This window comes from Saccostrea echinata, unplaced genomic scaffold (genome assembly GCF_033153115.1).
Source record: "Saccostrea echinata isolate AGI-Se365-2 ecotype Australia unplaced genomic scaffold, CSIRO_AGI_Sech_v1 ptg000029l, whole genome shotgun sequence".
Lineage (NCBI taxonomy): Eukaryota > Metazoa > Mollusca > Bivalvia > Ostreida > Ostreidae > Saccostrea > Saccostrea echinata.
In genome coordinates this window covers 36,378,929-36,451,017 of record NW_026889778.1, presented here as the reverse complement: position 1 = coordinate 36,451,017, position 72,089 = coordinate 36,378,929, and the positions used below count along the sequence as shown (strand labels likewise).

Sequence of the window (72,089 nt, the reverse complement as noted above, 5' to 3'; positions counted from 1 at the left end):
AACTGAATGAAAAAGACTGGGAGACCATGTAACATTAAAACACAATTCCTGAGAAAAAATATTAAACAATTATGCAATAACAAATTGGCCTCCCAGTATGTGACTATTACATAACATATATAAATTGGCAAAATAGGTGGCCTCCAAAATATGGCCATATACATATGAAATGTCTTAAATTTAACGTAATTCCGATTTTAAAGGGAATATGACCACACAATATATATATATATATATATATATATATATATATATATATATATATATATATATATATATATATATATATATATATATATATATATATATATATATATATATATATATATATACAAAGAAATTAAATTACAATGAAAACATAAAACATTTGAATCTGAGGTGGCCTGATGTACATGTACATTAAAGGTCTGATTGGGGATGGAGGTGGGTAATCCAAAATTAAGACAAAAAAGAATTTTGGAAGTGTAAAATAATAACTGATATACATTTTAAAACTTAAAAATATTATATAAATCACAAGCAGCATTAATGAGAGTCAAGTATATGTGCATACCCCAAAATGTCAGAAGTGCAACATTTGATGTTTTGCTCCCAAGCATGAAAAAACTATTATCATTATATGATTTTCTGATTTTTATTTTGGAAAATAAAGACACAAAGAACATTTTTACCAAATAGATTTATCAATTACAGGATCTGTCTGTGCTTCAGATCCATATTTCTATGGTCAGGAGTGCAACACATTTTTTTAAAGATTCAAGTTGTGTGACGAAAAGACTTCTATTCATGCTTAGAAGTATTCATGATCTTTTTTGTATAATTTAATGCTAAATTATTGACAGTTGTATTATTAAAATCCTTCCTTTTTCAATTTTATCAATTCAGATGTGTTTTTATCTTTTTTGTGACTTTTTTAATGAACGTTAAAAATAAACACACTAAAACATTGTCATGAAATTCGAGTAATTCCTCCTCAACTTCACTGAAACAACAGAACAAGTTCTTATGTAATTTTCACTTCACAATTCTACTTTAAAGACCCCAATGCTTTTGGTCAGGAGTGCAACAAATATGTTAGAATTATAAATCATCCAATAAGAATAAAAATAAAGAAAAATGATGAGTAGAATTTTTCTGGTGGGCTACTGTGTTTGTCTTCTAAAGGAAAATATGCTTTAAAATATATTTTATCTTCTAAATATACATTTAAGCTAGTTTTTTGGCATAAAATAGGGTATAATTCCAGATAAAATGCTAATTTTAAAAATTTTCATGTTTTAATTATGAAGTATTGGACTATAAGTATTGCACAATTTCATTATCACTTGATGTTGCCAACACTTTATGAATTTTTGTGTTCTATGGTTTTAATTTTAAACTTTACTGCAGTCAGGAGTGCAACAAAACTGCTTCATAATTACCGATGCTTTTTAACTATCTTTACTAAAAAATAAATTGAAAAAAATGCTTGATACTATTTGATGTTCAAAACACTATGTCTATCAACAAATTACAGAAATTTTACAGTCAATTCAGGGAATAGTTTTCATCATTTCACATATATTTTAAATACAATTTATATATATTACACTTTGCAAATAATCATGTTTTAAGGTCTTCAAAATATGAAAAACCTGTTGTAAACGATGAAAAATATCAACACGACAAATTGATTTACAAAGTAAGAATGGGTTATTGTGTGTTATAATTTTTAAAACAATGTTAAATAAAATACATATCAGATGTTAGGAGTGCAACACAATAATGTAACATAGGGTTACTTCAAAATCTAGTATTTTTCGTAAGAGAACTCCTATATAACAGTTCTTTTTTTTTGGCTTAGATTTAAAGAATTTACTTGAACGGACAAAAAAGTGAATTTTGGGGAATTTTATTGCTTCATATTTTTTCAAAAAATAATGTAAAATAACAATCAAAAAGCCAATTTTTTGTCACATGTACAAGAGAAGATACTCATTCAAGGTCTAGATTTAATCATTTATGCCCCTTTTACCATTTTGAAGCATAAAAAACTATAATTTCTTGTGATTATGTATTTTAGAAAGTCTTTTAAGGTGTAATGATATTTTCTTTTTACAAAAGAAATTTTACTAATAAAAATTCTGAAACTTTTTAATCCAGTTGTCTATTCTATTGCCACTTCAGGATTTTAAACTAGAATGCATGTGCAATATGATGATATAAGTGAAAAATATGTTATAAGTAGTTGAATTTTGCCAAAAAAAATTCAGTTTGGTGGTCATTTTTTTTTAATTCACCCATAACTGCGTTAGCTATCCTGTCGCTTTAATAAAAATGCACTTTACCTTTCAAAGTACACCAAGTACTTAAAAAATATTTATATTTTTTTTTTTTCATTTTTCAATAATAAATCTGAAGATTAAAAAAATGGTAAGAATAATATTTAATTATTTGATTAATTATTTCTACTACATGTAGGACTGACACAAAATTCGACAGGAATTTCTGCAATGGTTGCACGCAATCGGGGCGTTGGCTGAAAGACTATTACTACATGTATATAATATATCTCATACAGGCTATAGAAAATACCTTTGGTTACATGTTTATGGCTCAAAATGTGTCGTACATTAACTCTTCTTTACAAATAATTCATTTTAAAAAATAAATTTGTTCCATATATCAAAAGAGCCAGTTTGTTTTACACTGAGCTCATGAACGATTTCATTGTGCATGTAAAACGTCAAATGACGTCATAGTGCATTTTGTGTTTTACTCGTAAAAGTTCCAATATTCAACAACAAATATCTCTGTAACGGATGCATGTACCTTATAATATCCGAATTAAAAAATGTAGGGCATATTCCCAGCTTTCAGGTTATGGTATTCATTTTTTTTATTTTATTGTGTTTGTAATTTAGATAACGCCAACAGAAGATAGCACAGAATCAGTCATTTATGCGTAGTTTTATCAACTTCCTGCAATGATATGCAATATTCAATTCAAGTTTATGATAATTTCTCAACATCGCACAGAAAAATTTTGAGTAGAAAAAATGTTAAGTTTCTTTTTTAGTTTCAGAAAATATCAATTGTTTTGTTGTAACCCGAATATTTAGAAAACGCCAACAGTTAAATATCTGTGATGCTGAAAATGCGTCCAAATGCGTCTCTGGGGGTTAAAGGGTTAAAAGGCTATTCTTCATACAGTTTTAGTCTGATTGCAATAAATCTTGCCACAAAAAGAGACTAAACCAAGGATCATTATTCTATTTATTGCTGTTGCAAAGTTTCAAGTCCAAGTGCGACTTTTATCTTCATTTATGAGTACAGCCAGTAGAGCTACAGTCTCGTCAGAGACTTCTCATTTTTCTTCTGTTTTTGATTTTTGTTTTGTTTTGTTATCGGCCTGAAACTATCTAAGCGTATATTTACTCATTTTCCTCTCTGAATCCAGCACAAAAATTAGGCCATCGCTTTAGTGTACATAAATCAATTAACTTTACTTTTGGAGACAGATACGCCTGCTTAAGCCAATAGAACCCATCTCAAGAGATAGAAATCTTTTCTTAGAACTGAGGATACATGTATTCGCTTCATATAAAAAAAAGTCTTTAATTATAAATAAAGTGCACACCGGTATCAAAATACGTTAAGCAATGGGTCACTATCAAATATTTATGAGAAGACTTTTTTATGTCAAAATAATTTAATTTTGTTTGTATTCTAGCCTCTGATGGGTTAATATCCAAAAAGGAACACAAATTATTTCTGTATAACCTGGTTTGGTATTGGACCCCCCCCCCCCCGACAACCAGCTGAATCATCTGTATCCATACAATCCTCTCATTTCCAGTCCTCGGGATTCATGGAAAATTCCAGATTTAATGAATGTACATTTAACTTCAAACTATAATTCGATCTTACACATGTAAACAAACAACAAGGCTGCTAGGCCTATGTATCAATTTTTACCTCCCCTCGCTTCCCATCACTTCCGTTACTACGGTTGTATTATTGAGCGGCAAATTTGAACTTATAAAAAGATTATAAAGTGGATTATAAAGCGTAAACTGACCCAAACCAGGTTATACTCGAATAATTTGGCCAAGAATTAGAGTCATTCCTAAAATATCCTTAATTTCACCTAAATGTTCATGAATAGAACTTTCAATTAATAAAACTGTAATTTCTAAATATGCAGTGATAAAGAAGTTCAACTGCTTGTTGGTATTTGTATATTTTATTAAAAGTATAATTATAGAGGATATTCAATATTTTGTTGCTGGATATGGAATTTATTTCACGAGTGGGACAGGATTTTTTTTTATATATTTTCAAGAGTGCGAAGCACATTTGATAAAACTTATATTTGATACAGACCTAATATACCATTGATTAAAATACATGCATCTACGAAACCGAGCTAAAAAAACAGATCTGGACAAAAAAAAACTAGATAAATAATGTGAACCATGCAGGCTAAGAGGCAAGCTCTTGTTTAAGAGCTAGTCGGTTTTTTTTTACTTAATCAGCATCATTGTTTCACGGATAAGTGTTCTGTTGGATACTACTGGGTACCAGGGCGTATTAAAATAATCATCAGCATTAAGACATGTTTTTCCACAATAATTAAACCACCATCCCCCGCCACAGGCTCCACCTGACCAAAGATCATTATCTCTATCAACTGTCGAGAATTTCATTCCGTTGATGTAATGGTACGAAAACGAGGTTCTCATATTGTCACCTGAATAGTAAGAAAAAGTTTAATATATTAGATGGTTTGCAGGTTTTCATTAATTTAAAATAGATAAATCTTACCGATTCTTTCACTGTACTACAAATGACAAGGTTAGATTATAATAATATATAGTGGTTCTAAACACAAGTCACAACTGAAAAGTCTATATCTTTTTAAGTTTTATTAAGACTTTTTAAAGTTCTGTAATAGTGCATGAATAATGAGTTCTATGAATCATTGGTCACATTAATGTATATTATTTTGCTACGTGATCTATATTTCTTATAGTATCTAATCTTTACGTAAATCTCTTTTAAGTCTCATCTTTATTGGAGAAATCCTTGGATAAATTAGCCAAAGACGGTTAATTTCTTTTATGATAAGGAAGTAAGTGTAAATGTTATAAAAGACAAAGCGTTGATTTTCCTATAAAATATAGTTATATCTAAGAACATGTACAAATGGAAAAAGTTAAATTTAAAAGATTTTATAGAATTTTATATAGATTTTAAATTCCTTGACTAATAATAAGCATGCAAAATATGCTACATGTCAATGAGATAAAAAGCAACCAATTTTCCGCAAAAGTCCACTTCAATTGGTTTGTTCGTCGATAGAATATTTCTTAGCTCGAGCAAATATTAAATGTAAAAGAAATGTGTAATCAATATACATAAGAATATTTTCAAATAATTTACGAGTATTATGACAACATTGAACAGAAATGTGCTTTTTCCTATAGATATTTTGAATACGATATTTTATTACAAATTCCTAATTAAAATACATCAATTGTTTAAATACTTTGATTAATTCATAAATCAGTGACCTTACCTAGACTTCCCGATGCTGTTCCAACCAGTTGGAGTCTGTAGCCATCAGCCTCATCTGTGATGTAGAACTGGTCATACCGTTCGTACAAAGATGTTCCAGAAGTCAACGTTATTGAAATATACAGTGAAGTTGTATTTTGGACAGTTAGATGGTGAATAATATCGTTTCCTAGAATCGAGAAATTTATTTTAATACAAACCGTAGTATTACAACAAAGATTCATTCATTCGATAGGAAAGATATTAAATAAAGTTCAAACAAAAGAAACAGACACAGAACACCCTCCCTCACCATTGAAAAACCAAGATATTGAAATAATAAAGCATGAATAAACATCTACATTTCAAAAGAAATTTTCAAATATTGACAGTAAAACTATTTCTTTAAAATTGTTTTTGAATCGTGGAGTCTTTTACAATAAATTGGAAACCAAGTGCATGGTGATACTAATACTACAGTACTCAGTCTACCAAACCAGTTCTCGGTATGCATTAATCCAAGTCCTTTATTGTACTTATTTCAATTTCTGGTGAATGGAAGATAACTATAGGTTTATATATATAATTTATTACACTGGAATGACTTGTTTGATTGAAAACCAAATGGATAATAATATCCATTAAGCATATTGGATTACCTAGCCAGTACTCTGCATGCACTAATCCAAACCCTTTCTTGTACTCATTCAAAGTTCTGTTGAATTTCTCAGTAGCGTAAAAACGTCGTTGTATAGCCTTTTTAATGAAAGAATATATATATATATATATATATATATATATATATATATATATATATATATATATATATATATATATATATATATATATATATATATATAAACAAATATAAAAAGAAAACACAAGAATCCTCCGTAAAGCTTTAGCGCTTTCATTAAAAATCTTCAGAAGCTTTACATTACAAAAATGTATACAACGGTAACATAGTAACAATGATTATGACATTAAACTAAGCGGAACGTTTAATGTCTATATTGTGACGTCATAGATAAAATACTGCAATGATGATGAAAAAGTTCGGGAAAATCATAGGTAGTTTATAAGAGACTATTAAGTTTTGGCTTTAGAATACAAATAAAATGTTTTTCTTTTTCCCGTCTCTGGATATCACTGGCACATCTGAGTTTATAAAAAGGGAAAATGTTAAATCGTTTTTTTCCACAAGTTTCCAGGTGTGCACTTAACTGGATTTGTCTATATTCAGGTGTACTGATATGTTGCTTATGTACACGTACACGGGCACGGAGACTGTTGCCAGTTTCACCAATATAATATTCTTTGCATCCAGGACATATGATGGCGTATATGACATCTTTCGTATCACATGACATGTTGGCATTAACTTTAAATTCACGCCCGTTAAAATTATAACTCGTCCCTTCTGTAATGTAGTCACATGTGCCGCATCGAGGGTCCGTACACTTTGACACTGTATAATTATGGTCAGCGAATTGGGAGGAACAAAGTATTCTCTTAAGGTTTCTGGGCTGACGTTTACTGCTGATAAAACGACAGTTTTTGTATGTAGTTTTCGTTTGTTCATCCTCTCTAAGTAAGCTATTTAATTCATAAACAATTGAATTGATGTTTTTATTTCTCGGATTGTACGTGTGAACAAAGGGTATAGTTTCTCCGTCCTTCGCACGTCGTGTGTTTGAAAGTAATTGTGTTCTATCACACTCCTTGGCTTTCATAATACTATTATCTACCAGTTGCTCTGGGTATTTTTGGCTCAATAAATACAATTTTAATTCCTCCAAACGGATATCCCTCGTATTAATATTGCTCACAATGGTACAGATCCTTCTTGCGAGATTATATGGTATAGCCGTTTTAGTATGGTGGGGATGGCACGATCCAAAATGCAGATATTGGTGTGTATCCGTCGGCTTATAGTTTATATCCGTATTTAAGCTGGTATTATCTTTTGATATAAGAACATCGAGAAATGGCATTTGCGTATCACCTGTTTCCATCGTGAATTTGATATCCGAGTTCATTTGGTTTAGTAGATCGTAAAACTCCGATAATTTGTCGACATCATCATCCCATAAGATAAAACAGTCGTCTAAAAATCTTTTCCATTTAGACTGTATATTATTTGCAGATTCTATTCCCCACGACGAACATAATTGTTCATGTAACTTATGTTCTAAATAACCTAAGGTTAATGTTGCATAGGTAGGTGCAACTTTCGTCCCCATTGCAGTTCCCTTAGTTTGAAGGTAATGATGGTCAGAAAAAGCAAATGAATTGTTTTCTAGAACTAATTTAAGTGCTTCTAAAATAAAATTCTGTTGGAATCTGTCATTTAGTATATCGGGACAACTTTCCATCCAAAATTTTACAGCTTCCAATCCTAATTCTGTAGGAATATTAGTATATAAACTAACGACATCAAAAGTGACAAGTTTTGTGTTACAGGTGATCTGAGTAGGTAAATGATTTATGAAATCCAGATCGTCTCTTACAAAGCTGGGTAATTTTTGACAATATGGTTTTAAAAGTATATCCAATAAGTGACTCAGTCTTTGTGTTGATGAGTTTGGTCCTCCTACAATGGGTCTGAAGCATAAATCACCTGGATCAAGACACGTAATACATACACTATTTTGATTTACTATGGCGTCCTTAATAATTTTAGACTTGTGAACTTTAGGTAAACCATAGAATTGGCTCTCTCGGAATTCAAAGTTTGTCAGGTAGTCCTGTTCTTTATCTGTTAAACCTTCCGATAGTGGTCCATATACCAGCTTTTTTATTTTAGTAATTGTTTTCTTCTCATGACAATTGTGCAGTCTTTCATAAAAGTTGTTGTCTTGTAACATTTGTAAGATTTTATTTTTGTAAAAATCCTTATTCATTAACACAACTCCACCTCCTTTATCAGCCTCTTTAATAATGATAGTAGGGTCATCGCATAGGCTTTTAAGAGCTTTTTCCTCTTCCTTAGAAAGGTTGGGTTTGATATTTCTGGGTTTGTTTGGAAAATGAATATTTTCTAATGTGTCGCAAACGGCATCCAAAGTTCGATTTCTTCCTCGTTTTGGATTAAACTTAGATTTGTTTCTTACCAGGTCTATTTGTTCTGCTTCTTGAGACTCGGAATCAGATTCATTGGTATCACTTTCATGAAAATATTCATATAGCCTGAGTCGTCGAGTATAGGCTTTAATATCCGTTTTAAGCTCTTGATTATTTACATGAGGTGTAGGGGTGTATTTAAGACCCTTAGACAGTAATTTGATTTCGGAATCCGTCAGATGTCTGTCGGAAAGATTAAATACTTTTGGTTCTATTTTAATTACATTCCTGGGTGCATCCCTGGAATTGTTGTTGTTAACAATTGTGGTACTTGGTTCTTGTATCTTTGGCCTTGGATCATTTTGCCTCCTCCTAAAAAATAATTGCGTACCCCTCTTCCAATATACGTAGTTCTTTCGTTTCTGTAAAAGTTTGGTGGACGCCTACTTCTAACGTATCCTCGGTAATTTTCATTTTGTCTGTTATTGCCCTGATTCCGTCTTTTTATGCCTTTTTGTGATACGAAAGATGTCATATACGCCATCATATGTCCTGGATGCAAAGAATATTATATTGGTGAAACTGGCAACAGTCTCCGTGCCCGTGTACGTGTACATAAGCAACATATCAGTACACCTGAATATAGACAAATCCAGTTAAGTGCACACCTGGAAACTTGTGGAAAAAAACGATTTAACATTTTCCCTTTTTATAAACTCAGATGTGCCAGTGATATCCAGAGACGGGAAAAAGAAAAACATTTTATTTGTATTCTAAAGCCAAAACTTAATAGTCTCTTATAAACTACCTATGATTTTCCCGAACTTTTTCATCATCATTGCAGTATTTTATCTATGACGTCACAATATAGACATTAAACGCTCCGCTTAGTTTAATGTCATAATCATTGTTACTATGTTACCGTTGTATACATTTTTGTAATGTAAAGCTTCTGAAGATTTTTAATGAAAGCGCTAAAGCTTTACGGAGGATTCTTGTGTTTTCTTTTTATATTTGTTTAATATTGTAATCCGATTACTGAGACTTTATTTCAATTTTGGATATATATATATATATATATATATATATATATATATATATATATATATATATATATATATATATATATATATATATATATATATATATATATATATATATATATATATTCTCATAAAATATTACATCACCATACTTTAAGAAACATGCAGAATTTGCAAGCGCTTTAAAATGAAAAAAATAGATTTTTAGTTGTGAACAAACCGTCCATCCCCCTCCCTGTGTCTTTATATCACAGTACACGTCTACAGGTCTCTGTCTGTCTCTCCATGGGTAAATTCTGTATTCGCCTGATACAGCTGGGACAAGGGTATGTAACTCCAAACAGGTGGGCACTTTAAAGACACAATGAATTAGGACCAGCTTGATTTGTTAAAACAATTACAAAGGAAATCAAAGTACATGTACAAGGGTTGTTCAGTAAAATCATTGACAAGTGTTCTAGGGTGAAAAAAATCACACTTTGTTCTAAAATTTTCTATACTCTTTGGTACATTTTTGATCAATAAACAATGGATATAAATGCGCAATAAACAAAATGTGAGGTTTATGTGTGGTGTCGCCTTACGGCGTATGGATGATAACTTCGATGTGTCTTAAGCAACGTCAAGTTTCGTCTTTGCTAAATAACTTGGATAATCCCAACTTAAATTCGGGAATGTCACCGATTTTCACACTCAAATTCCACTTCATTTCTCCAAAAGCAGACGAAGGACCAATTTTGCACAATTTTGCACACAAATGGGACCCTTTGAATTTTTTTAATCAGTAAGTTATATGGACGTTATGCTCTTTTTACGGTGTACATTCAACTAAATGGGCAAATCTTTTTTCTACGGTCTGCACTAAAAGCGTTTTTCGCTATTGACAATAGCTGTTTGTTTACTTGTTTTGATCTACCCAGAGGCTTATAAAGGACTCTTCCACGTAATCTAAATATATAGATATATCTTTTTATATGGTAAACTAAAGATTTAGTCAATTTTTTTTATATATGTTTTATCTTCTGTTATCATTTAAGTCTGCATTAAACATTGCCATTTTTCGTGTGTTGTGTTTACCACTTCCCATTTCAGATGCTCTAGAAAATGCCGAAATTAGTTAAATTTCTAAAAAAAAATTCCCAAATGTCGACATGATGGATTAATGACTAAAATACCTCCCTGGTTTAGAGATTTGGAAAAACAATCACAGATCCAAACACTGAAAAAAACTTTTGATTAACTGCGCTGCTTTTTTTATCGCACGATTCGGGTATTATTTGTTGTATTATATACGTTTCCCCGACAAAAGCATCATGGAATCCCTCAACCGTTGAACATGCCGAGAAAATCTAAGTAATTTAAATAAAATCGAGAAAGGGGGGGGGGGCATTTTTAACCATATCGTCTATAAACAAGTATAAGAATATAAAAAGGAAATCAGATTTATATATATATATATATATATATATATATATATATATATATATATATATATATATATATATATATATATATATATATATATATATATATATATATATATATATATATATATATATATATATATATATATATATATATATATATTTATGTGTAACTAAGCAATATGTTGTCAAACTCCTGAAGATTGAAAATGAAACCGGTAGAGTTTATTTCGGTGTTGTGATTTGTTTTTGATATATATATATATATATATATATATATATATATATATATATATATATATATATATATATATATATATATATATATATATATATATATATAACAGGATGTAAATTTTCCAGCTGAATTTTAGAATGACACTAAAATATGGATTTTGGAAAGCAAATTTTTTGAAACTGACAATCTAAGGTCGCATAGAGCTACTCAGACTGTTTGGAAAAAAAAATAAAGTAACAGGATTAGGAGTAAAATATGATTAATGCTTAATTAAAGGATGCCATGCTTTTTCGAGGAAACGCACACCAAACAAGAAATAATACCCGAAGTGTGCGTCAAAAAATGCACCGTAGATCGAGGGTTTTTACAATGATCTTACTTTGATCTGTAGCTCTCTGTTTTATCTGTCCGGTTTTTCTTAACAAAAGAGCTACAGTTCTGCAGCAAAATATACACACATACATAATCTTGTATACTTACCTTGTAGAAAGGTATAATATCTCCAATCCTCGGATTCTTTAGAACCGTTTGCATTAATATATTGTTTTAAAGTTTTGCAAGATTTAGCGTGCGGAGAAAACAATAATGCGACACAAGCCCAATTTATAGCACATTCTGTTGTACACATCACAAGACTAACTTCATTAAATTCAGATATTTGCTCGTAAATAATGTCAGTGATAGAAACAAAGTGCTCAAATTTTGGACTGAATTGCACTCCAAAAATCGAAAGACACACACAAAAAACAATAAGGGCTAATAGCTGTAGAGATGTATATTTGGACATGTTAATAATATTTTTAAATTTCAGAAATTATAGTGGCTGTAAATTGTTAAATAGCCTTGAATCCTGGAACAATATTCCCCAATTTTGGTTTTATAATATATCGTGTTTCTGAACAAAAAAAGTTAACTTCTCTTCCGGTCTTAATTTCTATGCTCGAGTGAATGCAAGAATGTCTCTCTATATAACAATGGCGTATTGGCTTTGCTGACAAAGGTATTAAATGAATCGATATTTTTGGACTTATTTTATGATATTAATATATATGGGATCATTAAAGTCATCAGTTAACGTGCTAGCCTATGATATCTGTTTAAAGAGAATGATAATTATTTCGTGAAATAAAAGTACGCATAGAAAAGAACATCTAAATAATCGCTTTTTATTGCATCAACCATAAAGAACTACAGAAGGAATTGCTATTTTTTGATAAACCCGGTGAATGATTTAAAGTTCATCAATTCTAAAATATATGTGTTATCTATAACACAAGAGCTGGAGGTAGAATATGTCCTTGTAATCCTTCTTTACTTGTATTCTTGATTTTCGATTTTTTATTTTTTCCCTCCTTTTATTGGGGGGGGGGGGGGGCTGCTGGTCCAAACTTGCATATTTGTTAATGATTTTCAAAGATTTTGTTGAAAAAAGTGTTTTCAGGCCCCAAAAAATATTTGAGGTTCAAGTAAAGGGAAAAATTGACGTATTTCAAATTGAGCGCAATTGCCAGGTATGGGATGGTTGATGTAATCATGAATTAGCGCCAGGCAATTGTCCTGCAAAAACAAATTAATTGAAATTGAATAAAGTTTTGAAAAAATAATAGTTAACACAAATATTCTTAGCAATAAGGTATAATTATTACTGTTCGATTATGTTTGTCCACCTTGCATATTTAGCATTAGGGTAGATAAAAATTGATCATCATTTTTACAAACTTTATTCATCATCCACCAAATTTCATTAAATTTAGTTCGCTAAGAAAGTAATTGTTAAACGAGTGGAGTTTAACAATGACCCTATCAGTCGGTGAATTTTACGATGATCCGGCCACATTGTGTATACAAGCAGTAATTAGATATCTGTAGTGAATCCAAATTTCCTACATTTCGCTTTCCGGAGTTTTGCATGCAACACCAAGAACATCCATTTAAATCACTATTAATAATGATATAAAAAGTAAAATTTCGCTTATATAATTTAATAAAAATCGTAGTTAAATCTAAAGAAAATTAAATGTCAAAAAGGTGCAAATGCTAGTAGTGAATGTATGATTACAAGCAGTTTATTAGAAGGATTAATTGCTTTAAAAGGGGTAACTTAGTTGCATGTATACTACATGTAGCACTGTGTACCTATAACGTTATGAAGTAAACGATTTGCGAATGTTCTATATATAGCAAGTGAAATTATAATTAAAGCGCTACATTAAATTGAATCAAAAATGTTACGTATAAAATAGAATCACACGCATATATCATGGTGAAAATTGGTCATGCTTGAATCTACTAGTATCTCGAATTTTAAAAGCCTAAAAGTTGCGGATTTGATAGGTTAACAAAATTTATGAATTGACAAAATCATCTATATTCATTTATTAACGGTAATCATAAAATAGCGAATCAATGTCTACGCCAAATGAAAGCTGCTAATATACATCAGTTTATCAGGTTTGTTTAAGATTATTGTCAGAAATATATAGAGTTGATTAAACTTAGAGGTGCAAAAAATTACTCATTTAGTGCATAATATGTGTGTCAAACTGTGCTGTATGATTGATTGATTGAAAATTGTAGTTTTAAGTCCTTAGCAAGATAATTTCACTCATAAAAGACGTCACCAGATGCTGGTGAAAGACTTCTAATTTTAGTTTATGCAAACTTGGTCATTGCAAGGTCTACATCCAGTTGGAATTTGACCTCTTTAATAGTTTAACTGGCTAATTCATACAGACCGCATACAGCACTCGAATCATGATTACATAGTAAACGTAGGTAGACTTAACAGCAATAGTAAAGTAACTTTCCGTACATCATCCGAAGCAGATATTGAAATTGCATCCCAGTGTGTAACATCTATAACACCTACACAAAATTAGCTAAAGTAGCATCAAGAAAAAATCATGGATTTTAAGTCATAAGTTAATTTCATCTTTCCAAGAAAAATTGATCCGCATTAAGACTGAGATTTATCATGTTTGTTATGAAACAATTAGTCGAAGTGCAGAAAAAAAAAATATGCAAAGATTCTTCTGATTCTACACACAAGTACTCCGATCATGATATTAGAAAAATGTTTGATAGTCTCATTAGCAATATAAAAAAAGATATAGATAATGAACGGTGATCGATATCTCAAAATTTATAAACAATACAATTCTGTAAAGAGGGGCATAAAACACGGACCCTGGAAAGAAATGTGATCAGGTGCCTAGAAGGAGTAAGAATTCCCTGTTGACCGGTCACATCCGCCGTAAGCCATATGTATTGATCGGGTAGACGGAACATTCCATTTTCATAGGTTTCTATAATTTCCTTGGTGTTTTTAAGCATCTAATAAACATAGCTCCTCGTAAATGTAAGTGTACCGTACTCCTGAAGTTACTCCTTCACTCAGGTTTTAAATATTTTTGTGAGGAGTGAGGAAAGGAGATTGGTAGAACATTAACTAAAATCCGCTTGTATCTGTTTGTAAGGATTTTTGCAATTCCAGTAAAGTTATGGTAATATGAACTCAATTTGGTCGTTAAGAATATTAGATATTAAAAAATACTATGTTGTTCACTGTTTGCAATTCGGAACCAATGCATATTGATTTTGTAATCTCTTAATTTTTTTTTTCATTTCTGAACTAGTGAAGACGGATGGATAGATGGTTTTTAATATTGTCCCATAACCGTTTAACACAAGAAATTAGTTGAAATGCCAATATTAATGCAAAATTCGATTCAGTAATGAAATACATAAAGACATAACCATACATAGTAGCATACTAAATAGTTCATTTTCAACGTTTTATTTAATGGCACTTATTAACTTTGAAATTAATATCATTCAAAATGATTAAATATTGATTTGATGAAAAAAATACCTTTCATTTAATATTTTATGTCTACTGGGAGAAACATATCTGTTGTGTGCATACATTATGTATTATCTATTCATAACACAGGCGAGAAACAAATCTGTTGTGTGCATACATTATGTATTATTTATTCATAATACAGGCGCACATTATAAAAGAAGTCCCAAACCATTAAGTAATATCAACAATAAACAACAACTGCTTTCCGAAGATTACAAATTTCACGGACATGTTCAGATTGATGTTTCTACAGTTATTAGTCTTATTCGGTTCGTTAATATCTCTTTCGGTTTTGGGAGTACAGTTCATTCCAAAATTTGAACACTTTGTTTCACTCTTTGACCCTATTTCAGACAAAATATTTGAATTCAATGGAGTAAGTTTCTTGATGTGCACAACGGTATGCGCTACGAGTTGGAATTGTGTTGCATTATTGTTTAGTCCGCGTGAACAATCCTGTACATTATTGCAAAAGTATATCAATAAAACCTTCACGAACAGTTTTGATAAATCTGGAGATTTGAGATATTACACATTACCTTATGGTACGTATAAAAAGAAATATTTAAATAACTTTAATTTTTTTTCAATATTATTATGTCAATCACAATGTATTGTTGTTTTTTTTTCAAAGCATCTACCTGTTTGGAGCTACGTGCCCTTGTCCCAGCTGTATCAGGAGTGTACAGAATCTACCCATGGAGAGACAGACAGAGACCTGTAGATGTGTACTGTGATATGAAGACACAGGGAGGAGGATGGACGGTTTGTTCATGATTTCACGTGTGATTCTATCAACTTACTTAGAGTGTACCTTAGAATCTGCTTGTTTTTTTTTTTGAATTTTGGTTAAGGTAACAATATTTTGATAGGTTCTTGAATGGGATCGATAGGTCTGTAGTTATCAGTTACGTATTTGATTTTTAACATTTGTTTTAAACAATCATTTAAATAATTTCTGGGAATAATTGCCGCTTTCTTGCATTCCATTTCGAGATATCCTTCTGTTTGTTAGATACTGATATGATGCATTAGTAAAAAAAAAAATAAAAAAAAAATTAAATAAAATAAAAATAAAAACCAACCATCACAGCCCCCAACCTCCTTAAAAAACTATCAGTTATGTTTTCTATATATTGCATTCTTTCTCGTACAAAGGCTATACAAAGACGTGTTTACGGTCCTGTGAGATTCAACAGAACGTGGAGTGAGTACAAGAAAGGGTTTGGATCAGCAGAAACGGAGTATTGGCTGGGTTGGTTGTGTGTTATTTATCATTAATATCACTATACCTTTGATTTTTGACTGTTCTAGTCATCAAAGTTTAAGAAATTGTTTATCAACAAGTTTTTATGTAATGATTCTTTCATAGACATTAACTGTCTAATAGTTGCAGAGATGAATTTCGAAAACGAATTTTAAGAACGAATAAATATGTGTTTTTAGAATTTATGGCTTATGCTACTGACTAGACTTGTAGAAAATTATTATTTGAATAATTCATTTCCGAGTAATATGAAAGTCTTGGGGGGTTTTAGTGTACAATCACAACAGTACTAAAAGTGCAGATCAATAAAGCAATTTGCATATTTTAGTTAATCATGAATAATTAACTCGGTGTAAAAGCTAATTGGCACAATTTTGTCAATAATCAATTATTATAACATTTCGTATTTTTTTCCTTCAAATTAGAAAAGAAACCATAAAACTTCTAGAATAAACACTCTTACTACATGACAATTGAGAAGACTTCAGCTTTTTCATCCTCAATTCCCTTTACTTACGTAAAACTATCTGATATTAGGGTGATAAATGAAAGAAACGATTAAAGCGCTTGTTTTTATTTCTTTGTTTACTGCAATTATTTGACCTTTTTGTCAAATATTTTAACTTATTACTAGTACTTAAAAAATGTTATAACAGAATGCATTTATATCAACAAGTTCATATTACTTAAAATTAAAGAATACCGCGCATGATTATACAGCATTATTTAGACTAACCATTACTATACAATTATTGTTTTTTGCTGTCAATACGATTGTTTAGCCACCTGAGGTGTACAAGATTCACCGAACCAGAAGGGCTCGGTGAATATTTTTAAATAACTTTCACAGAATCTTTTCTACTTAGCGCCATTGTTACACCGATTTTACTTTTATCAGACACATATTTCAGGTTTCCAATATCAAAACATGGTCACTGCTATTAAACCCTTATGGGATTGGAAGGGGGTAGGGGCGTATCATTAAGTGTACTCACTGCTCACAGTACCTCTATTTTTGTTTTGTATTAAGGACATACATGTAGGCAATGTAGTTTCAAACTTGATCTTCTAATTCCCTTTATAATTGAAGTGTTACAATACTTGAAGGACCTTTATGCGACTATTATTATGCCTTATGACGCTGTACACCTCTTCTGCAACAAATTTTGAGGAAAGGGGAGCTAAATTTGTAGGCTTGATATTTTAGGTATATTTGTCTTTGAATAGCACAAAGACTTCCTTGATTTGTTTTCGATTTCCAAAGTCCTGGTGGTGTATGTTGATATGTTTTGTCAATAAAGATCATAAGATACAATATGTTATTAATTATGAATATCTTGAAAAATTATAAATGGAAAATGTATGTTGTAAGGTACATTGCGTATGACACTGTGGTTTTAATATTAGAGACATAAAATACCTGTGAAAAGTCCTCATTCTTATTTAAGGGGAAAATTTTATGGTCTATGAATACAACTAACTTAAAAATGATAAGTAAAATTCGAATTTAATGATTGTAGGAAATGACCTCATTCATATGTTGACCGTCAAAAATACAACTTCCTTGTATGTTTCCATAATGTTGACCAATAGAACAACACTATATGAACGATATGACCAGTTCTACATCACAGACGAGGCTGATGACTACAGAATCCAGCTGGCAGGAAACGCTACAGGGAGTCTTGGTAATGTCACTTATTTCTGAATTAAACAATATGTTCAAACCTTTGTTGTATAAGATAGAGATTTTAAGCAATATGTTATATAAACTCATTTTGTTTAATAAACATTGGATCCTCGTAAATCGAATAACGCATGTAATCTGCTCGCTTAAGTTTGCGAATAAAATTTTGGGTAGCATTTCTAATTCCCTTGTATATACATGTATATGCATACATGAATATAGTTATTTGGACATTGATTTCATTTACTTTCAATGTGTATCGGTAATGATCCTTTATTAAAACTTTTGTCCAAATAACTATATTTACATTCCACATATAATTTTTATAAAGTGTGTTCAAAACACCATAACACGCACAAAGGGTCAAAAGCTTAAAATATGCATTTTATTTTGACGTCACAAACGATGTACGCCCTGCATGTGCAACATCATAAGCGAAAATCAAAGTTCACTCTCAAATTAAACAGAAGCTGTTGCAATGGCTCTTCCATTAATTGTTACTAACCCTAAGGCTAATACAGGGATTTTGAAATATAATCACATTTGCAGTCAAGGCAAGGGGTTAAAAAATGCAGATATAAGCATTGAATCATTATTTTTTGAAAGATACAATCTCATAACTGCAACCGTGTTTTCAAATTTTCATAAGGCGCTACCTCGCCTTACTCGATTTGTTTGCACACACCATTGCAGTTATCAGACTATATCTTTCAAAAAATAATGCTGAAGTATCTCACTTCTATTCTCAATGACCGTGAAGTGTAGGGTGGCGCCGCGAGAATTCCATCGGGATCGAAAGCAAGTTTTTGACTTACCTAGACAGCCGAGCGGAGTAGCGTGTTGTTCCTGTACTGCTTGGAGACAGATTCCGTTGTTCGAGAGTTCAACCCAGATTAGGGCGGAAGTGGGTCTCCTTATAAAAGTGAATTTCTTTGTACTTTCTTTATACATGTATATAAGTAATGGATATATGCCGAATACTGTTCTATATGTAAAATTATCAGCCCGTTAGGGCAGAAAACAGTCTGATAATTTTAAATATAGAATTGTATGAGGCATATATCTTACTTAAAACATTGCCATTTAAATGTTCAAAAGTTACCTGGAGGAGTCCGATAATAAAACAATAGGAGTTTAGGCATCAATAGTTTTCTACCTCAAACCATATAATACGCAGATAAAAGAAAAGAGAAATCTTTTTTTTTTTTTTGTTTCTTTGGACAGAATAAACAATGAGTGAACTCTTTTTGTTTCATTCATTCATTCATTCATTCAATGACATCCGTTTAGTGTAGAAGGAACTATCAATAGTTTAGGTGATGAAGGAATTTTTTATGATTCGGAATATTATTAATTTTTTATTAAGTGCATTTGGCATGATTCAGACACAGTGTTGGATGATATCATCACCGAAAAAATATGAGGTTTTATTTAAAATTTTAAGTTGGCTGATATAATGAAAATCTCGGGTTTAAAAGTGCGACCATCGTCCAACAAATCTCGTTAAATGACGATATTCAAAGATTCTTTATCAGAAATGGATTAAAATTCGCTTATTTACAGTACTGTTTACGCTTAGCAACAAACCCAATGGAACGTGTTACTTTTAAGGAGGGTTAAAACTCGATTTTCTTCTTCATGGATTTGCATACCTATTTTGTAGCAACTTAATTTCCTTTCGTTTGCTTTCCCTGAATTTGTTTTTTCCCCAACTTTTTTTCTGGAAATAATAAACCTTGATTTTATTCTACATGTTGTTTTTTAAATACTGTCCGATTTTGTTATCAATGCCGTCCGATAAAATGTCATTGGACTGGTAATTATTACTATTGGACGGCTACAGGTAATTTTTTAGATTGCAAGAACAAAGATATGACATCACATTAATGATATATTATATATATACATACATACATACATATATATATATATATATATATATATATATATATATATATATATATATATATATATATATATATATATATATATATATATATATATATATATATTCTCTGTGATAACTCTTTGAAAGTTAGTTGAGTTGATTTCTTGATCATTCTACCGGCATGTAAATTTCGCCAAGCCAAAGGTCAGGGGCTAAGAAGGCCTAATATGCATGTAATTCTCGTGCGGCTGTCTTTGTGTTTGACGTCAGTGGGCGGGGATTATTGAAATTGACATGTGAGGTCTTGTGTAATTTAAGTCTTTTAGTCTACATTGTTAAAATCTAAATTTACAATTTTATTTCACAATGAAATGGAAATATAAGGAATCACTGTCTAGTTAGTAGAGTATGCCAGGGACATCAACGATAGTTGGAAACGTGGGATAATTTATGCATAACGGGTTTCGCCCGTTATGCAAATTATCCATATATATATATATATATATATATATATATATATATATATATATATATATATATATATATATATATATATATATATATATATATATATATATATATATATATATATATATATATATATATATATATATATATATATATATATATATGGGGGGGGGGGGTTATTGGATATTAAATATGGCAAAGTGGTAAGTGGTTAAACAGTTACTCAGCCGAAAGAATGTTAATCACCTGTAAATTCATTTCTTTAAGATGTAACAAGAAATTTTGGAATGATTCCAGTTTTCGACCCGCATCTTTTTTTTTTAATTTAGAAATAAATAAAGAGGGGGCTGTTGTTCTGTTTGTAAAGAGTTAATTTGCTGCTTAAACACTACACCGTCACCATGCAACCGCCTTCTCTGTATTCCTTTAATGATTCTAATTAAATGGTCGTTGAGTACCTTGATCTCTTTATGATGTGTACCTTACCTCGTCTATCCTTTGAAAATATTTATGAATATAAATTATTAAACAAACATTACTCGTAAAGGGATAGTTCCGACTAAGTTCTGATGCAGAATACACTTGTGTGTCATCAGGTCTAAAAATTGCTTAATGTATCTGACATTGCGATAATTGATTTGTTCAATAATTTAAATCTCATATCACCAAAGTTCATAAGACAGACTGGACGTATTTCTTAATGGTCTGGAATTAATTCTATTCAACTGGTTTTCAACTTTCAATTTAGATATGTAAATTGTAGATATATAGGGTTTATTAGTTTAATTGTAGTGCTACAATGTACTTGTAAATCTTTCAAATATTTCATTCTTGTCCAGACATGGAATTATATGCTTTCTTTCGTGAACAAAATATACCCAAATCAGGTTGCTTATCTCAAAATGATTATGGGAAGTAAGTACTGATAAGAGATTCATAAATTACAGAAATATATAAAGGTTACAAGCAACACAGTGTTGTATGTAAATTAATGGAAAAAATATGCTTGCGCAATTTTACTTCCGTATCAATATGATTGTCTTATCATTTGAAAATTAAGACAGCTAAAAATATTTAGTCGAAATTTCCAGATTTTTACAGATTTATAACTATAGAAAAAGATATTGAGCACCCACAAATGTACATGCATTAAAGAGGCCTGGACACAGTTGCATTGTTTACAGTAATATTTCTATTCAAAAAATAACTGGGAGGTAGAAAAATTAATATGTCGTGTTCAGCTTTAAAACCAAGATTTTTTACTTGTTCAGGGGACAGTATGAGAGACCCGTTGCCTAGCTGGAACATCAATGGAATGAAATTCTCGACGGCTGATAGAGACAATGATTTGTGGCCTGGTGGACCATGTGGTAGCCGATGGGGTGGATGGTGGTTTAATCACTGTGGAAAAACATTTTTAAATTCCGACCACCAGTATCCACCTTGGGACCCAAAGGTGTCCAACAGATCTCATATCCGTGAAACGATGATGATGATTAAATAATTTCTCTATTTCTTAACATTTAAACTCAGACCACAAGTATTCACTATATATACAGACCCTGAAACGTGCTACTACCCTAAACGCGAGCTCCACGAACGGAACACGCTCGCGACACGGTTTGCACGAAACGCTGCACACGTACTTTGTACACAAAACGCTTTGTTTCCAATGTTTCTCACACGCTTTGTACACGATTGTCGTATGCTTTGGTCTCGATTTTGATTTCTATGCGGAATCTCTCGGACATTATTGAAATTATTACATATTATTTATAGATTAATTAGCATCGCAATCTTTCACAAAACGTTAAGTTTAAACTCACTACACCAGTACTACACATTCAATGCTTCAGTTTTAAGGACAGATGATACAAACAAACTTTCATCAAAAATTTTGAAAATAACAACTTTAGTCTGGTTTATATAAGGGTAATGAATGTTTAACAGCATAGTTTTTAATTTTTTATTCAAAGTTTCATAATAATGGGATTTAAAGTGACAAAAAATTGTATAGATTAATAAGTGTGGTTGCAGAAAGGTAGACTTTTGAACGTCACAGAAATTGAAATTTCTTAATATTTTAGAAATTTATTATATGCATCATTTTCAACCAAAATAGGTCCTAAAAATTTATACTATTCCAGGCCTCTAATTTTTTGTTTGTATCATTTGTTCTTAACTAATTTTCAATTGTCAATTCGTATTTAATCTGCTTGTTTAGCGTCTAAATTACCCAATGCATGAAAATATATACAATATATTTGCCATTCATAACCTCTTACAGAATTAGGTGTTTTTACAATTATACTTTTATATATACAGAAGCAAGCCTCGTTATCTTACTAGAATGTAATATACAATTATGGACTCTTTCGGTGGTGAATATGGTTTGTTCTTGATCAGAAAAAACATCAATATTGATATTTTTCTGGTAAAAAAAGAACCATATTCACCACAGAAAGAGTCCATAATTGTTTTACTGTAAACGTATTACATTTGGCTGTGTATTCTTTTGCGCCTTTGGCGGAGAGCAAGGTCCGCTAATTCAAGTACAACGCTAAATGTCTTGCACATAGACACATAAATAAGAACATCAAGAAATGCGCTAAATCAGATCCACGCTAACTAGCTCAATGATCAATTTCCGCCAAATATCGTACACGCTAAATATAATACTTTTACAGTATTATATATAGTCAGGAATTGAATAAATAAGACATTGAAGGCTGCATAACGATTTCTTTTTCATTATCTAACTTCTATCGTTAAAAAATTATTAAAAAAAAAAAAAAAAAAAAAAAAAAAAAGTCCAGATTACAACTTATAAGTTCCTTGTTTTCTTTTTGCTGTGAGTAAAAAATCGAAATGTTTGGGAAATAATCCTGCGATAGACTTGCATAAGATTTATACTGCACGGATACACAGTTGGCTCCAGTCTTTGCATCCATTTGTTTTAACGTTGATTAAGGTATTGGTTGTGATGTCACAATGCCGCTGCACGCGCACTGGCCCTCTGGTAAATACGGCCTCAAACCAAGGGGTTTATCTGCGCACCCTATCAAGAATGGATTTTTGAAGAAAAGAAAATTATGCTATTAATAAGCATTTGTTGACTACAAAAATTGAAAGTTTGTAGTTTCAAATGAACACCACCCGGATGAATCTAAACCCTCCTTCGTCAATGTCTGTGAATTATATAACTATTAATTAACCGATTTTTTTTGTAATAACAGAGCTATAAATGACATTATTTCAAAATTGTTTATTTCGAGCTGGTAATATCAAGAGAAGAGCGGGGACCTGATGGATTTTCGCTTGAAAAAAATAATATTGCTTTCTTTGAAAAAAAAATTAAAAAGATAGGATAGCTTTGATAGTGTATTGAACTCAATGCCCTCAAATTGAAAATTGCTAGGCCTATGCATAATTAAGTTGAATATATTTAAATTTTCTGACCATCTTTATTTTTAAAGGGAAAAATGTATTATACATTACCACGAATTTTGTTTTGTTGTGCCCGTATTTTTTTTTTCTTATTTTCACTCTAAAAATACCATCAGTGTACTTTATCCTGCTTTTAATAAAAAACTTGAAATTGCATTGGTCTAGAAGAATACTGTACTAAAACATATTATGCTGCCTTCCGACATTATACTAGTATTGTTAATATGCCCCCCTCCACGTGACCTACCCACCACATATCAAATCAATATGCCCCCATACACGTGCCATACTGTCCAGATCATATTCAATATGTTGTTGCCCGAGTTTGTTTCTCGTTCGCCGCCCCGCGTCAAACCTAAGATGTAAACATAGGTAGTGACTGTTCCTTCGCCAAGCGCCCGGCACTAGAAAAGAAAGTCACGGGTCTTTCGGATGAGACCTTAAAAACCGAGGTCCTGTGTCACGGTAGGCGTTATCACAATAAAGAATTCTCACTGCTCAATGGCCATGAGTGCCGAGTATAGGTCTAAAATTGAAGCCCTTCACCGGCATATGATGACTTTTCTATATGAGTGAAAAATTTTCGAATGGGACGTCAAACAACATATAATCAATCAATCAATTTGGTTGTTAAGAGTATTAAAAATATTTAAAACTGACACGTGATTTTGAAGAACTTCCTCTTTCGAGAGGGAATCTATGAGTGAAACAAAGAGTTCTACACATATCCAGAAATAAAAAACATTAAATATAATAAAAAAAAAAGTGGGCGACGGCTGTGGACACTATTTTCTTAAGGAAATAACCCTTGAAATGGGTTATTTTGAGGCTTTTTCATTTTAAAGTAGAGAAATGCATCAAATTAATCATGTGAAATAAATGGAGATAACGAACAGTATTCAAGCTCAAAAGTCCATTAAACAATACAAAATAGGAGCAAAGCAAACACGGACCTCCAAAACATCAGAGGTGGGATCAGGTGCCATGGAGGAGTGAGTATCCCCTGCCGACTGGTCACACCCGCCGTGTGCTTCTTGTCACGATCGGGAAATAACGGAAAATTCCGTCGACAATTCAGTGTGTAAATAATGGCCTAACAATTAGTATGAAAAACGTCAGTCAGCATTTGATTCAATGGTAAATTGTATTTGCTGACAAGGTCATTGTATCGACCATAGAACTTACAAAATGATGACTTTAAACGAGACTGCTGATATTCTTGCCTCATCAACTTGTTTGTCAACAACTTACCTCGTTTTAGAAATTGTACTTACGTAGAGCATGCTCTTGCGTATAGAATCAGCTGAGAGATATAAAACCCGTATGCAGATGATGAAGGTATATTGCTGCATAAGTAAGGGAAGTTGACGATTGAAAGGTTAAAGTCATCATGTTTATCATCAAGCTTGGTTGTTAGATTACCATTAACGTTTTTGTCAAGTAAAATATCAAAATATGAAACAGATGTGTCAGACTCTGTGGTATCTTTTATCTCAAGCTCACCAGGATATATCGTATCGACATATGAATGGAAATAGCCATTGTTAATTGACAATACGTCGTCGATATATATAAATTTCGAGCTGAAGGCAACAGCAAGTGTTTTATTCTACTAGACAAATTCTGCTTCATATGAACACAAAAAGGTCTGCTAATAATGGGGCGCAATTGGTACCCATGGGAATTCCAATAGGTTGTTGGAAGACCTGGTCTCCAAAAACAACATAGATATTGTCAATCAGAAACTGAAGCATCTTTTTAATGTCAACTTCAGAGTACTTTTGTGTACAATCAGAATGCTTTTTTAACAAAATAATTTTGCAAATGACCAATGACAAGGTAAGTATTTACGAGTTCCATGTCTGAATTCCAGAATGGTACTTCTTCATGTCATATTCTTTCCTGATTTATCACAGTCATATACTCAACTAATATTTAAGCCAGTTTTAAAACTTTTTGAAAACATTAAATTTTTTGGGCACAATAAAGATACAACCGTGCCTTCTCCTTTCAGATAAAAGGGTATTTAAAAAAGATTGAAATATCTTGTTTTTAGAACTTACAGTTCAAAAATGCGAAAATTGGATCACAAAGCAAGCAGAAATGTCGTATTTTACAGTCAATACACTAAATGAAGTCTTTAGTCAGAAGCTGTATAAATTAGCAAAAAAAAAAAAAAAAAAAAAAAAAGAAAACACACACACACACACACAAACAAACAAAAAAAAACAAAACAAACAAACAAAAACAAACACAAAAAAAAAAAAAAAACACACAAAAAAAAAAAACACACACACAAAAAAAACGGGGAAAATCCTAGACGTTCAAGTTGAGAGTTATTAGATCGTTCCATATTTCAAACTATGACTTAATATTTTGCTTCTTTAAAAAGTAAACAATTTCAGAAGATAGGCAGTCCTCATTGAAAAAAAAAAAGCAAAAAAGAACGTCACGGAGCTGCAGTTTACAGTACAATTTCTTCTTGTACTCTGGAAAACTCCAGAATAAAAGTTCTGTAAATGATTGAGGAAGTAGGAAATATGTCAAAAGCGAGCCATGCTTGTGTGTGAACATAACACAAACGGTATATAAATGATAGAGACTGTGACAAACGTGGACGATCTGTGAGAAAACGGATCATCTGTAAAAATCTGATCAAAAGCTTTAAGAAAATCATAAGGTCATGGTAAGAGTTAGGCTCCTTACAGTAACTGTTGCTGATCTTGTATAAGCACAGTTACGCAGTAAAAAATATAACATTGACAAACAAAATAATACTACTGGAACAAGTGTTAGCAAAATAAATTTCAAGTGATAGAGAAACAATTTTAATAAGTGCATTGGTATTGTGCCATACTTTGTACAATGTATAGGGAGAGTATTTTTGAGAACCTCACAACCCTATGTTTTGACGTTACGATATTGTTTTGTTTGCTCCGTGGTTACAAAGCATGATGATTTTAAAATTAAACAAGCATTCTGAGAGTATTGCATTAGCAATACTAGTCCCCTACCGGCAAGTGTAATCTGGTTCCCGTTAAAAATTGAAAATGCCATAATTCCGTCAAAAATCAATGAAGTGGAACGAAATGCAAACTTAATCTTTAACTAATCAAAGTTAAGTCACATACCAAACATCTGCTCAATATATGCAAGCGTTTAGAAGAAAATTGTGGAAAAATCTTAAAAACTGAAAAGGCCGTAATTCCGTCAAAAATCAATGAAGCGAAACGAAATGCAAACTTGATCTGTAACTCATCAGGATACCCTCACATACCAAAACTCGGCTCAATATCTGCAAGCGCTTAGGAAAAAAGTGTGGAAAACCAAGTGGGACAGACTGACAGACAAACAGAGGGACGGACAGACTCAGAGGAAAGCTATAGTCCTCTCCGGTTTCACCGGTAGGGGACTAATAACATGACTTCTATGAAATCACACGGAATGAAACTTCACACAAAATAAATATTTTTACATATTATACGGTGCTAATTATAAATTTATTAAAGGCAGTATAACGAAAATTGACATCGTCGACTAACTTTCCGAGCAACCCTCGTATATATTAATCTTGTAATCTTTCTTTTAAAAAAGTCACTTCTGAATTACTGACGACATGAATAGAAAGGAAGAACTTTTAATTGGAATTTCAACGCTTTTCTCGTGTTAAACGGTTGGGGGCAATGTTAAAACCATCTATTCATGGAAGATCTTGTTTCACTCGCTGACCCTAAATCACACGAAATATTTGAATTTTATGGAGTAAGTTTCTGGATGTGCAAAACGGAATGTATAATGAGTTGGGATTGTGTTGCATTTTTGTTTAGTCCGCGTGACCAATCCTGTAAACTATTACGAAAGAACATCAATTAAACGTTCACGAACAATTCTAAAGAATCTGGAGATTTGAGATATTACACATTTCCAAATGGTATGTATAAACAATATTTTTTTGCGTTAACATTGATTTTCTTTTGTATTAACATTATTATTATGTCAATCACAATGCCTTGTTTTTTTGTTTTTTTTTTTTCTCAAAGCGTCCACCTGTTTGGAGCTACGTGCCCTTGTCCCAGCTGTATCAGGCGTGTACAGAATATACCCATGGAGAGACAGCCAGAGACTTGTAGACGTGTACTGTGATATGAAGACACAAGGAGGGGGATGGACGGTTTGTTCATTATTTCACGTTTGATTCTATCACCTTACTTAGAGTGTACCTTAGAATCTGCATGTTTTTGAATTCTGGTTAAGGTAACAGTATAGTATTTTGATAGGTTCCTGAATAGGATCGATAGGTCTGTAGTTATCAGTTACGTACTTGATTTTTAACATTTGTAATAAACAATCATTTAAATAATTTCTGGGAATAATTGCCTCTTTGTTGCATTCCATCTCGAGATATCCTCCTGTTTGTTAGAAACTGATATGATGCATTAGCAAAATATAAATAGATAAAAAAAAAAAAAATAAAAACCAACCATCATAGCCCCCAGCTTGTGTGTTATTTATTATTAACATCACTATACCTTTGATTTTTGACTGTTCTAGTCATCAAACTTTAAGAAATTGGTTATTAACAAGTTTTTATGTAATGATTCTTTCATAGACATAAACTGTCTAATAGTTGCAGAGATGAATTTCGAAAACGAATTTTCAGAACGAATAAAGATGTGTTTTAAGAATTTATGGCTTATGCTACTGACTAGACTTGTAGAAAATTATTATTTGAATAATTCATTTCTGAGTAATATGAAAAGTGTTGGGGTTTTAGTATTCGATCACAACAGCAGTAAAAGTGAAGATCAATAAAGCAATTTGCATATTTTATTTAATCATGAATAATTAACTCGGTGTAAAGCTAATTAGCACAATTTTGTCAATAATTAATTATTTGAACATTTCTTTTTTTCAAATTAGAAATGAAACCATAAAAGTTTTAGAAAAACACTCTTACTACGACTTCAGCTTTTTCATCCTCAATTCCCTTTTCTTATGTTAAAATTATCTGATATAAGGGTGATAAATGAAGAGGAACGATTAAAGCGCTTGTTTTCATTTCATTGTTTACTACAATTAATTGACCAGTTTGTCAAAATATTTTAACTTATTACTTAAAGAATGTTATAACAAAATGTAATTATATCAACAACTTCATATTACTTAAAATTAAAGAATATTGTGCATGTATTACACAACATTATTTAGACTAACCATTACTATACAATTATTGTTTTTTTTTTCGGTCAATACGATTGTTTAGCCACCTGAGGTGTACAGGATTCACCGAACCAGAAGAATATTTTTAAATAACTTTCACGGAATCTTTTCTACTTACTACCATTGTTACACCTGTTTTACTCTTATCGACACATATTTCAGGTTTCCTATATCAAAACATGGACACTGCCTTTTAACCCTTATGGGAGTGGAAGGGGGTAGGGGGTATCATTTTGTGGGCTCACTGCTCACAGTCCCTCTAGTTTTGTTTCGAATTAAGGACATAGGCAATGTAGTTTCAAACTTGATCTTCTAATTCCCTTTATAATTGAAGTCGCAGCTAGGTTAAGGACTCCCATATATACGTCAGCCTATGCAGAGGTTTGGTAAAGCTATTATGACGTCACGTTAAAACAATACAAATGAATCTCGATGAATAAATACTATATGTTCTTTTTAAAACACATTAAATACTTTCGTTTATCATAAATATTATAAAGATAAATTGATGTGCAACTTATCTTGCCATAATAGCACTTAGCGTATGTAGAATGAAAGCCAGCTTGATCTCGCTGTACTTACTGAGATGACGTCATTTCTTAGTTTGACACGCAGTTTCTCTGTACTTGAGGCGTGGATCAAGCTTTTATCGTAGCTTGTAAAAATAAAAATAAATACGAAACACGCGTAGTCGGACCAAAAGAGAGAAATATTCTGAAATATATTAATCCACATTTTATTGTCAAACTAAATTGATAATGTGTAGACTTTATATTAGGCCGTAGGGAGCACATTTGTACAGTAACATGCTAGAATGACAGGTCCAGCCCCTCGAAAATATTAAAAGTTCAACGATATCCGCTTCACTATAAATTCTGAATTTTTAAACACGTGTAGCTACTATCCCTACTATTCTGAAAAGTGCTGGGAGCTGGTTGTGCATTGTTGATTTATTCCGTAATGTAACATTATTCGAATGCGAATTACATTTTTGACTGGAGTTTTTAGAAAGACGGCTAAAGTTTTAACAATTCCCGAGCATGAGGAAGTTGCTCCCAGCACTTTTCGTGTTAAGGAATTTGTCTCAAAGAAAACAGAATAAATTTTATAGCGTAAAAATGCCCGTATATCGTTGAACTTTTACGATCTTTGTAGTAGTACATATATGTTCTAATTTTAAAACTGTCACGTGACAAACAGCTGATGTAAGCTATGTCGTTTTCGCCGAACTCAGCAGAGACCCGATATATACAAGTGCAAACACCACATATCACATTTATCAAAACTAATGCTGTTAAAAAAAATATTAAAATTGTATTCATTTTCCCTGAATATATTAAGGCGTATATTTCATGGGCGTCCTTAACCTAGCTGCGGTGTTATAATACTTGAAGGACCTTTGTGCGACTATTATTATGCCTTATAACGCTGTACACCTCTTCTGCAACAAATTTTGAGGAAAGGCAAGCTAAAATTGTAGGCTTGATATTTTAGGTATATTTGTCTTTGAATAGCACAAAGACTTCCTTGATTTAATATCGATTTCCAAATTCCTGGTAATGTATGTTGATATTTTTTGTCAATAAAGATCATAAGCTACTATGTTATAAAATATGAATATCGTGAAAAATTATAAACGGAAAATGCATGATGCAAGGTACATTGCGTATGACACGGTGGTTTTAATGTTCGAGACATAAAATAATTGTGACAAGTCCTCATTCTTATATAAGGGGAAAATTTTATGGTCTATGAATACAACTAACTTAAAAATGAAAAGTAAAATTCGAATTTAATGATCGTAGGAAATAACCTCATTCACATGTTGACCGTCGAAAGTACAACTTCTTTGTATGTTTCCATAATATTGACCAATAGAAAACACTATATGATCGATATGACCAGTTCTACATCACAGACGAGGCTGATGACTACAGAATCCAGCTGGCAGGAAACACTACAGGAAGTCTTGGTAATGTCACTAATTTCTGAATTAAACAATATTTCAAACCTTTGTTGTATAAGATATATATTTTAAGCAATATGTTATATAAACTCATTTTGTTTGATAAACATTGAATCCTCGTAAATCGAATAAGGCATGTAATCTGGACGCTTCAGTTCGCGAATAAAATTTTGGGGAGCAATTCACATACCCGTGTATATATATGAATATATAGTTATTTGGACATTAATTTCATTTACTTACAATGTGTATCGGATACGATCCTTTATCAAAACTTATACCCAAATAACTAAATTTACATTCCACATGTAATTCAATAAAATGTAAATGTGTGGAAAGCTTCGGCATTCAGAACACCTTAACAAGGACAAGAAGTCAAAAAGTTAAAATATGCGTTTTATTTTGACGTCACAAACGTTGTACATAGGTCGAGAGTTCATCTACGGGTTGGGCAGAAGTAGGTACATTGTATCCTTATTTAAGTGAATTTCTTTGGGCATTCTATATATATATATATATATATATATATATATATATATATATATATATATATATATATATATATATATATATATATATATATATATATATATATATATATATATATATATAAAGATTTCGTAGAAGATGGCACTTTAATCCATAGCGCTCTTCAGTGGATTTTGAATATTGACAATAACAATAGCAACATGACATAATTACGTCGTTATTATGACGTCATAGTTAAAAGACAACGTCAAAAGTTGGTGCAAAAAATGTCCGAAGAAAGCACCAAAATAAATAGACTTGACACTATAAATGATACATTATTACGTGATAATGATTAATAATTATGAAAAAAAAAATGTGAAAGAAATATTAAAAGTCACAGATGCAGCCAGGATATTTATCTATTTTTTAGGATATTTATCTGATATTTTTTGCGCCTTGTAAATATTTTAAATAATTCATTCTTGTCCAGGCATAGCAGTATATGCTTTCTTTCGTAAAGAAAATATACCCAAATCAGGTTGCTTATCTCGAACTGATTATGGGAAGTAAGTCCTGATAAGAGGTTCATAAATTACAGAAATATATAAAGGTAACAAGCAACACAGTGTTTTGTGGAAATTAATAACAAAAAAAAAAAAAAAAAAAAAATATGCTTGCGCAATTTTACTTCCGTATCAATATGATTTTCTTATCATTTGGAAATTAAGACATATAAAAATATTCAGTCGGTATTTCCAGATTTTTACAGATTGAAAACTATAGAAAAGGAGCACGCACAAATGTACGTGCATTAAAGGGGCCTGGACACAGATGTATTTTTTACAATCATAGATGTCTATTTGTATTCAAAAAATAACTTCAGTTTAATAATTTGAACTTACATGAACATTCTAAGAATGACAATGACATTCTTCCAAACCTCAGGTCAAACACCTTTGTTTGTAAACAAGCACGAGCTCTGTTATTGTAAGTGTTTACATTTTACCGTGTGTGTTCAATTTGTTTACTGAGCACGGAATGATGGACTGACAATATCGGTGGGTTGGTTTTGCTTTCTCGCATTTCTACTCTGAACTTCCTGGATTATAGTTTTTATATTTTTATTAATACACAGTGTAAGCAAAATACATCTTGAATGTAAACACGCAGTACAGCTAAGGTGCCCAATTAAATATAGGCGATTTTTTGTAATAATAATTAAAAAATACATTCTTATTCAGGATGGCGATTCTTTTTAGTACTTTACTAATATCGGACAAATGAAATTATGGTTATTACCAACATTTTGAGGACGATTAGATTTTCTCTTTAGACTTCTCATGTGATGTGGCAGTCACGTAATTTTAGCACATATCCTTAATTAATGAGGTCACTTATAAATTTCAGTACTTCAAGGGTCTAACCAAGTTAAACTGCATAGTGTAGTTTATAAATATTTTCAACACCCATTGTAGTATGTGAAAAGTGCTGCAGTCCTATACAGATTATACTATTTCATTGCTAAAAGTATATTTGTGTGGCTGCATGCTGAATTTTTTTGCTGGTCAACTGCATTGAATATAGGAATAATAAATTCACTTTGACGATTTCACCAGCTAGGATCGCAGCACTTATCTTAGTATCTCTAGAGTTTATGTGTAAAATCCATTGAGTGCATGCCCTTGCACTAGAACGATTTATTAAGACCCTTATATTAACCCCCCCCCCCCCATGCACTTGCTTACAAATGCAGGACAGTATCAGTTAACTAGGAAATGCACAGGAAATATCTTAAGAGGGCTGGGTGGTCGTGGCCATTTTTAGACTATATTGATCTCCTTTAGAAGAAGAGTTCCATATAAAGATATACAAAAATGATCAAATTTTAAAGCTAAAATATATGAATTTTTTCGTTGCCAAATGATAGTTGACAGCTTAAGATATCAATCTAAAAAAAATTAGTTATATCTGATTGTTAATTTGTTGCCCCCCCCCCCCCCCCCAGCCTCCTTAAAAAAATCATAAAAAAAGACATTGTATCCAAGTTATTGGCCTCCTAATATCTGCAAATAATATTTTATTTAACTATAAAATACATCTGTCGTTGTGAAAATATTAAGTGATCCGCCTCTCGCTGCATACAAACTGCGTCAAGTTATACGAAATGACGTCACATCGCGATCAGTGACATCTTTATACCTTGCTATATGGATTTTAACTAGCTAAAAAAAAGGCTTATTATAGTAAGATTTAATGCAGTTTAATTATATTGTTCAGTTAAAAATAGCAAATCTTTCCATTTCGTTGCAGTTTAAAGAATTTTTAGATTTGTGTGATGTCATATTTATAAATATAAATTAGGCCCGTCTCCTTTTTGAAGCCGTAACTGTGCTGTTGTATAGTATTATGAATAAACTTTACTTTGTGAAAGTACAAGAATATGTGTCAATCAAATTACGTCCCGAAAATCGTAGTTTTAATAATTTCTAGATGAAAGTATTTCCTTAACACGCTTTTAATATATTTTGCGTGAAATGCTCAAACAACATATAAGTCATGATATTATTTAGAATATTTTTAAGGTACTATCGGATACCTCCACGTTATAACGTATTTCCGTTTGAAGTATTGTTTTGATTTGCATAAGTGCTTATTATCGGGGCAAAATTTGAAGATACATCGTTTAAAAGAATACTCTGAAGCTATGCAAAGCAATGCAAGTTCTCACAAGTCGGCATTTTAAGTAAAAATAGACAAAAAAATCGCAAGTATATAAATTTACTTATAATTGTACTGCGGACTTTAAAAAAGGAAACTCCTGTAAAAGAAAATTTAAACATATTGCTGCTTTTGAACACTTTTAAGAAAAAGCTGTATTTCAATTGTTTGAGAAACTGTACAGCACCTTGTGTGCGGTGAGACATGGATAAGTGCGATTACTTCACATTGTGCTGAATTATGACCTATCAATTATCATGTTAACCAGAGCCGGTGTAAAGACGAATAATGACCCCCATAGAATAATGACCGGGGGTCATTTTTCGACGTCGAATATTGACCCCCGGTCATTATTCAACGGCGAAAAATGACCCCCGGTCATTATTCGACGTCGAAAAATGACCCTTTTGCCCGTAGAAAAAGTGTCATAACCCTAAAAACCTGCATACCCTACGTGAAGAAAAATGACCCCCGTAGATAATGACCCCTTGTGAATTAGAACGGATTAAAGTTGAAACTTTTAGGGGGCAAAATAAAAATAATAAATCAAGGGCCAAAATGCTCACTTGAGCTTCATTGGGAATAAATCGATGATATATTGATTTCATTACATTATACAATCATTGCTGTTTTTAAGGTCAATTTAATAATTCAGAATCAAGTGGAGTTAAAGATGTATTGAGTACAAAAGGCGAGGAGAGCATTTGTGATGGCACATATTGTCGTTTTGTACATACTGTCGTCGGCGACAATATGTACCTACCCTCACTGCACATATTGTAGTCCATCGGTAAGTATTGTCACCGACTGAAAAGTAACACATGTACATATTGTCGCTGGCGACATTATGTGCCTCACCCTCACTGTACATATTGTCGCCCCACAGATATTGTTGCTTAAAGACTTCTTTTGTTGTTTTTTTGGTAGTTTTGTGAATGTAATTTGGGTGTATATCACACTGACGTGTCTCGTATGATATTTCATGCAGCGTGATTTTGACGGTACATTTTGTCGTCTTGTTCATATTGTCGCCGGCGACAATGTGTACCTACCCTCACTGTGCATATTGTCATCCATCAGAACATGTCGCATGACAATGCACGGCAATGATCCATATAAATATGGCCAGAGAAACTATAAACTTCAAAAATGGCCATATACACTAAATGTTCTCGTCAAAATATGGCTGAAATATTGACAACTCGGTGTTAAACAACAATATACAGTTAAGGTATATCATTGAGGGAGTTAGCAAGATTTCAGTTCCCCAAGGCCAGGACTATTTTATGATTTACTTTTAACTGTTTTATTAACCGATACAAACGTAAAATTTAGAGGATTCAGATAGCGCGATTTCAAAGCAGGGATTAGGTCAATGAACTAACACACGGGGATTAGTCCATTCACATATAATACCAATTTTAATGTAAAACCTAGAGGATTACGGATAACCTGGAATTAGCTTTCGAAGCGGGGATTAGCTCACTTGACTAACATACGGGGATTAGTCCATTCTTTTAAAATGATTTCTAGGGAAATAGTCACATCTAGCGATCTAATGTTAGATAGGGAAAAATTCAGTAGAGGTATAATAATAATAATCAATCAATCAACAATCCATATAAATATGACTAATCATTGCTTTGTTTTGCTCTGTTGCATTGCCTTAACCTCTTTTTGAGAAGATAATTTTTAAAGAATTATATTCCTATGTAAAAAATTGATCGCTTATTGTGGCCCAAACCTAGGCCCGGTTTGATATGAAGATGCTTGAATCTGCGCTACCTGAGGAAACTTCCATATACCTATCACTATTCACGGGCTTACTGCTGTTCTCAGTGGTGGATCCAGACAAAAGAGAGGGTGGTTCAGAATTTTTTTTGACAAGCTAAAATTTTTTTAAAAAGTCATTTGCATGTAAAAGTGTGTTACTGTATATGTTAAGTAAATTATTGAAATATGAAATTTTATCTGTGGACTAAATTGAGAGTATATACAAGTTAAACAAACAGAATTTACCAAAGCAGACAAAAAATTAAACCGGGGGGGGGGGGGTGCGCCGGTCCTATATCTGTCTGGTTTGGGAGATTTTTAAATATTTTCTGTATATATTCCTATGTAAGACTTTAATCACCCATTGTGATCCCAACCTATTCCATGGGGTCATAATTTGAACAAAAATGATTTTTTCTTTGTTTTTAAAATGACCATCTAGAGATTTTTTTTTATTCGTAGACGTCACCACTTGCCGATGGAGGGCTGCAAAGAACTGCAAACTATAGTATTGTTCTCCCTCCTACCTCCAAGTCATTTTTCAAAAGTTAACATATTTGAATGATTTTTCATATCTATATAGATATTCATATGAATTTTCATAAGACATTACTTCTTTGGGAAAACAATGAGAGATAACTCTATAATTTTGGTAAAACTTGTGATTTTTCACTATAGAAAACAACGGAACCCCCCCCCCCCCTTGAAACAAAATTCCTTTTTACAGGTAATATGGACTGTCCTTTCACAAATTCATACCAAAGCTTTTGTTGTTTCACGGGGGGAACATATGTTTACAGACAAAAAACTACCAAAATGGTTATTTTTTTACCAATATCATTTGGGTTTACAACTAAAACATTGTATTTTATTAATAATATATGTTTAATTTTATATGAGTAATACATAAGAAAAGATCTGAGGAAAATTTATTCATATCCAAGAATATTTTAAAACGTGGTGATGCTTTAAAGCCCGATTTCAATGAAAAATATCGTCTACCCCCCTTATTCAAAGAGCTGGAATTAGGGGTAAATAACTATTTAACACTGGAATTAAAATTACTATTGAACTGTTCTTTGCATTCAACAAAGATTTTACGGCCAAATTGTCATTAGTATTGAATTAAATGGGTGTAAAATGTAGGCGGGAATCGAGAGCTAGCGTGTGTAGTTCTTTAGATCTATGCTTGGCACTCATGGCCATTGAGCAGTTAGGGATTTTTTTTTTCGTGCCAGCTACGCAAAATTGATCGTACGCTATAAAACGAAGCTTTCACATAAGTATCATCTCTTCTGACCCAGCACAAAAAATGAAGGATTTTTTTTCTTCTAAATATTCTTTGAAAAAAATTTGATCACCTATTGTAGCCTCGAGGGACATGATCTGAATACATGTAAAACTGAATCTACAAGTCATAATGAAGCTTTCACATAAGTTTCATCATTTCTGACACAGTGGTGTTTAAGATTTTTAAAAGATGTCACTAAATTTTTACTAATCCTTAACTTCTTCCCTTGAAAGAGGGCCAGGCCCTTCATTTGAACAAACTTGAATCCCTTTTATCCACTGATGCTTTGTGGCAAGTTTGGTTGAAATTAACCCAGTAGTTCTTGAGAAGAAGCTGAAATTGTGAAAAGTTTACAGACAGAGGCACGGTCAGACAAAATGCAATCAGAAAAGCTCATTTGAACTCCAGCTCAGGTGATCTAAAAATGTGAACCTCAACACCAATTAATCTACATATGATTGTATATAAGAAAAACGCAAAATTAATTTCCAAAAAAATCATTACTACTGAACAAAAAAACTAATACTTGTATTCAATCTCCCAAGTATATTTTACAAGAAAAAAGAATAGGCTGATTTATCAGATGTCTCAAAGAATTACAGTATTTTGACATACATGTATCATAGTGATGTACATCAATCCTGGACACAATTTTCTGCCCAGAATGTTTTCTCCCTACAGTATTGTTAGAAATGGTGTTTGTCTCCCTCCGTGCGCGCGTGTGTGTGTGTTTGTAAATCTCTCTTTCCTTTCTCAAGTAAATACTAGTATTTGTGAAAACAATATATCGACGACAATATATGCCGACCTTGACTGTACATATTGTCGCCGACGACAATATGTGCTGGTGCTTGACTGTACATTTTGTCGTCCATTATGCAGGAAGAAAATAAGGCTCGTCTCGGTACATATTGTCGCCGGCGACAATATATACCGATGGACGACAATATGTGCAGTGAGGGTAGGTACATATTGTCGCCGACGACAATTTGTACAAAACGACAATATGTACCGTCACAGCATTGTTTTTCGATGGTGGAAAATCACTGATCGTCCTGACAGAAAAATAGCAATAATTGTTTTATTATATGATTCAACGATTAAATTGATACAAACTGATTACGCAGACATGTCAAGTTTCTTTACATTTGCTCAAGTCTAACCAAACACAGTGAAAGAATAGGAGTTAACATAAGCATAACCAGTATTATTTTTGAATTTGAAATGTATTTTTGGTGCAATGTAGAAAAAATAAATGTCGGGCATAGCATCGAAAGGGGAAATGGCGCATTATAAGAGTCAAAAAATACTTTTAGTTAAAAATATCTTTGATGAACCCCTCAAAAAGTTTATTGATGTAAGTGGAATTTTCTTTTACTTTATTGTATCAAAAAGTTGGGGGTAGGACAACCAGACTTGCAATGACCATTTTCAAGCGAAAAAATAAAAAAGAATACCTTCATGGAAATGGAAGGGGGTGGACACCCCATCCCTGATTCTATATGCCTGAATGTAATGTTCATCTTGTTCACCCAAGTAGGAGAGATTTTTTAACTATACTGTATAAGAAAGAGGGGGTGGTTACAAGACTTTCAATGAACATTTTCATATTAGAAATTGCTAAAACAATCCCTCCCTCTTCTCCGATTCTTTGTGCCTAAATATTATGTTCACTTGAGTAGAATTCAGATGCAGGTGAAATAACTTTTCAGAATTGTTTTCAATCTATTTTTAGTTTAATGTAGGAAAAATAAATCCTTATACATGTATTCCCCTTGAAGGTCAATAATATAGTCTTGTCTTTAATTATAAATTGAAAACATTAATCTACTTCAATATATACTGTATTGAAGATGTTTCCATATTGATTTGACAAATGTATCACTGTTTTAAAGTTGATTAAATAATATTCCTCTAACATGTATGTATCATATTCTCAGACGACCATGTTAACAGACTTGATTCTCCTGTATTACTTCTATATACTTGAAAAGAAATTCCCATAGAGTAGACCACTGTTTATAAATAAAATTGAATGCACATTTTAAGATTGTATATATTTCAGACATGCGGAAATTTTATGTCCTTCTTATGATTGCCACGTCTGCTTCATATTTGGACGTTCTACTGACTATAGACCATAAAGACCAACTAACAACTAAATTGTCTGAAAACGGGATGACTTCAGCCTTTTCTATTGTCAATTTTCCTTATTTATGAAGTAATATTCTGCAATCATTTTCATATAATGTTTACGTCTACCAACTTATTCGATACCCAAGAGAACGATTAATTTTTAAATCGAGACAGGCTACTGACAGATACATGTAAATTGATGTTACAGGGGTTTCAACAACCTCGTTTAAAGTCAGCATTTCGTAGATTTAATGGTCGTATCAATGACCCTGTCAACAAATAAAACCTATAATTAGGTCAATTGTTTGGCCCTTGTTTTTATACTAAATTCGACAACGGAATGTCCCTTTACCTGATTTATTCAGAGCTCTCACGGCGGGTGTGACGGGACAACAGGAAATGCTTACTCTTTCTAGGCACCTGATCCCACCTCTGCAATTTTCGGGGGTCCTTTTTTATGCCCTGTTAACAAATTTGTACTCATTGTGGATATTTTAAAATCATCACTGTTCGTTATCTTCACCATTTTTTATTAAGAAATATATATATCCACAGTATGTCGTTCGCACGAGTTATTACGTCATTTTCGATACATTCTACCTCATTATGTCATTCAAAATTTACATATATAATATATTGCATAACTTTCCGTATTTATTTCTGAAAACTTATCTCATTCTTTTTTTCCCTTCATTTTTTAAAAAAAAAAGGTTGATCCTACTCAAAGCATGCTGATTACTTTGGGAGACATGTTTACCAATGAAAAGCCAGAACATCCCGCTTGTCTGTTATTTAGCTATGAATGTCTATAATCAGTCAAATATCCAAATATGAAACAAATGGAAGACAGTCATAAAGGGAAATTACGTTATCAGTTATAACCAATAGTAGCCATTTTGCGATTTTCAATATGTGCTGAGAACACAATAGGCTTAAAAGATAGAATTATGCAGGTAAATGTAATGCGGTTTTATTGCATTTTAATTGCGCGTTCGTCCAGTGTTGGTCAAAAAAGGCATAAAGAAGAATATCAAACATTGAGGTTCAAACCTTGGCATCAGTCACCCGTTATAAATTTCGTACATGCACTCTGTTGGAAAGGGGGTCATTTTTCAACGGGGGTCAATTTTTTATAGGACGCACACATAAAAATTTGACCCCTAGGTCTCTTTTTCTACAAAAAATTATTTTTTTCTATGGGTGGGGGGTCATTTTTTGTCGTTGAAATATGACCCCCCGGTCATTATTCTATGGGGGTCATTATTCGTCTTTACACCGGTCTTTTTTGTTATTTAATTCAAGGAGTAACTGTTTGGTCCCAAATCAGCTAGCTCTTGTATCCAAAACGTTTAGATGAATGCAATTGCGCTGAACAAGACAGCGATTGTCCATCCATTGTTTTCAAAACAGTTCAAAGTTGAAAACTACCACTGCAACAAAGTGTGATTTGTTTTTATGTTTGGGAAAAAATGCTCATCATTTGTGAAATAGCACCCAGGTTTTTTCAACCCTTGAAAAATAAGGAAGGATAACTCTTCTGCTCGGATCTTTTAATGAAAAAAAAAATTTAAATGCATTTTATATTTTCCATTTATATATTTTTTCAATTTGTTTATTTCACTTTGCTAAATTAGATACATTCTAAACTTTCATGAAATATTATCCATCTGTTTTCAAGAAATGAAGTTTTCCCAGTTTTTTACGCTTATTTTTTGTTGAAAATTTAAAAAAAAATACTACGACATATTTTATATCATTTTTGTTTTTATATATACTTTTTTATATATCTTTTATATTGGGCATTTGCGAGAAGCACTGACTTTTACAGTCGATGGCACGGAATTGATAATAGAGAAGAAATAGTGTTTATAGGTATGGTGGTAGGGGCACAAACGTGTTTTAGCGGTATGCAATCAATGCAATAGATGATGAGAGGCAGAATTACATAACTCAAATTACCTTATTCGTGAGGTTAGTACCTCTTTTCAATCTAATTTTTTCTGAAGGAATGAAATAAGGAGGAAAAAATATATCGGAAGAAAAACTAAGCAAGAATTGGTCAATGTGGATTGGAGGGGGTTGAGGGTAGGGTGGATGCCGATTCCTTCCTAGACACCGTAATATTTGCTTTGAAATGGCCCATTATCATAGTATAATTAACTCCTGAGCTTAATGTTTATATCGCAAAAGAGCCTCCGTATAATGCTCTAGTATAAAAGTAAGTCGTCGTTTGTAAAAGTCAGCACTTCTCGCACATCAAGTAAATTAGTAAATTCCTGTCTATAATATTAAGCTTTTGAAAAAAAGAATTATATAAGAAAAAAAAATATTTTTGTATTTATCATTAAAATAATACAAAAAAATAATTAAAATTACAATTAACATACTGAAAGGGGGGGGGGGGTTCAAAATCCTCCTAATTTGGGTAAATAAATATGTAGGAGACGTTTGTTTGGTGTTCCATACCACCTTAAAAATATTAACTTCAAATCTGTGTCCCAGCCCATTTAACGTGTTACAATAAATGATTAGAAACTCGTAGTTAAAAAAAAAAAACTTCAAAAGAGTTAGTAACGTCATGCAATATGATGTGCGCTTCACTGTCGTGGAACTTGTGAAAGCAGAGTTACGCGCTAAAGAATTTGAAAACACTGACAATCTAACTTAAGCTACTCAAATATTTGTTAGCAAACTAGGTGTTAGGTGTTATGGATTCGTTTTTATGAATGGATAAGACACTACAAACCATGTGTGGAATGAAAAAGACAGAGTAATTTTAAGAAACTCTCTCGACGTTGTTTTTGACGTTACAATGTTGTTAAGCGTGGTGACAAAACATGTTGCTTTTAAAATTGAGTAACATGAGTTCCATTTAATCAAATGGTATGAAACTACACACATCGACAAAATAAATGTTTTTGCATATGAAAAAGTGTTGATCTTAAATGTTGTAAATATAGTAACTATGATGATGAGGGACATTAGCTGCGGATTTTTTAATGACCCTCGAATTTAGCTATTTAAAATATTTTAAGACAAGTCTAACGACTCTTGGGCACGAGATCTTTGGCCTCCCCACTCTCTACATTCTCTCCCTTAGACAGTACTCAATTTTACAGTATAACCCTAATTTATTTTGTCACTATACACTTTACAACAGAAAACATGCTAGTTAACAGATATGTCCCACAGAAATATTCTCTGAAGACTGATTTTGTTCTGCTTGTCAGGAACTGAGGGAACACCCTACATAAAGTTTTTTAATAGAAACTGAGCCATAGAAAACCTGTTTAATGTACAGATTTGACATCAAGAATGTTACAACTATACAATTTACAATAGAAAATAAATCTAATTTACATTTGTGCCTTCAAAAGTAACGCCTGATGACCTTTTTTAACCTGTCAACATTTTTTGTAAATTTATGCCCCCCCCAACTGAAACTACTTTTTACAGACATATAAGGACCCCCAAAATATCTCTTCTTACCTGCAGTGATAATGTTATGAGGAAATCTCTGTTTACAAATTACATTCAAAATTCAAAATTATAATCTGTTATATAAGTGTAATACTTAAAATACATTACTACTTAAAGCTGAACATGACTCGTTAAAGGAAAAGAGTTATCTTTGTATATCATGTTTTAAAAACTGTCCATCTCAAATAGCTATTTAAGCCTTAGCTTTGTTCACAAGTTATTTTTTTCTTCACTGACTACACCTGAAAGGATTCTCCTCTATTGTCACTGTGATATACTTAGGAACGATAAAAAATGACATTTATTTGCTTCTAAAAAAAAAAAAAAAAAAAAAAAAAAAAAAAAAAAAAAAAAAAGTAAAAAAAAGAATTACCAAATACATGTACATTATGGATATTCGATATCAATTGCTCAGGTTAATTTTTCGGTCTGAAATAAACACGAATGCACGTTCAATGAAATAAAACATAAACAAAAAGGACAATGACATAAATGTACATGTACAAGGTAAAAACAATCAGGTGTAACGAAAGCGAAGAGTTTATATACGCCATTGCTGATATGGGAGATAGAAAAATTAAATAGAGGATATTCAATGTTTTGCAGAGGAATTTATTTCACGAGTGGGACAGGATTTTTTGATATTTTCACGAGTGCGAAGCACGAGTGAAAATATCAAAAAATCCTGTCTTATGAGTGAAATAAATTCCATATTCATCTACAAAACATTGAATTTTCTGTTTATTACATTTTCTTTGATTTTCCCTTTGCCTCTGTCTTTTCTTAACACAGTGTCATAGGCTTGACGTCATAGTTGAGCGGTTGAGACGTCATAGCTTAGAAGTTGTGTGTCAGATTGAAAACATTACATAGCATGGGTTTTAGCAACATTTTTAGGAAGAAATTTATCAAGACGCTTAGTTTCTATCTCTATCTTATGACAGGCCAGAAATTATTTTTTACTTACTTTGATATCCTTTCACATTGTGAGAGAATATCATTTTTGGTATCCTTTCACACTGTGAGAGAATATCACTTTTATTCAATAAATTAATCACAGTATTTCACTGTTGAAAATGTAATAATATGTCGTATTCATCTTTAAAACCAGGGTTTTCTACTTGTACAGGAGACAGTATAAGAGACTCGTGGCCTAACTGGAACATCAATGGAATGAAATTCTCCACGGCTGATAGAGACAATGATTTGTGGCCAGGCGGCCCATGTGGAAGTCGGTTGGGAGGATGGTGGTTTAATCACTGTGGAAAAACATTTTTAAATTCCGACCACCAGTATCCACCTTGGGACCCAAAGGTGTCCAACAAATCGCATATCCGTGAAACGATGATGATGATTAAATAATTTCTCTATTTCTTAACATTTAAACTCAGACCACAAGTATTCACTATATATATACAGACCCTGAAACGTGCTACTACCCCACACGCTCGCTACACGGTTTGCACGAAACACTACACACGTTCTTTGTACACGAAACGCTTGGTTTCTCACTTATCTCACACGCTTTGTACACGATTTACGCACGCGTTGGCCTCGATTTTGATTTTCTATTCGGAATCTCTCGGACATTATTTAAATTATAACGTATTATTCATAGATTAATCAGAATCGCAATCTTTCACAATACGTTAAGCTTAAACTTGCTACACTAGTACTATATAAACCGATAGAAATATTCAATGGTTCACTTTAAAGGACAGATGATATAAACATTTTTTTATTAAAAATTTTGAAAATAACAACTTAAGTCATGTTTATATGAGGGTAATAATAAGTTTAACCGCAAAGTTTTTAATTTCTTATTCAAAGTTTAATAATAATGAGATTTGAAGTGACAAAAAGTTGTACAGAATAATAAGGATGGTTGCAGAAAGGTAGACTTTTGAACATCACAGAAAGTTTACAATTTCTTAATATTTTAGAAATTTATTATTTGCATCATTTACAACCAAATATACCAATCCAGGCATCCAATTTTTTGTTTGTATCATTTGTCCTTAAGGGGATGAAGGACACATGGTCACATGACTTTGTTAAACTACGTCATAGTCTCCATGTAGATAAGTGCAAAACGTGTAAAGCATCAGTTCTTGTATAAATTTTTGACAATTTTTTCCTTTAATTACCATCTTATATAAAAAAATAAAAAGTTTAACATTCTTGTAAACATTAACAAATTATGAAAACAGATTGATCCACTCCTTCGTTTCTTTAAACTGCGCGTCCAACAAGTCGGTGACGTCATACACGATCTGCTAGTACAGCAAGATCATACTCGGTGAATTCAAATAATAAAAAAAAAACTTTGAAGAACTGAAAAGAAGGGTGCGAAAGACCGGAGCCAAATACGCCGAAGGATCAGAGCTACGCGTGAGGGAGATCAGAAAGTTCTTACAGGCTCGATGCACGATATATATATATATATATATATATATATATATATATATATATATATATATATATATATATATATATATATAATATATATATATAATAAATGAATTATTCCTTGTATCGAACCAAATGGATGCCCAAAGGAAAAAACTCACTGTTTGTCATAAAAAGAAATAGAGGAAAATAATATTTAAAAGTATTTCAAACTTCATAGAATGATGTGTATAAGAACTTCAAGTTTATTGCGTTTTAAAATTGTCTTCGGTTGTAATATTTAAAAAAAAAAGTATTAAAATAGAAAGCGTTTACTCTGGTTTCCATTCTTAATTAACACTGTTTGGGCCACGGGTCGGGATAACACATTTTTTGCTTGAAAATAATATAGTTCTATTGTAATATTTTATTGTCTTTTATGAATTATCCGATTAATATTTTTTCTTTCCAATATAATCTTGAAAAGTTTGACGTGTTTCTTTCCATCTCTTCTATCCAATTTGCTTTGAATTAATATACCCTTTATTTTTATATAGATCTTTATTCCTGCGTGAACAAGGGTTGTTAAATAAATTTAGAAAATAGTTTTTTGTGACTTCTAGGAATGTTGTTTACGTATATTTTTTAAATGACTATGGATTGATGATAAGAACACAAAAATCAGGTACATATACTAAAATAAAAAGAATTGAATTTCAAAAGTTTTGTTTCCAGTTAATTATTGCATTGTATCATAATTTAAAAAGAAAATTAGCGGTAGCCTACTAAATGAAAAAAAATTAAAATGATTTGATTGTTTGCTCAGTACAGTTAAATTAGGTGCTGTGATTTATTTCGGAAAAGGAAAATTTATGCATGTTTATGTAATACATTATCAATGAATACTTTAACATCACTTTTGTGTAAGTCATGCTTTGTTTCTCAGCGTCTCCATACGAGTGAAAATTTCTCGAGCGGGACGTTAAACAACACACGCAAAGAACTACCCTAAAAAGGGGGTTAAACAATCTCATCCTCGACCGTCTAACGATTAATCATTTAATTTTTTATTATTATTTCAATTTTTGAATGTAAACAGACGAAACCAGAAATGTTTTGCCTTGTTCCTTTCTCTTTCGGTTTTTGGAGTGCAGTTCATTCCAGAATTTGAACACTTTGTTTCAATCGTTGACCCCATTTCAGAAGAAACATATGAATTCAACGGAGTTAGTTTCTTGATGTGCACATCGGAGTGTGCTGTGAGTTGGGCTTGTGTTGAATAATTGTTTAGTCCTTGGTCCAATCCTGTAAACTATAATTACAAAAGTATATCAATAAAACCTTCACAAACAGTTCGATTGGAGGTATTACACATTTCCATATGGTAAGTATAAACAATTTTTGCGCTAACTTCGTTTTTCTTTTGTAAATTGATTTGACATAATTATGATGTCGATCAGTATGTATTGTATTTTCAAAGCTTCAACTTAATTGGAGTTGCATATTCTTGTCCAAGCTGTATGAAGAGTGCACATATTTTATTTTAATTTAAGAATGCCCCTTTCGTATATTGTTGGAGTAGACATTTTAAGATCTAGAAGAGGAAAGAGGATTTTTTTAACTTCAAAACCGTAAATGAAATAGTATAAATATGAATAAAGACATAAATTAACCAGTTTCAACACTTTTTTTAACCGGAAAAAGGTATTTATTTTATGCGAATATTTTTTTAAGGTGCGATATTTTTCTGGTGTGTTGAATGTTACTTTTCTTTAAATGAGGATGAATTTAACTTATAAAACGTAAACATATATACAGAAATTAATCGACAGTTTATTCATATACTTTATAATCAATATATAACATTTTTCAATACGAAAAATGTACAGGTATTTGCAATATATTTTCATCAATGAGGTTATACACCTACATGTTTTATAAAAATATACCTTAATATCATCAAATTGAATTTTTAAAAAAATGTTTTGAAATAAAAAAAAATCGGTACGATTAAAAATAATATGCAGCTACATATACATAATTTTAAAAAGTATATTTAAAAGCATCATACGGAAACCGGAATGTGCATGGTAAGAAAAATATTTTATCTGACGGCCGCCATATACCTAGCAGCCGCTAGAAAAATGTATCTGGCAGGTGCCAAATAGTTTACTACACATAGTACATGCTTCCGACACATAAAAAAATAGCGGGGGCCAGAAACTTATCTGGCGGCCGCCATATTATATAATTTTCTGGCGGCTGTCACATAAATAACTAGAGACCGCCAAGTAAGATTCTTGCGGTGTAGACATGTAATCTAATAAAACATAAATTTAAAGGAAAACATAACGTTATAAAAAGAGAATTTTTGTATAAAGTTAGATTATATCTTTGAAAATAGGAATGAAACTCCCGGATTTGACCTTAAACAGAAGTTTTAGACCACTACAGTTTTATCTGGCTGCCGCCAGATTTTTCAATGGCAGGCGTTCGAAATAATGATATGACGTAATATATTATTTTACTTACCACCTAATAGCTTCCGTATATAGCAATGTATTTGATAATATCAATAATATTACTTACAGTCAAAATGTTTCCTTTTCATTATGAAAGTTAGAAGTATTTGCTCAAATAGATCTGCGTTATGTTTTAAGCATAACTAGAGAATCACGGCCAGGACTTATTTCCTCTCGTTTCTCCATAGATACTTAAGTTGCTGTACCAACTCTAGTCAATTCTCATTTAGAAAGTTGTAGAATTCATTACATATGATTGGCTAGACCAGAGCCGCAGTTCGAAATACATGTGTAAACGCCAAAGATATGTGCCTCATTCTTATTCCTGCAGACACATGCTCCCCAACATCCAGACTTAAAACAATCAACGTTCCCTCTATCAACCACACGGAGATATGTGAGCGCTTCTCTAGCATGTTGGAGTGTGTATTTCTATTTACAAGAAAGTCTAAAATAACTGCATGGTAAATAAGTAAACGTTAAGGAGTTGACTTACTCGTAAACTCATTTTTAGTTCAATAAGTTGGAAAATATATGGAAGATCCAGCATCTGATTCATGTCTGGCAGTGTGCAATCCTAGATGCATCATCAGTGCAAGTTTGGTCACGATAGGGCTTTTAGTTACATAAGAATTAAACCCGCTGCAAAATTTTTAACCTGCTCACTCATTAAGGAAATGTAGGTCATATCCAGCATCTGAAGCAAGTCTGGTAGTGTACATCCGAAGATGCATCACGAAGCAAATCTGATTAACATGTTTATATCTGCTCTGCTCCAAAAACTTAAACCTGCTTTAAAAACATTAACCTGGGCATTCTTTGGCTGAAAATGCAGCATCTGAAACCTGGCTGGTGACAAAGAAACAAACTAGATCATGTGACTCTGATAAATTTAGGGCGCCCCTCTATAGAATATATAGATCCCATTCAAGAACAATTTATGATACAGATAATATTACCGGGATATGAAATTCAGCAGATTGTAAGTGAAATGTCCTCGGATTTTTCCGCTTGCCCTGTCATTGCAAGGAGCAAACGGTGGGTGTGACCGGTTGACGGGGGATAGTAACCCCTCCATATGCCATCTGATCCCACCTCTGATGTTTTAGGGGTCCATGTTTGATCTGCGTCAAATTTATATTGTTCCAATGGACTTTTGAGCTTTAATACTATTTGGTATCTTCATATTTCATCGCAACTCTAAAAGCTGATATTCAGTGGTGAATTAACCGTCCATCCCCCTCCATCTGTCTTCATATCACAGTACACGTTTACAGGTCTCTGTCTCTCCATGGGTAAATTCTGCACACTCCTAATACAGCTTGGACAAGGGCATGTAGCTCCAAACAACTGGACACTTTAATTTGAAGGTACATGTATACGATAAAATACAAAATGATTAACATGATAATTTTAAATAAAATTAGGAAGTCATAAAAATTGCATGCCTTCATGTACGTAATGGTTAAAACTTACCATATAAAAATGTGAAATATCTCCAATCATCAGATTCTACATAACTATTTGACAATGCGGAGTTAACATTAATATATTTTTGTAATGTTTTACAGGATTTAGCATGCGAACTATACAGTAATCCCACACAAGCCCAATTGATTGCACACTTTACTGTACACATCACAAGACTTACTTCATGTAATTCAGATATTTCCTATGAAATAGTGCAAATAACAGCAATGAAGTGCCCGAATGTTGGAGTGAATTGCACTGCAAAAACCGAAAGAGGAAAGTTGAAAGAATGGAGGAATGATACATGTAGTATGGACATAATTATAATTTGTTTTTGTGGAAATAAAGTAGTTGAAACTCCCAAACAATAACCATTGTAGTATATGCTATATCATATATCGTGCATGCACAGCGTAAATAATTTTCGATCAGTTGACATTTAAAAACTTTTTATATGAATGTACGATTGATGTATTAATAATTTCCCTTTGAATATAAAAGATGTATGGGCTTTCTGAAAAAAAGATATGAAAGGATAGTTTATACTTATCGTATGAAATTAATTTCACAGATAATTTTAGAGTCATCAAATAAAGTACCCGTTCCAAAGAGCTGTTAAAAGAGAATAAAATTTATTTCATAAACAACAAATGGAAATATTGCTATCAACTGTTACACTGTAAACGTGCGGTAATCACATTATTCTTACTCTTTTCTCGCTGCTTTATGTCCACTTATTCATTTGAAAGACAGTTTGTTTTTTATCATTTAATCATCATCATTGTTTCACGGACGAGTGTTACACTGGACACCACTGGGTCCCAGGGTTTACTCTGAATGTCATCTGAATTAAGAAACGTCAGTCCACATTCGTTAAACCACCAACCTCCCGACTGAAGTGAACGTGGTCCACCTGACCACGCATCGTTATCTTCATCAAATGTGGAGAATTTCATACCATTGATCTTCCAGTAATACCACGAGTGCCTCATACTGTCCCCTGTATAATAAGAATCAAGATATTTAGGCATGACTAAGATTATTATTATTAAAATTCGTGTATTTTGTTTCAAAAATTAGCTTCAATTTACTATGTATAAGATTAAAATCAAATATTACATCTAATCCTTACAACGACTTAAAAAAAATAAATGGGTTTGTTTTATATTCTATTTTTACGTTTAAATATTTAATGGTTTATTCTTCCTTTTTCAAATTTCTGCAATAATTTTGTCAATCATTCTATCATAACTGTACGTTTTTACGCACTTTATCATTCATACAGTTATAAATTTCTTAATCCCGTTTTTAGGAAGTTTCTTGAATGCCGATCCCTAGAATCACGCGACTGCCTCTGAGCAATTATTTCCCTTACATGCAGAATTCATCGGCGATCCTCAACTGACTCCGCTACACTCAATACAAAGCTCGGATATGATTGGTGGAGGAATATGCATCAAATCGAAGCATTTCTCCACCGGAACTGCCTTTTAACCCATTTCATATCTCGCACTGTATCAAGTTCACAAAAAGAGATTCCTATCTTGTCTAATTCTTCCATGTATATTGGTTTGGTTACAGCATTCTATACTCTTTGAAAGCATAAACAGTGTTGGTCGTGCCACAAAGTAACTCAGATTTCAAAGAAATAATATTTTGGAGGAATTTCGGATTTTTTCGCTATTTCCCGATCATGACAAGGAGCACACTGCGGGTGTGATCGGTGGGCAAAGGATGCTCTAATATAATTATCAGTCAATCTCAGCATCGAATGCACATCAACAGTATTTATCAGTATTTATCAGACTCAACAGTAAAGACGACAGTAATTATCAGTATTTATCAGACTCAACAGTGAGAATGACAGTAAATATCAATATTTATCAGCAAGAACAGCACAGTATCAGTAATTATCAAACATTATCAGTAAAATTTGGGATTCTCAGCACTTTTTTCGTCCAGTAGTGTCAAAAAGACTGAATATTAATTTGATGAAAAAATACCCTTCATTTAATATTTTATGTCAACTGGGAGAAACATATCTCTTGTGTGTATACATTATGTATTATTTATCCATAATACAGGCTCACTTTACAAAAGGAGTTCCAAACCATTAAGCAATATCAGCAACAAACAACTGCTTTCTGAAAATCACAAATTTAACGGGCATGTTCAGATTGATGTTTCTACAGTTATTAGTCTTATTCGGTTTGTTAATATCTCTTTCGGTTTTTGGAGTACAATTCATTCCAAAATTTGAACACTTTGTTTCACTCTTTGACCCTATTTCAGACAAAATGTTTGAATTCAATGGAGTAAGTTTCTTGATGTGCACAACGGAATGTGCTATGAGTTGGGATTGTGTTGCACTATTGTTTAGTCCGCGTGAACAATCCTGTAAATTATTGCAAAAGTATATCAATAAAACCTTCACGAACAGTTCTAATAAATCTGGAGATTTGAGATATTACACATTTCCATATGGTACGTATAAAAAATATTTGTTGTGTTAACTTTGATTTTTTTTATCATTATAGTTATGTCAATCACAATGTTTCGTTTTTTTTAAAGCGTCCACTTGTTTGGAGTTACATACTCTTGTCCCAGCTGTATCAGGCGTGTACAGAATTTACCCATGGAGAGACAGACGGAGACCTGTAAACGTGTACTGTGATATGAAGACAGAGGGTGGGGGATGGACGGTTTGTTCATGATTTCACTTTTGATTCTATCACCTTACTTAGAGTGTACCTTAGAATCTGCATATTTCTGAATTCTGGTTAAATTAACAGTAATACGAGTGGTTCTTGAATGGGATTGTTAGGTCTGTAGTTATCAGTTACGTACTTGAATTTTAATATTTGAATAAACAATCATTTAAATTATTTCTGGGAATAATTGCCGCTTTGTTACATTCAATCTTGAGATATCCCTCTGTTAGTTAGATACTGATATGATGCAATTGTTAAAAATAAATAAATAAAAATAAAATAAAAAAGAATAATAAAACAAAAATAATTAATAGATAAAAACCAACCATCACAGCCCCCACCCCCTTAAAAAAATATCTGTTATGTTTTCTATATTTTGCATTCTTTCCCCTACAAAGGCTATACAAAGACGTGTTTACGGTCCTGTGCGATTCAACAGAACATGGAATGAGTACAAGAAAGGATTTGGATCAGCAGAAACGGAGTATTGGCTAGGTTGGTTGTGTGTAATTTATTATTAATATCACTATACCTTTGATTTTCGACTGTTCTAATCATCAAACTTTAAGAAATTGGTTATTAACAAGTTTTTATGTAATGATTCTTTCATAGACATAAACTGTCTAATGGTTGCAGAGATGATTTTCGAAAACGAATTTTAAGAACGAATAAATATATGTGTTTTTAGAATTTATGGCTTATGCTACTGACTAGACTTGTAGAAAATTATTATTTGAATAATTCATTTCCGAGTAATATGAAAGTGTTGGGGTGTTAGAGTACAACCACAACAGTAGTAAAAGTGCAGATCAATAAAGCAATTTGCATATTTAAGTTAATCATCAATAATTAATTCGGTGTAAAACCTATTTGACACAATTTTGTCAATAATTAATAAACAAGACATTTCGTTTTTTTTTTTTTCAAATTAGAAATAAAACCATAAAAGTTTTAGAAAAACACTCTTACTACATGACAATTGGAACGACTTCAGCTTTTTCATCCTAAATTCCCTTTACTTACGTTAAAACTATCTGATATTAGGGTAACAAATGAAGAGAAACGATTAAAGCGGCTGTTTTCATTTCATTGTTTACTACAATTAATTGACCATTTTTTCAAAATATTTTAACTTATTACGTAATAAATGTTATAACAAAATGCATTTATATCAACAACTTCATATTAGTTAAAATTAAAGAATATCGCGCATGTATTATACAGCATTATTTAGACTAACCATTATTGTACAATCATTGTTTTTTGTTTTTTGTTTTTTTTTTTTTTTTTGGGGGGGGGGGGGGGGTCAATACATTTGTTTAGCCACCTGAGGTGTACAAGATTCACCGAACTAGAAGGTGTATACTAACTTTCACATAACTTTCACAGAAGCTTTACTACTTACTGCCATTGTGCAACACCTATTTCTCTTTTATCGGACACATATTTCAGGTTTCCAATAGCAAAACATGGACACTGCCATTAAACCCTTAAGGGAGTGGAAGGGGGTCGGGAGTATCATTTTGTGGGCTCACTGCTCTCAGTGCCTCTAGTTTTGTTTCGTATTATAGATAAAGGCAATGTAGTTTCAAACTTGATCTTCTAATTCCCTTTATAATTGAAGTACTACAATACTTGAAAGACCTTTATGCGACTATTATTATGCCTTATGACGCTCACTGTACACCTATTCTACAACAAATTTTGAGGAAAGGAAAGCTAAAATTGTAGGCTTGATATTTTAGGTATATTTGTCTTTGAATAGCACAAAGACTTCCATGATTTGATATCAATTTCAAAATTCCTGGTAATGTATATTGATATTTTTTGTCAATAAAGATCATAAGCTACTATGTAATAAAATATGAATATCTTGAAAAAAATTATAAACGGAAAAAGCATGTTGTAAGGTACGTTGTGTATGACACTGTGGTTTTAATGTTAGAGAAATAAAAAAAAAAAAACCGGTGACAAGTCCTCATTCTTATATAAGGGGAAAATTTTATGGTCTTTGAATACAACTACCTTAAAAATGAAAAGTAAAATTCAAATTTAATGATTGTAGGAAATGACCTCATTCACAAATTGACCGTCGAAAGTACAACTTCTTTGTATGTTTCCATAATATTGACCAATAGAACAACACTATATGAACGATATGGCCAGTTCTACATTACAGACGAGGCTGATGGCTACAGACTCCATCTGGCAGGACACACAACAGGAAGTCTTGGTAATGTCACTAATTTCTTAATTAAATAATATGTTCAAACTTTTGTTGTATTAGAGATTTTAAGCAATATGTTATATAAACTTATTTTGTTAAATAAGCATTGGATCCTCATTAATCGAGTAACACATGTAATCTGGACGCTTCAGTTCGCGAATAAAATGTTGGGGAGCAATTCATAATTTTGGGGAGCAATTCATATACCCGTGTATGGGTAACGATCCTCTAATAAAACTACTCAGTACATGTTTATATCTCACTTCTAATCTCAATGACCGTGTAGTGTAAGGCAGCGCAGCGAGAATTTCATCGGCATAGAAAGCAAGTTTTTTGACTCACCTAGATAGACGAGAGGTCTAGCGCGATGTTCCTTTACTGCTAGGAGACAGGTTCCGTAGCTCGAAAATTCAATTCCGGGTTGGGGCGGAAGTGGGTCTCCTTATAAAAGTGAATTTCTTTGTGCTTTCTATATTTAGAGAAGTTATGTTAGTTAAAGAGTTAGTACAAATATCATATCTGCTTGAACTTTCAGTAAGGCTCGACAATCTCGGCGATACATAATTAGCGTCTTTCAAATGGTGACCTAGATTCTCATTGGTTAAGAAATTAATAACATTATATAGCAACTTTATATTGTTGTTAACAAACAATGAGATGACATAAGCCACACCTCTTTACTGTAAGAAACGATGTAATATGTTCCTTGCGTCACTCGTATTCCCTGTGTATTTCCCCCGTGAATGAAAAGCTGTGTAAATTTCAGCATTGATGAGCTAATTTGGCAACCAATGAGAATCTAGGTCACTAACTGAGAGACGCTAATTATGTACAGCCGAGAATATCACGCCTTACTGAAAGTTCAAGCAGAAATGATATTTGTACTATTGTAAAATGTGCTTTATGAAATATATTGGATATTAAAGATGGCAAAGTGGAAAGTGGTTAACCGGTTTCTCAGCCGAAAGAATGTTAATCAGCTGTAAATTCATTTCTTTAAAATGTAAAAAGAAATTTTTGAATGATTGCATATTCAATCTGCATCTTTTTTTGTTCAGAAATAAATGAGAGGGGGTTGTTGTTCTGTTTGTGAAGTGTTATTTTGCTGTTTAAATACCACACCGTTACCCTGCAACCGTCTTTTCTGTAATTCTTTAATGATTTTAATTGAATGGTCGTTGAATACCTTGATCTCATTATGATGTGTACCTTACTTCTTTTATCCTTTGAATATACTTATCAATATAAATTATTAAACAAATGTTGCACGTAAAGGGATAGTTCAGACTAAGTTCTGATGCAGTCCTAAAGGTGTCAGCAGGTCTGAAAATTGCTCAATGTATCTGATATTACGATAATTATTTTGTTCAATTATTTAAATCTCACTTCACCAGAGTTCACAAGACAGACTGGACGTATTTCTTAATAGTCTGGAATTAATTCAACTCAACTGGTTTTCAACTTCAATTTAGATATGTAAATTGTAGATATATAGGGTTTAGTAGCTCAATTGTAGTGCTACAAAGTACTTTTAAATCTTTTAGATATTTCATTCTTGTCCAGGCATAGTATATATGCTTTCTTTTGAAAACGAAATGTACTTAAATCGGGTTGCTTATCTCAAAATGATTATGGGAAGTAAGTAATGATAAGAGATTCATAAATGACAGAAAGCATTATATATATAAACAAAGGTAACAAGCAACACAGTGTTGCATGGATATATATGGAAATTAAAAAAAAAAAATGCTTGCGTAGCTTTACTTCCGTGTCAATATGATAGTCTTATCATTTGAAAATTAAGACAGCTAAATTATTTAGCCAGTATTTCCATATTTTTTAAAGATTTATAACTGTTGAAAAGGATATTACGCACGCACAAAAGTACGTGCATTAAAGGGGCCTGGACACAGTTGCATTGTTTACAACTATAGATGTCTATTTTTTTATCAAAAATAACTTCGGCATAATAATTGAACTTACATGAATATTCTAAGAATGACAATGACATTCTTCCAAACTTCACATCAAACACCTTTGTCTGTAAACAATCACGAGCTCTGTTATTGTTAGTGTTCACGTTTTACCGTGTGTGTTCAGTTTTTATATTTTTTTTTAATAAATGCACATCAGAATTTCTTCTTCTTTTTTTTTTTATTAAGCATTGAATAATTATTTTTTGAAAGATATAGTCTCATAAATGCAACGGTGTGTGCAAACAAATTGATTAACGCGCGTTAGCGCGTTATGAAAATTTGTTTCCACACAATGTTACAATTATAAGACTATATCTTTCAAAAAATAATGATTCAATGCTTATATTTACATTTTTGAACTCATTACCTTGGCTGCAAAGGTGATTTGAATTTGAAAATCCCTTTATTGTCCTTCGGATAAGTTACAATTAATGGAAGAGCCGTTGCAATAGCTTCTGTTCAAAGTGAGCGTGAGTTTTTGATTTCGCTTATAACGTTACACTTCCACGGCGTTCAAGGTTTGTGACGTCAAGAAAGACGCAGCACTGTTAAGGCGTACTTCAAAGAAATCAACAGAATATAAACGTGCATAAATACATACCTTTTTAAACTGAATTTATTTTTGTAAAGGTACTATATTATCTTATGACTTTAACATTCTTTGAAATAACATTGTATACCCCGCTCTGTACTGAATTTGGTTTGGTCACGTTATTTGATAGTCACGTGCTAAATGCATGTAATGTGTACTGTATGTAGGTCACAAACAAATTTCAATATCGCAAGGGCATACCCTAGTTAAAATTAAAAATTAAAGTAATAGATTGTTTCTACATAACTTGTAGTTTATGAAAAGTGCTGCTGCTTTAAATAGAATTCACATTTTATTAGTTAAAATTTCAAGTTATCTGGCTAATGTTGAAATATGTGTGACCTTTACCAAGTATTTTATGTATTTATTAAATCATGCTATCGATTTCAGGAAAGCAGCAGCACTTTTCAAGTTAAGGAATACGTCCGTTATGTGTATTCAAAAAATGGTCAAGATCTATTAAGTGTATGCCCTTGCGATAAGGCGATTTAATGAGGCACCTCTGAGTGAAACATGCACACCCTGTAGACAAAAACACGGTAGAATTAATTCAATACATTTTCTCGATATTTTTTAAAAAATGGCACTAAACAAACGTTTCAGATTTGTATTAATGGTCTACCTAAGATTTGCAAATAATATTCTGTTTAATAATAAAATGCATTTTTCACTGTGAAAAAATTACTTGATCCACCTCTGACTGCACATAAAATGCGTCAAACTTTACCATGATGACGTCATGTCAACAAGTGCATTGCGATCAGTGACTTGTTTATATCTTGCTGTGTGGGATTTAACTAGCGACAAAAATGAATGCAGTGATAAGTTTTGTTGTAGTTCATTACTCTTATGCAGTTTAGATTCGCAAATTATTTCATTTTCTGTTATTGTGAGGAATTGCTATATTTGTGTGATGTCACAGTAAACTTTTCCCGTATAAATTAGGCTCCGCCCCCTTTATGCAGCCTTAACAGAGCTGCGGAACGCATACTTTTAACCTTTTGACCCTCTGTCCATGTTATGGTGTTTTGAATTGCGTAGCTTTCCTCACACTTTACAGGCAAAATACACGTTGAATGTAAATACGCAGTACAGCTAAGGTGCCCAATTAAATATAGGCGTTTTTTTTTTTGTGATAAAAGATACTTTCTTATTCAGGATGGCGATTCTTTTTAGTACTTTACTAATATCGGACAAATGGAATTATGGCTATTACCAACATATTGAGGATGATTAGATTTTCTCTTTAGATTTCTCATGAGATGTGGCAGTCACGTTAGTTTAGCACATATCCTTAATTAATGAGGTCACTTATAAATTTCAGTACTGCAAAGTCATAACCAAGTTAAACTGCAAATTGTAGTTTATAAATATACTCAACACCCATTGTAGTTTGTGAAAAGTGCTGCGATCCTATACAGATTATGCTATTTCATTGTTAAAATTATATTTGTATGGCTGCATGCTGAATTTTTTTGCTGGTCAACTGCACTGAATATAGGAATAATAAATTCACTTTGAAGATTTCACCAGCTAGGATCGCAGCACTTTTCAAATATCTTAGTATCTCTAGAGTTTATATGTGAAAGCTTAATATTATCCATTGAGTGCATGCCTTTGCACTAGAACGATTTATTAAGACCCTTGCATTACCCCCCGCTGCACTTGCATACAAATGTAGGGCAATATCAGTTAACTAGGAAATGCACAGAAAATATATGAATAAAATCATAAAAACACATTGTATCCAAGTTATTGGCCTCCTAAATATCTGCAAATAATATTTTATTAAACTATAAAATACCTTTCTCGTTGTGAAAATATTAAGTGGTCCGCCTCTCGCTGCATACAAACTGCGTCAAGTTTTACGAAATGACGTCATATCGACAAGTGCATCGCGATCAGTGACATCTTTATATCTTGCTATGTGGAATTTATCTAACTAAAAAAGGCTTATTATAGTAAGATTTAATGTAGTTTAATTATATATTGTTCAGTTAAAAATCGCAAATCATTTCATTTTGTTGCAGTTTAATTTTTTTTTAGATTTGTGTAATGTGATAGTTAACATTTATAAATATAAATTAAGCCCCGTCTCCTTTTTGTAGCCTTAACTGTGCTGCGTATAGTAATATGAATAAACTTTACTTTGTGAAAGTGCAAAGATATGTGTCAAACAAATTACGTCCCGAAAATCGTAGTTTTAATAATTTCCAGATGAAAGTATTTCCTTAACGAGCTTATAATATATTTTGCGTGAAATGCTCAAACAGCATATAAGTCATGATATATGATGTTAGAATAAAATTTTATTTCAAACTGCGAGGGTCATTCAAAAAATTCGTAGACTTTTGTCATAACTTTTTTATTTAACATCATATTATAATCAAATTTGGTACAATTATTTTAACAATACTTTCAAATAATTTGAGTCAAAAAATTGAAATATATATTTTTCAAAATTATCAAAGATTTAAGACAGCAAAAATGGAAATTGAATTATTTACTAATTATACACTTTAAATGTCCAAATTTAGTATTGTTCTATTAATTCCGATGCTAAAATGAAGTGTACTACATTACTTCGCTTAAAAGATATCAATTTCTAAAGACGAACTTCCTGGAAAAAAAAAACCGATGACGTCGAAGGACGTCACGGAGCAGCGAGTAGGGATGAAATTTTGCTCTGCATTTGAGAAACCTTTAAAACAAACTATGCAAATGCTGGTGGAACAAGAAATATACCAAAAATAAGCCGTACATTTGTACACCACATGGAAAAGGCAGTTTTGAGTGGTTGAGACTTTGAATCGGAAGAATCGGAAGATGGACTGTCTGAAGAAACAGATTATAATTAAAAAATCTCAAAAGAATTAGTAACGTCATGCAATGTGATGTGCGCGTCACTGTTGTGGACCTTGTGAAAGCAGAGTTACGTGCTAAAGAATTTGAAAACACTGACAACCTAACTTAAGCTACTCCATTATTTGTTAGCAAACTAGGTGTCAATGGATACGTTTTTATGAATGGATAAGACACTAAAAACCGTGTGTGGAATGAAAAAGGCAGAGAAATTTAGAAAAAAAACTCTTTCTCTTTTAAAATTGAGTAACATGAGTTCCATTTAATCAAATGGAATGAAACTTCACACATCGACAAAATAAATGTTTTTGCATATGAAAAAGTGTTGTTGATCTTAAATGTTGTAAATATGATATGATGATGAGGGACATTAGCTATTTAAAATATTTTAAGACTAGTCTAACGACTCTTGGGCATGAGGTCTCTGGCCTGCCCCACCCTCTACATTCTCTCCCTTAGACAGTACTTAATTTACAACAAGGAAAGCAGATCAATTTTTCAGCTGTAACCCTTATTGATTTTGCCACTATATACTTTACAAGAGAAAACATGCTAGTTAACAGTTGTGTCCCACAGAAATATTCTCTGAAGACTGATTTTGTTCTGCTTGTCAGGAACTGAGGGCACACCCTACATAAAGTTCTTTAATAGAAACTGAACCATAGAAAACCTGTTTAATGTACAGATTTGACATCAAGAATGTTACAACTATACAATTTACAATAGAAAATAAATCTAATTTACATTTGTGCCCTTCAAAAGTAACGCCTGATGACCTTTTTTTGCCTGTCAACATTTTTTGTAAATTTGTGCCCTCCCAACTGAAACTACTTTTTACAGACATATAAGACCCCCAAAATATCTCTTCTTACCTGCAGTGATAATGGTATGAGGAAATCTCTGTTTACAAATTACATTCAAAATTCAAAATTATAATCTGTTATATAAGTGTAATACTTAAAATACATTACTACTTAAAGCTGAACATGACTTGTTAAAGGAAAAGAGTTACCTTTGTAAATCATTTTTTAAAAACTGTCCATCTCAAATAGCTATTTAAAGGACTTATCGCATGTTTCTTAATTATTTGAAATTAAAAGCGTAAGACGTTCCTTAAGACAGTTTATAAATTTTGTGTTTTTGCTGCAGATAAACCGCGGTAATTAACCAATTATTGACTCAAATGAAAACCCCTGAATTAAAAATCTAAGTTAATTAGATAGCAATCACGCGACCCTGTGACGTCAAAGGCGACAATGGCTGATCAGCTCTATTGTTAATCTTACTAAAATATACGCGATTCAACATGAATATTCTGCATGTGGACGACCACATCATTGATTTTATCGATATGAAATTGAATATCCAACCTTATATTTTAGAATTGTCAGCAAGAAAAAATCTGAAAAATCTGTTAACATTGTAAAAATAGCAGCGACGATATCGAAGGAGACGCGGCGAAGACAAGGAAACTCGCCATCACAATACATTTTGATTTATCATGTTATCACATGTATTAACTTAATTGATTTACAAATTTAATATTGTATAATTTTGTTATTCATCGTTTTTAGCATAACATTAATTTACTTATGTTTTGTAAAGGATGGCAGTCTTGAAAAATAATTTTCCGATCACGAAACATTGCCGTAATCGGAGCTGTACAGATTCTGAATGTTTCGAATAAAAATCGAAAATATCTCAAAAGCCTTATACCTTAGAACTAGTTAATGTTTCTATAGTAATTAAAAGGCACGCTAGGAATTTATTTTTTCAGCATTTTTCGTAATTAAGCTGCATATGTCGTTGATAACTCCGTAAATAGTGTGCGTATTCTCATCTCTCTATCACTGAATTGTCGCCTATGACGTCAGAGCAGTATTTCGCCGAAATCCGACTGAAATATGCATATTGCCGTATTTGAATTTCAACTCTCAATATCTCTTAAAATATGTTTTCAATAACGTGTATTGTATTAAGTATTTTAATAAACAAGGTTGTAGATAATATTTTTCATAAAATTACGTTTTTTGAAAAACCGTGCGATAAGTCCTTTAAGCCTTAGCTTTGTTCACAAGTTAATTTTTTTTCTTCACTGACTACACCTGAAAGGATTTTTCCTTTATTATCACTGTGATAAACTTAGGAACGAAAAAAAAATGACATCTGTTTGCTCCTGCAAAAATAAATAAATTATAAAAAAAAATACCAAATACATGTACATTATGTATATTCGATATTAATTGCTCCGGTTAATTTTTCGGACTGAAATAAGCACAAATGCACGTTCAATGAAATAAAACGTAAACATAAAGGACAATGACATAAATGTACATGTACTACTCGCAGCAGCGACAAAGTAAAAGCAATCAGGTGTAACGAATCCGAAGAATTATATACGCCATTGCTTATATGATAGGTAGGCAAATTAATATGTTGTGTTCAGCTTTAAAACCAAGGTTTTTCTACTTGTACAGGAGACAGTATGAGAGACTCGTGGCCTAACTGGAACATCAATGGAATGAAATTTTCGACGGCTGACAGAGACAATGATTTGTGGCCAGAGGGCCCATGTGGACGCCGGTGGGGAGGGTGGTGGTTTAATCACTGTGGAAAAACATTTTTAAATTCCGACCATCTATATACACCTTGGGACCCAAAGGTGTCCAAAAAATCGCATATCCGTGAAACGATGATGATGATTAAATAATTGTATTTCTTAACATGTAAACACCAATATTCACTATATATACAGATCCTGAAACTTGCTACTACCCCACACGCACGCTGCAAGAACGCTACACACTCGCTACACGGTTTGCCCGAAGCGCTGCACGCGCACTGTGTACACGCAACGCATTGTTTCTCAAGTTTCTCAAACCCTTTGAACACGCGATTTTCGCACGCGTTGGCCTCGATTTTGATTTTCTATTCGGACATTATTTAAATTACTACGTATTATTCATAGATTAATTAGAATCGCAATCTTTCAAAATACGTTAAGTTTAAACTCGCTACACCAGTACTATATAAACCGATAGAAGTATTCAATGGTTCAGTTTTGATTCATTAATTAACAATTGTCAGTTCGTATTTAATCTGTCTGTTTACAGTTGAAAAGCCAATCATCGTCTACGTACAAACAATTTTGCTAGCGTCGAAATTACCCGATGCATGAAAATCTATACAATATAATTGCCATTCATAATCTCTTACAGCATTAGGTGTTTTTACAATAATGCTTTTATATGTAAAGAAAAAAAAATCTTTTTGTACTGGAATATAAACTCATTTATTGATATTTATTTAATATTGATGACATTTTGTTTGATTTCCGTTTTAGGATTAATTTTCTTGTTTTTGATTCAGAATAAAGTAATTTTATTCGATTAATTCAGGCTTTGTTTATAATGCAAAATTAATAAGTAAAATGTATCAAACAGGAACTTTTAAAGGCTTTTAAAAGAAGGGGGTAGATTACCGAGTATCGAGATCTTACAAGGCATTTGTTTCAGCAATTACATGTATGCCACTGGAAAAATTAATAATAATAGAAAACAAGTGCCTGTACCAAAGATTATAAGAGTATTCAAGTCTCCGGCGGAATCAGATTAAAATCCATAAAATGCACTTTCTTTCGAATGGTAAATGTAATATTTAAGAGCCATTCTCTGTAATAACTTTAACTTTTATATAGGAGCTGTGGCACACATAGTCTCAGCATTTCTCCAAACTCTCTATGATAAAAGTCTTTGATATCGTACACTCAAATCAGGCAAAAATTGGTTGCTACGTGTCATGGTCACCATAGCAACATGTCCTAAAATTTGAAAAATGGCATTTTTCAACATTTCAGAGTCCCACATTTAACGTTTGCAGCAAAGCAAACAAGTGGCAATGATTGTTTCTGAAAGTTGAAGGCCTGATGTCTTAAATGCATGATAAACATGTTTATTAAATCAACTATTACATACGTTACTATGGGAAAAAAACATACAAAAGTAATAATTTTGTTCATTTAATTTTAAAAAGTCATACACTTAAGAATAAAAACAATTATAAGTTGAAATGCAAGCAAATAAATAGACAAAAGATCCTTCTAACATATACCAAGGACGAAATATGATATTTCTTATAGGTTGGCAATGGTTGCAATGGTTTTAATACCACGAAGGGATTTTAAATTTACTCTCTTAGTGTTTTAATCTTATCCTATCTTTTTATTAAGCATATTTCTATATAACTGATGATCAATTTTTAAAGGCGTTGGTGTGACCCCAATTTTCACATTTCAAAAAATTCAAATTCAACGCTTTAAATAGAGCGTTGCTATGGAAATAAGCCTAAATATTATGCATAAAAATCTAAAAAAAATATTCTGTTTCCTTGGATACGCACCCTTGTATGTAGATTCCGAAAACATTTATGATTGATATATATGAACAATTAACCCGACTCTCAATTTTAACTACCACCCAATCTCTAACTGGATGCAAAAAGCTGACACATATGATTTAATATTGATATAAAATTAACAAAATCGAACATTTTCCCTTCTTGGTAACCATGCATAGCAACAATGTTGTATTTTTCAACAAACTTTATCAATATGTGATATTCAACTTTAGTTCTACCGGGTGAGTACTATTCTAGGTGAGTTAAATGATATGTTTCTTGAGTAAAAGGTAAGTAAATTCCTAAAGCAGCAAAATATATCAATTTAAAAAACTGGTATGTTGTTTACATGGTTACACTGCAAAGTAACAATTAATCCCAATTTTTCTTATGGTGTCGGTGTTGCAAGGTCCTGAGGATGTATACTTGCCAGTCATGAATTTTATTGTTTTTCCTCAAGACAGTAGCATTAACCCAATCTAACCAACAGATTTTGCATGGTTACACTGTGTTACCATGGCAACCCTGAAAGTTATTTTTAGAATAATATTGCCAATACCTTATTACTTAAGTCAAATATTTTATTGTTTTTCTTTGGTTGTTGATTAAGTGTGATCATGTACTTGTAACATCTATCATTAGTGAATATTAAGCGTTTTTCAGCATTTTTCAGCATCTAAAATGTATTCCAAATGTACCCATGGTTACCACATACCACACATACTTAAAGATAAATTCTGAATAGTTTCTTTATAGCATAAGTGGCAACAAGGTGTCATGTTTTGGGGAGAATGGTTTGTTTGTTTTTCTTAGTCTTTATTAAGGCTTAATAAAGATTCAAAGTAGCTGTTACCATGGCAACCAAGACACATAGGAACGAAATTTTATTTGATATATGTTTCTGGTGTCAAGTTGTAATAAGGGGCAAAGTTTCATCAAAATCGGTGACCATGCGTGGCAAAGAAGTTTAAGTGGTTAAAGAGAATCGCATTTAAATACATACATATAGTTTGATTTAACATCAGAATTTTAAATGAGAAGGAAACTTTGGGGGAGGGGGGTTTATTGGGATAAGGATTGAAATTCGTGTATTCTCTGTATATAGGAAATAGCAATATATCCACCACCTTGTTAAACCCTTCATTAAAATCCCGACAAGACGGGAAATTTTATGTAATCAATAGTCACTACACTTAACTATACATACAATGCATTTTTATACCTACTCAGGTATGAAAACTGAAATATCCTGAGTAACTAAAAAATATTCTGCATGATTTAATAAACAATATAAATTAACTATTGATGATTTACTTCTATACTTTTAAATATAATTTTCCTGAATAGACTGTAAAATCAATACACTGTTTACAGAAATTTAGATTTACTAATAAAAAAAACTAAATGCTGTCATAAGATAGTAATACTCGCACTGATGTGTTTGCCTCTAAATGCAGGCACGTAGCATCAGCCCCCCCCCCCCCCCCACTCTTTATTATTGAAAATGTTCATGAAAGGGTGGTTGCCCCCCCTTTTTTTGTTGCAGTATAGTCAAATAAAGGTAATGTAGTAGTGTATATATAAAATTGGGGTACTGAAAGAAGTTGGAACCCACCCCACCCACCCCACCCCACGAAACAGGATTTTTGAGCTTTGACAAAAAAAAATTTTTTTGGCTTCACAAATGTTGCTACATCCCTGAAATGTGCTCTGACTGCTCTCCTTCAAATTCTGGTAACCAGGGAAGAAGCGCACATTTATATCAAGCATATAATGCTCAGGTGAACGTTCAACCCATATGGGCCTCTTATGTCTCCAGTAATTTTTTCCAGGGGTATCCAACCCAGAAATTTCTTGACAAGCGGAAAAAAAAAAACAAAAAAAAAAAAAAAACAAAAACAAAAAAAAAAAACCACTTAAACTCCTCTTCCAAATGTGAAAACCTATTTCTTGGTGGTGGTGGTGGGGGGGGGGGGGGGGAGGGGGGTTTGGCCGTTCACTTTTTAAGCTTCATATGTAAAACTTTTCATACCAACTTAACAGGGGTCCGTGTTTTCTAGGAAAGGGGGGATGTTCCAAGGTCACTTTTAGTTGCTAGCGTATATAGATTTCGTATATAGGTTCCGGACCCCCTCCCCCTCTAGATCCGCGCATGTAAATATTTCATTACCAGTCAGATATTACCTAATAATGTAAACTCTGATAAAGAGAGAATTTTTGAAAGATTTGTGTAAAAAAAAGGGGGGGGGGGTGGTTAATTTTTTACCCATAATTGGAACTTCTTGAATTTATTGTCAAAACAACAAATATTTTAATTTTAGTGCATACCTTTTTTGATGAATTTAAAAAAAGAATAGATGCCAAAATGACAAAATGTGCAAATTTCAATCAGTATTTGGGTAGGACTCGGAGAACCCCTTTCCAAATCTTGACCAAATCAACTTTGTCAAAAATCAACCCCCACCCACGATTCACCCGTTTTCCTGTCATATTTAGAATAGATAACACAAACTTATGAAAAAAAATGTATGTAATTATAATATAAATTTTACAAATGTACACCTTTTTGGAAAATTTCTAGACTCGTGCATGGAATTACGTCACACTGCGAGCACTACTTTTACCGTTATCATTATTGTTTTGCACATGGTGTATGCACATCATTATTACCACTGGGATTATGAATATTTAGTGTGTGTTTTAAATGGATTTATTATTCTATCAAGTTAACTGTACCTATAACAGGCGGTAAGTACATTATGAATATATTATTTTAAACGTTTAGTATAGAACGGGGTTTGTTTATTGTTTAACGTCCTTCTCGAGAATTTTTCGCTCATATGGAGACTCCACCACTTGCAGGTGGAGGGCTGCAAATTCTAACCTATGATCGACACTGGTCTCCACGTCCCGCAGTGGATTCGAACCCGCGACTTAAGGATCAACTCCTTACTCCACGACTCTAGAGCAGAGCCACACGGGCGACTAGAACGGGGTAAAATAATCGGAAATAAAAATGGTTAGGTGCCTATAGGCGGAAAAGGGTCAAAGATCATTGGAATGCCACAATTATACAAATTATACAATGAGGCAAATTCCTGGGGTCATTCCACTCGATCTTTGGAACCGGAAACAATAAAATAACTTTCATTAGAGCAAAAACCCCTAAGTCATCTTTGTATTATAACACACTAAATAGGATATATGGGGTCATGACCCCCCAGAGGTCATTCCCAACCCCTAAAACCTCAAATGATCATATACACTGTGTCTTGAAAATGGTTGAAAACTCTTCCCTTAACCATATATAATATTGTCCCTCCAGTCATTATGCATTAAATGGTATAAAGGTTCTGACCCTTGAAGTCATCCTCACCCTGAAACTGGAAATGATCACAATATGACCTGCGTCAAAAGTGTGTTAGTGATAATCTGCTTGACATTTTATTCAGGACCCCCTAGGGTCAGCCCACCCTCTTAGAATTAGAAAATGAAAATCATTCAGAGACCCGCCATTATGCTTTTTGTACATGTACATTTTTGTATTATTCACAATTTATTTTATACCAAAACAAGTTATAAATAATTTGTATAAATAAACGAGCCTGGGGCTGGGAAGCTGGAAAAGGGGAAGGGATTATGTCTGCAGGGTCTTAAATGTTGAAAACTCCTAAAATTTGTGAATATTAACCTGGCCGTTTCCCACTTGTCATCATTATTTACTGATCTTCTCACAACATACATGGGTCTTTATTAAATCAATAGATCATGGACTTTTTTGGTCATATGTCTAGCTCTCCCTTGAATCAGGAATGGTGATATGAATATATATTTTAAGAATGATTAAGAATTAAAACAGGTCTTGCACAATCTCTTAAAATTGATTAAGCTCTGTAGTTGAATTAGCTACATATATACTGGCATAGCTTGGTCTTGCTATTCAAAACACTTTGATTTAGCTATTTAATCATACTTTTTTTAATGTACATTTTTATCAATATAGATAAAAGTTGCACTATGTTGACATGGGTATAAATTTTAAATTTTCAGCTTTAAGTTTTCTGAAAACAATGCATGAAGGAAAATTGCTTTTCAAAAATTGTTTCCTGAGAAATTGCTATCAAGAGATATATATTTTGCATGGGGCTATGTACCTGGAGTAATCTCTCTCTCTCTCTCTCTCTCTCTCTCTAACATCTACTTGAGTCAAAATTAAAGTGGAATTATAAGACAATTTTTTTTAATTGATGACTTTTTAGGATTTTACACTAATTCATACTGCAGCAAGAATGATATCCCTCCCAGAAAAAAAAACGTTTACTCGCTATCTTGTCTTTGATCTATATCTATAATTACAAAAGGACACAGCCAGAAGTCTTTAATATGGTTTATTACAAATTTCACTTGGAACTCCTATTAATTTACTCAAGATCAGTATTTTCAGTAGGCAGAAATGAACTTGATCAATTATGCTTGAAAAGTACTCACTGTGAACTTCAGAACAATCACCTGACTTGTTGAAGACAGGTAAACATACCGTTCAGGGTATAATTATCTTACATAGGCCATCAAAATTGAACAGTCAGGATTAAATCACCATTATCTTTGTTAAAATAAGAAGAAACACACTAGAGGGGTGATGAATATTTAGAAACACAGAGAGTTTTATTTCTCATGCAAAATATTCTTTCTTGTGTAAAACAATTGTTCAAATGAAGGGCCAAACTTGCTTTTAAGGGGAGATAAGATTGAGTTCTTCTTCTGAAGAACCACTGGGCCAGAAAAGTTTAAAATTATGTGAAACTTACTTCATTACTTAGTGTAGATTCAACTTTGTCCAAATCATGACCTTCAGGGGTAGGGTGCAGCCACAAAAGGGGATCAAACAAACATGGGAATGTACAGTAAAACACGCTTATAACAAAGTGCCTGGGACAGACGATTTTGCTTTGTTATAAGTGTAATTGCTTATATCCATTAAGTTAACAATATATTTTAAAGTCACTGGGAATGAAAATCGCTTTGCTGTAAGTGTCAATTCATATAAGCATGCTTTACTGTACACTAGACAAAATTGCTAACGCACCACTTTTTATTCTTATTTGTGAATTGATCATTTGCCTGATCGGTACTAGTATATAAAATATGTCATTTTTCCAAAACAGTTGGATTGACAAATATCTTGGTGTCATGACAAGACCCTTAAAGGACTTTCTTGCCCGAAATCCAATTTCCCGACATGCACTGCACACCGTTTTTGCCAAGATATGAAGTTGGTGATTACCGAAGGTGGTCCGTGAGGTTGCGACGAGAGCAGTCTCCGACTTCAAAATCAAATAATATACCCTGATTGACTGCCATATTGCTTAGTAGTCATTCAGTGCATTGGTGTCCTTACCAAATCCACCCAACTTCCGGTTGCCCCAATTTTTGGGAACAATCTTAAAATTATTCTGTGGTGCTTACTTAATGCCGTCGCTATCTATAGTAAACATATTTATGATAGTTAATTCATTTTCAACATTTTTCATTAGAGAAATGAGTAATCTTTTAATTGTTTTAATTTTTCAAAAATTTCTCCAAAGGAACCCCCTGCAGACACCATACTGACTGCCTTATCACGCTCTTCTAGGTCAAACGCCGCATACGATGTAACTTTTTTTCTGAGTTTTTAATAAGTACAAACATAAGGAACACAACCACAAAGAAAAAATAGAAATTTATTCCACCAAAAAAATATGGACACGATTTTTATTTTTTTCTATGAAAAGGCTACGCTTCAATAAACATTGTTGTTATTTATCAGTTAAGAATTTAAATGTCTCATTTTTTATCAAAATAACATTATTATATATCAAACATCAGAAACAAGTTTTGAAAAGAAAAAATATTAATTTATTTTGGTGGGGCGTTAGCAATTTTGTCTAGTGTATACGCAGGTATGTTAAGGCAGTACCCAGATCATATTTCGGCGAATTTAGACTAAGGCATTTTCGTAAAATGTAACATTGATAAATCGGAAAAGCCTTAGATAAAACATTTACTATTATTATCCATTGTATAGACGTCATTGAGTCTTAGGCTAGAAGAAGCACTCCACTAGACGTCATCACGTGATGTCTATAAATAGAAAAATTGCCTCAATGAAAAAGTGAAAAGCTCAACACTAACCCGGAGGTAATTCATTTCTTTTAGTGAAAATAATTATGTAAAAACATCACTGAGCCATGAAAAGTGCTGCTAGAATCCTACTCTCCCGACACAGAAAGAAATTTTCCAAAGTTTCGCATGAAACCTTACCAAAATTTTTTTTCCCATTTTATACATACGATCAAGGAATTATTATCAATTCATGTTAACCACACGATTCTAGCAGCACTTTCAAAGTACTATAGAATACAACCTTTCGATACGAACAAAAATTATGTTTCAAAGTATGCGTCGTAGTGTTGAACTTTTGCATCTTTGTTGTTATAGAACGACAGAGGAAAGGCTGATCGGGATTTCAAAGCACTGCCTGTGTTCATTATAAGAAAACATGATATCTTGAATATATCAGTGTACCTGATTCTTAATTTCTAATTCCTAACTCCCATTTCATCTATTTTTATGCCCCGCCATGAATATGGCCGGGGCATATAGTGTTTGTCATGTCCGTCTTCCGTCCTTCCATTCTTCTGCCCTTCCTTAGCTCAAAGCTCAGTTTCAAAGAAATTATCCAAGATATTTTTATCAAACTTCATATGCTGACAGATATTGATGAGAGCTATGCAACGGCATCAACATTTTTTGACCTTGACCTTTCCTTTGACCTTGACCTCACTTTTCTTAAATTAGTGTTTAGCTCAGTTTTAAAGATACCATTCAAGATAGTGTAATTAAACTTCATATGTTGATACGTACTGATGTAAGCTATTCAACTGCCTCAATATCTTTTACCTTGACCTTTCCTTTGACCTTGACCTCACTTTTCTTAAATAAGTGTTTAGCTCAGTTTTAAAGATACCATTCAAGATAGCGTTATCAAACTTCATATGCTGATACAATCTGATGAGAGATATTCGACTGCATTAACATTTTTTGACCTTGACCTTTCCTTTGATCTTGACCTCACTTTTCTTAAATTAGTGTCAAACTTAATATGCTGATACATACTGATGAGAACTATTCAACTGCATTAATATTTTTTTTACCTTAACCTCACTTTTCTCAAATTAGTGTTCAGCTCAGTTTTAAAGAAAAAAATTATAATATTTTTATCAAACTTCATATGCTATACATATTGATGTAACCTTTTCAACTGCATCAACATTTTTTGACCTTGACCTTTCCTTTGACCTTAACTTCATTTATTTTAAATTAGTGTTTAGCTCAGTTTTAAATAAACCATTCAAAATATTTTTGTCAAACTTAATATGCTGATACACATTTATGAGAACTATTCAACTGCATCAAAAACGTTTGACCTTGAACTTTTCTGGGACCTTGACCTCATTTTACCTAAATTTGCATTTTGCTTAATTTTAAAGAAACCATTAAAGATATATTTATGTAAGCTTATGCACTTATACATAATTTGGTGAAAATTTATCATCTATTTCCAACTTTTTAGATTTCAATTTTAAAGAAACTATTCAAGATATTCTCATCAAATTTCATACACTAATACAATATTTTCATGTTGCATTATTAATATACCCTCGGCGGGGCATTCATGTCCTATGGACATATTCCTAGTTTTACATGAATTCTCGTCACGTTTAATTTCACTCGGCAAATATTTGATCAATATGGCCGGTGCATATAATGTTTGTCATGTCCGTCTTCCGTCCTTTCATCTTTCTGTCCTTCCGTTTGTCTTTCTGTCACGCTTAGCGTGTAGCTCTGTTCAAAGCTCAGTTTCAAAGAAACTATCAAAGATATTTTCATCTAACTTCATATGCTGATAGATATTGATGAGAGC

General features: G+C 32.3%; 2 protein-coding genes across 2 annotated transcripts; both read left to right on the top strand.

The window, feature by feature from the left end:
* The first annotated feature begins 15,780 nt into the window (after nucleotides 1-15,780).
* LOC133195260 (fibroleukin-like) lies at nucleotides 15,781-22,883 on the top strand. The gene is made up of 4 exons (XM_061331113.1): nucleotides 15,781-15,936; nucleotides 16,330-16,426; nucleotides 17,959-18,126; nucleotides 21,753-22,883. The coding sequence occupies exons 1-4, from the start codon at nucleotides 15,781-15,783 to the stop codon at nucleotides 21,983-21,985; spliced, it is 654 nt and encodes a 217-aa protein (XP_061187097.1). The 3' UTR covers nucleotides 21,986-22,883.
* Nucleotides 22,884-25,786: 2,903 nt separating this feature from the next.
* On the top strand, nucleotides 25,787-63,042 carry LOC133195259 (microfibril-associated glycoprotein 4-like). Its single transcript, XM_061331112.1, has 7 exons — nucleotides 25,787-25,805; nucleotides 27,969-28,099; nucleotides 31,027-31,120; nucleotides 51,935-52,065; nucleotides 52,473-52,569; nucleotides 54,140-54,307; nucleotides 62,209-63,042. Exons 1-7 carry the CDS (start codon nucleotides 25,787-25,789, stop codon nucleotides 62,439-62,441), a joined length of 873 nt encoding a protein of 290 aa, XP_061187096.1. The 3' UTR covers nucleotides 62,442-63,042.
* The last annotated feature ends 9,047 nt before the right edge of the window (nucleotides 63,043-72,089 follow it).

What these genes read in the sequence shown, in the direction of transcription:
- LOC133195260 (XM_061331113.1), top strand. Translation starts at nt 15,781, where the DNA reads ATGTATTGTTGTTTTTTTTTCAAAGCATCTACCTGTTTGGAGCTACGT. An exon ending in CACAGGGAGGAGGATGGACG is followed by an intron (nt 15,937 to 16,329) that starts GTTTGTTCATGA and finishes TCTCGTACAAAG; the next exon opens with GCTATACAAAGACGTGTTTA. An exon ending in AAACGCTACAGGGAGTCTTG is followed by an intron (nt 18,127 to 21,752) that starts GTAATGTCACTT and finishes TTACTTGTTCAG; the next exon opens with GGGACAGTATGAGAGACCCG.
- LOC133195259 (XM_061331112.1), top strand. An exon ending in CACAAGGAGGGGGATGGACG is followed by an intron (nt 28,100 to 31,026) that starts GTTTGTTCATTA and finishes ATTGACCAATAG; the next exon opens with AAAACACTATATGATCGATA. An exon ending in ACACACAACAGGAAGTCTTG is followed by an intron (nt 54,308 to 62,208) that starts GTAATGTCACTA and finishes CTACTTGTACAG; the next exon opens with GAGACAGTATGAGAGACTCG.